The following is a 64,710-nucleotide window of genomic DNA, read 5'->3' on the forward strand; positions in this document are numbered from 1 at the left end:
AATCCAAAGGTATGGGGGGAGCAATTAGATATAACTGGCTAGAATCAGAAAGTAAGGGAGGGGGTAGGAAGTTAGGTACCTCCTGACATTTGGACACATATTTGTTATTAGGGATAAACATTGATAATATTCTTATTATTATCATCCTCATTCTAAAACTAAGGAACATGGGAAGAGTCTTAAGCTTTCATCTTTGACAAGTAGTTAAGAAAGAATAGTAGGCCTTGGCATAATGAGAAGCTAATACCATGGAAAAATTTCACTGGAAGTCAAAAGATAAGGAAAGACTTTCCAAGAGAGGGCAAGTTTTCACAAATGAAAACTCAGTAATAGTCACTGTGGAATTAGATCCAATGGTTCAGACATGGCAGGACCAAATATATATGGGAGACAAACTGTAAGCTCCTTGAGAAGATCACATTTCCATTTTAATCATTTCTCTTCCCTCAGACCCTAGCACTGTGCCTTGCAAAAACCAGGAGCTTAATGAATGGTTGTGGAATTGAATGAAAGGGAAAAGAGATGCAGACCATGATTGAAGGGCTATAGCTAGAGGTGAGATTTGGTTCTTTGTACACTACACTTCACTGGCTATTGGGTGCATCATCATGTTTTGCTTTCCAATGCCTCTATTTGTTCTCTGAAGCTGGGGTATGGCCTCATTTTGTTTGTGAAACTCAGTTTTAAAACAAGCTAGGTTAAATATGTTACAGTTTCTGAAACATGATCACATTGATGGTGTTTTCCAAACTGCTTAATACAGTTATTTTCAAAATCACTGGTAAATTTCCTGGATTTTGTCAAATAATCCACTAATCCCATCTAGAAAATACTACATTCCCCTGTTCAGAAACAATACTCTTGTGATAAAATGGAATGAAGTGATGGGCTTCATGGGGGGTGGATTTGCTACTTTTACTGAGCCCCCTTTCCTTCTCTAGCCTGTAGCCACACCCTGTATCGAGTTGTGTCATGATTTTACCCAAAAAGAATATAGTGATTCTGAAACACTTCAATTTTTCGAAACCTCACTTGGGGTCAGTTTCATTTTTTTGACTGTTCACCCATTTTAACTGCACATACATGTACATGCACCATGCCACATACCCTACCCTTGGCCTCCAAGAAATCTGTTTCTGAGCATGAGGGCAACAGACATCACCCAGAATTCAAAGTTTTCTTGTAAAAATGTCAATTGCAATAAAAGGAAGCTGGAGCCAGGCTGGCAGCCCCAGCGGCTGTTAAAGGATGAAATCAGCAACTTAGCCTGTGTGTCTACATGACACCAAACAGCCTGTTAAAAGAGTGAAAAATTCAGTCAGCCATCCAGATGTTTTGTCCATACAGGGCCAAATATATTGATATTTTTGAAAATCCAGATGTTAGCCATCATATGGAAAAGTCAGGCATTGTAGTGGAACTAATGTTAGGCTTAGACTCAAAAGACTTGGATTCAAATCTAGGTTCTGATATGAACTGTGTGATTGTCAGGAGGTCACACAATCTTCCTGAGGTTCAATTTCCACTTTGGTAAAAAGAAGAAAATAATAGCTTCCTTAACTTTTCCTTACAAATTTGACAAGATTGGGGGGGGGGGGGGAGGGTAAGGGGAGTGGGAAGCAGGATCATTTGTAAACTACAATATTAAGGAAATGTGAGTTCAGTTATTATCATGCAGAACAAAATTCATCCATTTAGAAATACCTAGATGGTTTTTTGTCCTCTAAACACATCATTAACATCTCTGTTAATGAACAGGGAAGTCTAGAGTCTGGGCAAAATATTTTCTTCTCTGCAAAGAAACTACTGCAGAGAGACATTCTTAAAAGAGACTTCATCTGTTCTGGTAGAGAAGGGAGAACTTGAAATCACAAGCATAGGTGGCAAGGTGGAGCTGGATAGAGGCCTAGAACTGGCGTCCAGAATGTGACCTCAGATTCTTAAATGGCTGCATGATCTGAGGTACATAGACAGAGTCTGTCCATCTCAGTTTCCCCAACTATACAAAGGGTTTAATAATAGCATTTACTTCTCAGGGTCGTTGTAAGGATCAACCATGAACATATTTGTGAAATTATCAGCATAGTGACTGGTTCCTAGTAGGTCCTCAATAAATGGTGGTTTCCTTCCTTCCTTTTTTCCCCTCAAAGCTGGAATGTAATCTGCTACTAATATGAGATTTAAGCTGTCTACCTCAATTCCAAAGAATTCTGAAATTTTCTATCCATCCCCATTCTTTCCTAGACCAAGTTAGTTCTGTGTAGACTCAGAATTAAGGGTTTGGGGAGTTAACCTAAATCTCAAAACTGAAATTAAAACCTCCTCAAACCTTCCCAAAACAACTAGACCCAATTGGCCTGGACCTTATGAAACCAATGTGCAGCCAAAGGAATTCTTCTGAAAGGATGGCTCTTCAGCAGGAACAGGGGCCACACTGGCCTGACCTGGCCTCTTGGTCTCAGGGAGGGTAGAAGGACTTTTTAGTCAGAAATTAAGCCTTCACTATTTTCTCTGGAACTATCTACAATCTGGAGCAGTATGCTTTGTGCCACTGTATTCTTCCCAATGTATGCTCATGATCTATTGCTTTTGTTCATCTCTCCTGCGCTCCCAACAAGTCTGCAGCAATAAAAAAGAGCTCCTGAGGACAGCATGTGCAAGGGAATGAAAAAAAAACCCACAACATAATAAAAGGAACAATAAGAGCAGCCTAATAAACCCAGGATGAAACACAGTCATGTGAAAGAGAAGATCTGAACATCTGTACTTTTTCTTATTTATAACCATGTCATGAAAACAGGAAAAACAGCGTGCAAGACCACAAGTGGAATTTCTTTATGCCCCAATTCTGCTTGTGGATTTCCAGTCGGAAGAAATTGGCCAATTTGATTGTGTTCCATAGGTATGTAATATACCATTCATTATTGTGTCATGCATCCTATGATTGTGAGTTACTCTTTCTTAGTCATTGTTATGCTCAGGAATGCTGCTATCCTGCATACATCTGGATTTATAAAGTTAGCAGCAAAGGAAAAAGCAGGACCATCTGACCTTTTATCACTTCTATGGTTCTATGGAACCTTTTAAAGTTGTACTCAGTCCCTTTTTTCATTGTGAATGTGTGTGTGTGTATGTGTGCCCATATTTTCTGGTGTACTGTATTCCTTGAGTCAAGCTTTTATTGTTATTACTATTTTAATGTGACAGTGTTAATGATAACAAATGCCCTCGCACCAAATTAGCTCATCAATACACTCATTGTAAAGTCAATCATAATGTTAGTAATCACTGATATGTACATAATTTGGTCCCCTTACAGGAGATACATCTGTTTTTCTTGGCAGTGGACCGTTTCCAAGCCCTCACTTGATACCATGTGCGTGTCTAACTCCTGTTCACAACAATAGCTTTTATCCTTAGGGTTTGGTAGTATAGTTAATTGATGCCTTTATCTTTTCATGAGAGATGCCAGCTCAGATCAAAAAAAAAAAAAAAGCCCAAAACATACTACAAAGGCTTGGCTTTGTATCTGGTGGAAATCAAGCACCTCAAAGCCTGACTCAGGAGTAGGAGAAAATAAAGATTGCTTTCATCCACATTGTTGAACATTTTGCCTACATTTTTTTCTTGTTACAATTGAAAATTTGGTAAGAATCAGATGAGTGGGGTCTAAAAGCTGAAAATATGGGTGCTTTCCCTTGAGGAAAAGAGTTTCTCAATATGGAGAGAGAGAGAGAGAGAGAGAGAGAGAGAGAGAGAGAGAGAGAGAGAGAGAGAGACAGAGACAGAGACAGAGACAGAGACAGAGACAGAGACAGACAGAAAGAGAGAGAGAGAAAGAGAGAGACAGAGACAGACAGAGACAGAGAGACAGAGAGAAGGAGAAAAGAAGGAGGGAGGGAAAGAAAAAGGGAAGGAGAGATAATCATGTAGTGGGAGAGGAGAGTCACAGTCTAAGTATTTAGCAATAGGACTGTCATTTCCCACTGGAGCAAACAATAGAGTGTCCTGAGAATTCATGTACTTCATTCATTCAGTCTTAGCAAGATACCATATGATTTAAGGGAAAGGCTCTAGAAATGAGAAAACTTGAGCTCTGATTGCAGTCCTGCTAGAAACTAGCTAGGGATTATTTAATGCCTTTATGACTCAGCTGTCTCTACTATAAAATGGTTGGAATTGAAGTAGATGATATCTAAGGTCTCTTTTAGCTCTGAATCTAGTCAATATTTATTGAGCACCTTTTATGTGCCCAACACTACATACTTTGTTCTTCTGATAAATAGACAACTACATATATGTGGGTGTATTTGGGAGTGTATACATATATGCATGCATACATACATATATATATATATATATATATATATATATATATATATATATATATATATATATATATATATATATATATATATATATATATATATATATATATAAAAACACATATGTATGCACATACACAGGCCAAGAACTTACACTGTGTCTAGGGTCATCTCCACTGGTTCGGATCTAGGTTTTGCCACTGGACCCAGATGGCTCTGGAGGAAAAGGTGAAGCTGGTGACTTTACATAGCCCTCCCTGACTAAAATCCAACTCATTTCTATGTCGTAGCATCATCTCCGTAATGTCATGGTCCTCTTCTAAAATGAAGGACAAACAACAACAATAACACACACACACACACACACACACACACACACACACATATATATATAATATATTTATATACATATACATATATCTATATACTTCTCTCTGTATCTAGCTATCTAGCTAGCTATTCCTACCCACTTTGTACAAACAGAGATAGCATCGCACAGTGGAAAGAGCAATCAGTTTGTAGTCCGGGGATGGGAATTAAAAACCTATTCTTCTAGCAGTTCCCTTCACTTCTCTGGACCTCTGTTTGTTCATCTGAAAAGTGATATCATTAGATGAGTTAACTTTTAAGGTATTTTTAAGTTTTATATCCATGATTCTATAATCTACTAATAGACAGATTTTGGCAGATTCCAATCCACAAATTCTTTCCAAATATATGTGGTTGACCCAAAATGGATATGATATCTGTAAAAGGTTTTTATTTCCCAGAATGAAAGTACCAGCAGAAATTGCTACCTTCTTCATTATTATCTTTCAAAGTCAATTTATATACTTCTTGAGGATAGAAGCCATTTTCTTTTTGCCTTTGTACACAATAGGTACTTAATAAATATTTTTGATTGATTGATTATATTCATTGACTTGAAAGCTGAATCTCGATATTTTCTATATGACTAAGAAAATAAAATTTAATTTACTTTCAATTCTTGCCCATTTAGTCCATTTACCAACACTAATTTCTCATAGTTGATTTCATTTAATGTATAAAACAGAGAAATAAGCATACTGAGCATGTATTTTCTAATATCATAAAAATGATGTAATATCTTCTTACTCCTTCTGGCCAAGACATTTGTTCTTTCTAAGCATTTTCACAGCAATCCATCCATCTCAGCTCCATCATTATGCAGATAAATTATCTAACTTATAGGTATTTAATTTATATATATATATGTGTGTGTGTGTGTGATATGTCATATATAATAATGTATATGAAATTTTGTTTTTAAATACATGAAATGAATTCATAAATTTATAAAAGAATATAAGGTTAATGAAAACTAAAATGTTTTCCCTTGTCCAGGTTCACAGGGTCCACTGAAAATGACACATAAAAATATCCCTAATTCATTTTGGAACAGAGCCCTGGAGGACTTAATCCTTTGGTTCCCTAGAATGGAATCTTGTGCCAATTCCTGCTGATTGCTTCAATTGCCTATATAGCTAAACTTAGCCTTTCTATCATTCATCCCTTTTGAGTTCAATAACTTAATTCAACTGATAATCCTAAAACATGGAGCTGACCATACTACTCCCCTGTATGAGAAGTGTCAGTGGCTCACTATCACTTCTAGGAAAAAATAAAAATATCTTTACTTTTACAGTCTTTCCAGATTATCTTTCCACATCACTTTTCTCCATGAACTCTATGCTTTAGGCAAACTGATTTACTTGCTAATTCCTGAAACCCAACATTCTTTTCCTCATCTCCATGCCTTTTTATAGTTTGTTCCTCATGCTTGTAATGCTATCCCTTCTCATTTCTGCCTCTTGGGACACTTCACTCCCTTCAAAGCTTAATTTAAGCAGCACCAACTGTAAAAGAATCTAATAGTTGCAACTATTAGTGCCCTTCCCCACAAAAAAAGTCTTCATACTCAGTTTTGTTTGTGTCATGTTAACATTTACCTCTGTATGTTATATTCTTCCAATGGAATGTAAATCCCTTGTCAATAAGCAATATTTTTTCCTTTGTATTTCTAGTACCTAGAACAGCAACTGGTATAGGACAAACATTTAAAAATCTACTGAATTGAAGCTAACAAAGGTTTTGAAGAGAGAGGCATGATCATAGCTGTGTTTTGAGGAATATTGGTCCATCATTAGTGTGGAAGGTGGTTTGGAGAAGCTGAACTTCTAGCAAAAACGAACTCTGAGCCTAAGATACAGATTAGGCATTTGGCAGTAACAGATGATAGCAAGGTGGTGCAATGAGAGTATTGGGCTTGGAATCAGGACTATATCTTCCTGAGTTCAAATCTGACTTCAGACACTTAATAGCCGTATGATCCGAGAAAGTTATTTAACCCTGTTTGCCTCAGTTTCTTCATCTGTAAAGTGACCTAGAGAAGGAAATGGAAAACAACTCCAGTATCTTTGCCAAGAAAACACCAAATGGGATCATGAAAAGTCAGACATGAGAGAGAAATGACTCAACAACAGTAAAGGATAATGCAAGCATAAAAATCATGGGAACAGTGAAGAAGGGATAGATTTTAGAAATGGAGCATTGTGAAGCAAAAACTAATGAAACCTGGTTACTGATTAGATGCACAGCTCAAAGGGAAGGGAAGGGCTAAAAATCACATTAAGTTTTATGCCCTATGTTATCAAGGTAATGATAGATCATTAATAGAGAAGTCAGGGGAGAAAAGATGGTTGGAAAAGACAGTAGAGTGGAGAGATAATGAACTCACATTTGGATACACTGAGTGCTGGGACTTCTTTTGTGGAGCAGTTCTGGAGGAAGTTGGCAACATTAGACTGAATTTCACAAGAAAGGCAAGAACTAGAGAAAAAGATATAGGAGTTGTCTAAATAGATGTGATTGCTGAACCCCAGTCTCTTGACTTAGTCCAATTTTTTTTTTTAGCATACTATGATGATTTGATGCCTTATGGTCATTTTGGACATATTGCAGCTTCTCACAGGGGCTGTTATCAAGCTAGGGCTTTGGGCTAGCAACATAAAAGTATAATACAAGTTATTATCAGATAATTATACTGATATTCAAGCAGTCATTTACTGGTAAACATTTAACAATAGATTTCTGGGGAAGGGTCATGTCAACACAACATACTTTTAATTTGCATTACTCTCATTTCCCCCACCACTTTCTTAAATCTAGAAATCAACAAAATAATAAATCGAGTCCAGATTTCTGCAATTTCTGAGGTATAATTGCTCACATTGAAGAATTAACAATGAACTCTCTCACACACAGTCAGGCAGGCTCCAGCATATCCTGTGTCTAAGTTTTTTTCTTTTTTTTTTAATTTCAAATGATTTCAATAGCAGTACATTTGAATCTTCTGATCAAAAAAAAAAATAAATAAATAATAAGCCTAAGATGGAAAAGCAACAACTTTCAAGCTTTCCTCAATACTTAAGTTTTTGTCTCTATCTATTGGTATATTTATATAAAACTATTATGAAATCATCTGGATGATTTAACCAAGATTCACTCAGAGACCACTTTTCTGGCCTACCTCAGCATCTAGCAACAGAAACATCGCATCTTTGGGTAAAAATATCCAAGAATTATTTAGTACTTCATTATGGACACAAATCAATCCAGGTCTCATTTTGACAGTTTCATTCACAGAGGGTCTTTATATTCTGACTAGCTCAGCTAAGTTAATTTGTTGCCTTCAATCCAAGTGTTCTATATTTGTTAGCAATGACTTCTGGCCAGTACTAAACCAGTAAGTTTGACAAAACACTAATACAATTACTCTGCCTCCTGAAATTTTCTTGAAGCAGTTCATCTTCACCTTTGCCCCCTTCATATTCTGACTTATATCATACTTACTTTTGTAATAAAATTCATAAAGAAACATATCCTATCACCCTTCAGTTGTAAGCTTCTTTCAGAGCAGGAATTATATTGTTTTTCATCTCCATATTCCCGATTCTTAGAGCCAGGCCTGGCCACATTATAAGTGCTTTAAAAAAAAATTGCTGAATATATTTACTTGCATTCATGAATCAAGTTCTCACTGGGAAATTTCATTCCACAATGCATTGCTACTTAAATAGCAAATAAAATAAATCCCATCTTCTTTTAACAATATTGTATCCTATTCCTTGTTATAATTCTACAATTCATGAATTGAAGCATACTCCAAACATAAAAGTGTTAGGCATTCTCCAGGCCATTGTTTAGGATATTTCCTGGTACTTCAACCACCCTATACTTTGAGTTTGTCTGCATTCCAATTTTAGGTTCTAAAGGAGGAATATTTTTTAAAGAAATTCCCATTAAGCATTCAGAAAGAGAAAAGGCATTTTGAACTCGATGCCAATATCAATTAGAAAGTTGGAAAAAATCTGGACTCTTCACCTGAGTTATATTGCCCCTGACCATCAGAATGAGAGGCATTTTAAGAATTAAAATATCACAAATAGTTTGTTTATTTTAACAGAGAGTAATCTCTTTGTTCAGTGAAAATCAAGGCTTGTGCATAAAAGTAATGGAATATTTCCTTAAGAAAGAAAAAATTGTGCATCTTTCATAATGATAACATACTAGTGAGTATCTGTAGGTTAGACATACTGGCAGTGACCAGTCAACATGTAACTGAAAATTTAAAAGTTTAACAGGAAATCTAATAATGAAACTTACAGGATTATAGAGCTGATAAAGCAGAAAAAAAGTAGGTGAAAGCTGTTTAAGAAGCATTACTCAAAGAGACTGCTATTTTGTTGAGAAATTTCTTGAGATATGAAAGATCCTCCTTCACTTGTGTATTTATTTATTGTGCATGCTCTTCTAAGATAATGCCATGCCTTGTTTGATTATCAGCAAGGTCACACCAGCAGACTTTTCTGCTAAGCAATCTCTTCCAAAAGCAGTCTTTCCCAAAGTCATAGAGATTTCAGGTTATCTCACTGTCATGTGGGGTACTAAACTGTATAATAGAGAGTGAGATAGAGTGAATGCCAAATGGGGAGCCTCATGAAGGTGGACTTTGCTCCACTTGAGGTACCTTGGGGGGCTAGGCATTACATATAGAAGTGGGGATAAACCATGTCAAAGGCAGGATCGGTTACTATGGAAGAAAAAAGGAATGGGATCTTTTGGTTTAAAAATGTCTAGCCACATGAAACTTGGGAGAGTTACTGATAGTATTGCAAAGAAGAAGAGGAGGAGGAAAAGGAGAAGGAGGAAGAGGAAGGGAAGGAGAAAAAGAAGGGGAGAGAGAAGGAGAGAAAAAGGAAGGGAAAAGGCAGGGGAAGAAAAAGGAGGAAGAAGAAAAGGAGGAGAAAAAGTCTTTGAAGCATCTTTTAAAATGCATAGAAGTATACACAGGCACTTTTAAAGTAACATGATGAACTTTACTAGGAGCAGCTAAATGGCATTAATAACTAGACCTTGGTAGTTGGGATTAAGAAAATCTGAGTTCAAATATTACTCAGACACTACTTGTGTGAACCCATGGAAGTCATTTAAACTCTTAGCCTTAGTTTGCTCATTTGTAAAGTGGAGATGATAAATAATTTAACCCCTACCTTACAGAGTTATCCTTATGGTAAGGCTCAAATGAGATAGCATCTTTCATTCTGCAAAGTTTAAAGCACTATATAAGTATTTGCCCTTAGTAACTATTTTTAAAATAAATCTATATGAAATAGAAATATTTTGTGTTTTTGTATAACCCGCTTCTCTCTCTCCTTCCTTCAAGTTCAGAATATTTAAAATTTTAAAGGAAAATTAAAGAAAAAAAATTTTAAAAGATACCCAGACACATCTTAAACCATCAGAAATTTAATGATTTCATCTTTGTTTTTCTACTAAATGTCAAGGGAACTTTGAGTAAGTCATGCATCCCCAATGTGTCTCAATTTCCTTTTCTTCACAAAAGGGGCAGTGATGTTCATGAAAGTGGTGTGGTATGGTGACAAAACTGTTGATTCTACTATTTGCTATCTGGGTGGGCAAAAAGTTGCTTTAACCTTCTGGGTCACAGGTTTTTCATCTGTAAAATAAAAGGGCAGGAGTAGATGACCTTTGAGGTCCCTTGTTTCACCCACTAAATCTTATGACTTTGTTTTCAATTCTTTGTGGAACTATGTTCTTGGATGGTGAGGGAGGATTCATTAGTGAAAGCATACATTTTTCAAGATATTCCTATTACTGCAACTTTCCACTTTCCACAAGGACTCTGAAAATGCTCTACTCCAGTCATTGCTACATATCCCAGAAGTAGTTTAAACAAGGACTGGAGAGGGTCAAATTAATGACTGTCATTCTCCATGTGTATTTGCTAAATCCTGAATTAGAATTTGTCTATGGTCACTTTGCATGGATACAGAGAATTTAGGCAGAGATTTCCAGGCAATAATCACTAGAAATAAGGACCCTGGCTTCAAGCAGCAATATGCTGATTGCACAATTTTGTCTCAGCCTCTCTTGAGGGAGGAAAAAAAGAATCCCATAAGGTCTCTAATCAATCACACAATCAGTGGTTCAATAAGCATTTATTAAATACTCACCACATGCCAGTCACTTCACTAAGTACTGAGAATAAAGAAGAACAAAAACAAGAAGAAGAAGAAGAAAAACAAGAAGAAGAAGAACAAAAACAAGAAGAAGAAGAAGAAAAACAAGAACAGAAACAAGAAGAAGAAAAACAAGAACAGAAACAAGAAGAAGAAAAACAAGAAGAAAAGAAGAAGAAAAGAAAAAGAAGAAGAAGAAGAAAAGAAAAAGAAGATGAAAAGAAGAAGAAAAGAAGAAGAAAAGAAAAAGAAGAAAAGAAGAAGAAGAAGAAGAAGAAGAAGAAGAAGAAGAAGAAGAAGAAGAAGAAGAAGAAGAAGAAGAAGAAGAAGAAGGAGGAAGAGGAGGAGGAGGAGGAGGAGGAGGAGGAGGAGCTTTCCTACCCTCAGAGAGCTTACATTCTATTGGGATCAATAACATATCCATGAATAGGAACATCCAAGATACATACAGAGTAGATGGAATCAAGAGCAGAAGATAGCATAGAATTGATCTCATCAAGAGTTCTCTAAATTAAAAGTTTGAGAGTTTCTGGACACACAAAAGGATAATCATTAAAAGAAACTAAGATATTTAAAATACATTTGTGCTTCTTTCCCTCTTCAATACATTCCCTCCCCTGATAAAGTCAAAGAAGATATTAATGGAATTGTTGATAGAACACATATATTTGAGGACCTGTGAAAGGAACTTGATGTGGAATCCAAAGAATCAATTCAAATACTATTACCTTGTTAACTTCTGGCAAGATTATAATACATTAATATTTTGAGATTTACAATATACTATAGATAATATTACTTTACTATCTTCACTATAATGCTGTAAGCATCATTTTATAGATGATGCTAAAGCTAAAGGAAATTAAATGACTTGCCCACAGCCACCTAGCTATTAGAAATATGAAGTGGGATCAAAATCCAGGTCTTCCTAATGGCAAGTCCAGAATTCTCTTTTATTCCATAGTAAAAGTCAACAAAAGTAAAATAATAATAATAATAATAATAATAATAATAATAATAATAATAATGCTTTGCAAACACATAGATATAGTGATGGAATAGAAAGATTACAAAACTCTAGAGGCCTAGATATTAGTCCATTAGATTATGAGCAGCTTGAGGGCAGAAACTGTATTTTGCCTCTTTTTTGTATTCTTAGAATTATCTGGCACATAGTAGGTGCTTAATAAATGCTACTAACAGACTGATTTGATGGTTAGAAGTAGATAATAGCTTAATTCTCTGTTCCTCTTTGTTTTTTTTCCATAAAATGAAGGGGTCATACACTTTATCTCAAAAGTGTATTGGAGCTTTGAATCTTATAAACTCACTTTTTTTGAAAAATCTAGAATCTATTCTGGAGCTTTGAGCTTGCCCTAGAATAAGCAAGGTGATCTTAGAGAGGTCATTCAGTCAGCCCAGATTCCTGTGGCCATTGTGATTGACATCCTGTCAGCCAGTCAGTCACAGTCCTGACAAGGTCCTATGGATATAAATACCTGCTTTCCATGATGTTTGTATGTAGGGCCAGACCATCTGACTGTACTGGAGGTATTCTCCTTTGGGTGCTCAGCATACTTTTGGTTTATATATGTGGTGTTACCTTTATCTAGATAATCTATTCTAAATTCAAGACTCTATTTATGAACTGAAAACTAGATGGAATATATATTTCCAAAATAATGCTATGAAATGGTTGTGCCAATGTATTTGTCAAATACACACATCTTAGATAAATACACTTAGAATTTAGAGGTAGAAGGAATCATCTAGTGAACCCCTAAACTTTGAAAATGGAAAAACCAAGGCTAAAATGCATGAATTTTATCCACACATTCTATGGTCCCATCTTATTGGTCCTTTATCATTCCTTACACATGACATTTCATCTCCTGTCTCTGCTTTTTTTATTTTTATTAATCGGCCCTCATACCTGCAATGCTTTTTATTTTCATCTCTAGACCTTTCAAATCCTGGTTCTTAAAATTCAAATCTAAGTACCACTTTCTATATAAACTGTTTTGTATTCCTCCCAGCTACTACTGCCCCCCCACAAGCCTTCATGCATTAATTTTATATAGATTCTGCTTATTCCTGTATATATACATATAATCTCCTCCACTAGAAAGTTAGCTTTTTGAGGATAGGTGGGAATTATTTGATTTTTTTTTTCTTTTGTGTCCTAGTACATCATAGATACTTTAAAAATGCTCATTGATGTGTTTTCCAAAGCTACAGACACAATAATCAAGCCCAGATTTGAACCTAGACCTTTTAATATGAAATCCCATTCTTTATCCACTCTAGCACTTTTCTTTTCCTGAGAGTTTGGAATATATTATGGAATGGATGGAAACACAGACTCTCATAGTTATTGGAATCATAGAAATGATCTAGTTGAACCTTTGTAACTTGATAAATAGAAAAGTTAGATTAAGGGACATACCAAGTCAAAAAGCCAGTACTGGAACTTAAACCTTTGGACTATCCATCTAGGGATCTTCTTGTGCCATTTTATTGTCTTTTCCATCTTTAACTATATCTTGGCTAAATATTTTTCTTTAGTTTTGATTAACATTGAATTTCTCTTTCACATCATTTATATGGTGGTTTCTTCTCTCCCTCAGAGCATATCATTATTAGCCTCTCCAGTTTCTAGTCCAAGGATTCTAAACTTTTTGTGTGTGTCATATATAGTGTACTTTGGCAGTCTCTTGAAGACTATGTCTCTCTTCTTATAAAACATTTTATTTTAAATTAATAATTGAAGGAACTTCTTACTATTGAAGGTTAGTGAAAATAAAGATATACTTTTTTTTCCCCAATTAAGTCCATAGACCTCTGGAAATCCATACATAAACAGTAGGCCTCAGTTTAAAAATCCTTTCCCTGAATCCTAATGGAGAGCACATTTTGTTAAAGAAGAGGCTATAAAGAGCCTGTCTAAGGTAGGGGAAGGAGAGAAAGGCACTCTCTCAAGAAAGGAAAAGGAAAGAACTGAGACTAAATTAGCTGGGAAATTAATGTCAACATTTCACTCAGGGCAGAGTCCTGACATATATGTTGCTTTAGGCATTGGTGTATGAAATCAAAATGAGGATCTGGCTTTGGGAATGATGGATAAAGAAAGGAGGAAAAAACACCACTCAACCAAGTAATTAAAGTTCTTCTTTGTGAATCTATTTGTCCTGTATAACCCTGTTTCTATCACTTCCATCTAATGAACATGATGTCTGATTGCAGCATCTCCTAACAAGCTCTGGGTATGTTCAAAACATGTTAGTCACTCACCCAGACTGCTCTTCCCCTGTTGATGACAAACAGGAGCCAGAGTTCAAGACTCAGCATCTTTCTTTCTGTAGGATGTTCAACTGATGCAAGAAAAGCTTTAGAACCAACCTTCTGCAGTAGTTGCAATGAGGAGACCCACAAGCTGTGTAAAGTCAGTGCTATAGAAGTTGGAAGTAGGAGAGAAAATCAGGGAATGAAGAGGAGAAGTTTATCTTCTGTAAAATTTGAGAAGCTGCCTGTTGATAGAGGGGCACCCATAACATAACAGGCTTGACTAATAAGAATTCGCTTCAAATCCTGTCAGATACTGGCTAGGTAATCTTCTGAGAGTCACTTAACTTCTCCATGACCTAAACAGCTAATACTAAGTTGTAGAGCAAGTGCTGAGTTTTAATTGATAGAGGCATTTTCTCACACCAGTGAAAAATCAAAGACCCCATTTGGAATAAAAAATGGATAGAACTCTTGAACAAGAGACTTGAGGAATATGAGTAATGAAATGAGTTTCAGGGGCAGAAGTTAATGGTTAATGATGATATACATCTGAGGGGGAGAAGAAATCCATTGTTTAAATGATGTGAAGGAGAAAATGGATAATAACGTTAATCAAAACTAAAGAAAAATGTTTAACCAAGTCATTTCTGTTCCATATCCAGGTCTGCTTGGTTTGCTATAAACCACTCCAAAAGGTTTATTTGAATGGCATGGAGTTTGGCACTTCATTGTGAGGCATGGATTTAGGGTTTAGACTCAAATCTCAACTATGCCATAGATTCTCTGTATGAACTGGGGAATAGCACTTCATTTCTTCAAGCCTCACTTTGGTCATCTATAAAATCAGGAAGATAACCGAGATGGCCTTTGAAATCTCTTGCACTTCATAATCTATTATCCAATGGAAATCTATTACTATCAGATAACAAAGAAACCTGGCTTGTCTCCTAAACCTGATGGAAAGGTTACAAATAAATGCAAACTGGAGAAATATGGAATTGAACAAAGTTTTCTGGGCACTACTTTGCATTCACTAAAAAATAAAAAGAAAAAAAACCCCACCGTTGTAGGAATAGGGCTATCAAAGTTGTTGTTGCTGCTGCTACTGTGGTTATTATTATATCCTGACAACTTACTTTGCCTTTCTGTGTTTTTCAAGACAAAAGAGCCCAGCTGAGATTTAAACAAAGGAGAATGCAGGGAAAAGGAGAGAATACAAGGAGCAAGAATAGTTTGTAGAGAGCCAAAAGTGGAAAAGGAAGTCTAATTCTGTCCTACTCTGGGGGAGAAAAAAAAGTTTTTTGAGAAATGTAAACAAATCAGGAAATCCTGGCACTTACTCTAGTTCCGATCTGGAGAAACACACCAATCCTGTCCCTATGTGAGAGCTGCTGTTTGTGAATGAAATCCAGATTAAATTATTCATTGAGCCTGGCCGCTCCCACAGTTTCCAGGTTTCCTCTTGCCTGTGGCATAGCTTAAACCTTAAAATAATAATAATAAAAAACCATATGCATGTTATTAACTCTCCATATTCAAATGGAAATACAATGCTATCATAAATCTCTCTTTTTCTAATGTAAATTCCTTTCTCCGGCATGAAGCTGCAGGAAAACCTTGTATCTGAGTAATCTAAACTTGAAAGAGAATTTTTGCTAAACCAGTTATGATAGGGGAAACATGTTTTTCTCTGAGTCTAAAGATTAAAGTTGGTCGTAAAAAGGGGTGGGGGATTGAGGGAGAATTATTGGCTGCTCAGCTAATGATTAGACTTCAAGGACAAATTAAGGGCACAGAAAAGAAAGAGTCCTGGAGATAAGTGAAAACAGTCCCAATAATATTAAATAAAAGCTACATTGTTTATCTGAGGTTGTAATCTCCACCCCCACATTCACCTCCATCTATGCAACCCCCCCAATTGGCTACCCCCAAGGGGAGTTCAAACTCCATCAAACAATTCTTGCTCAAGACTAGTGACAGCTTTTCCTTTTCTTTCTCCTGTAGTGCTTCCTTTCCTCTTTCCCTTCCTTCCTCTCTCTCCCTCCAGATCTTCTGATTGACAGACAGTGAGTCTCCTTCAGTCTCTTTCCAAAAGGTTCTGATCCAAAAAGGATTTGTGAGTGTTGACCTACTATGAATCCTGCCATTCTTTCAGAGAATTTACAGGAAGTGTCCCCTGTCTTTCCTCTGCTCTAGATCTGCAAAATTGATTTGTTTTTTGCTTCTTCCACCCATATCCCCTACCTCTAATCAATTCTTTCATCAATTGCTCTTCTGCACATAGCCTTGGCCCCGGGCTTGCAACAACCAATAAATCTGTTTATTACAGAGCTACAGCTATCAACTTTAAGGGTCTTCCTCAGACTCTGACATCAATAGAAATCTAAAGTCCAAGATGAATAACTATACACAGAGGAGCAAAAATAGTGTTTTTATTTAGAAATGATTGTGAAAAATATGAAGATAGATACTAGTGAAATAGTTGCAAAGACTAATGGGTTTGAAGGTAGGGCACCTGGATTCTATGCCTAGCTTGGACACTCACCTGTGCAACTTTGATATGGTCCCTTCAATTCTCTTGGCTTCAATTTTCTGAATGTACAATGAATTGTCCTGGCTGAAATCTGAGGTTCCTTTAGACTTTAAATCTAATTCCTTTTTTACCCATTCACTGTGGTTTCTATTTCCTAAGCCATATTTATGTAAATATATAAAAATCAACTGAGAAATGGAAAAAGGGCAGGAGAGAGGCAACTATATTTAGTGGAAAGAGAGAGAAACTCAAGTCTGAAGACCTGAATTTAAGCACTGGCTCTGGACATTTATTAAATGTAAACTTGGGGAAGTGTTCTCATAGATATAAAGGAGGATGATGTCTGCCTCATAGCACCTCCAAGACTGCAATTCCAAGGCCTAGAGCATTGTGAGGGTTTTAAAAAAGGGCAAAATGATCACAATTCAGACAAGTGATTTAATCAGGGAAAGAAATGGTATAGAATCTGCATCTATTCATGAAGATCTGAAACTCTCAAAGACTTATAGATTTGGAGAGTTGACCAGGGCACTGAAAGGTGACTTGCCAGCCCCCAGCCAATACAGTCAATGTCAGGATTTAAATCCAGGTCTTCCTAACTGTAGTTAAGAAGGTTAATTCTCTAGTCACTCTACCATGGTTCCTCAGATATATGTGTGCACACATACATACAATAGAAAGCAATTTATATGTATGGAATAGCTAACATTTTGATAAGTTTTTGTTTTATTAAGCCCTTTATATATATTATTTCATTTGATTCACAACTCTGGGAGGGGAGGGGATCTATTATCTCCATTATAAAGGTAAGAAAATCGAGGCTGAGTTGCATATTTTGGGGTAAGCAGGTAGGAGCTTTTGACCTATAATTTCACTAATGTATGAAAGTCCTACAGAAAAAATGAAAATTGAAAACTGTTTTACATCTTCTAGTTAGAGAATGCCTAGGTCACAGAAAGGTTAAGTAATATGTCCAGATTCATACCAGTGGGCTTTAAAACTGACTCTTTTTGACTCCAAACCTGAGAATATTCTTGATGTCATCCTGCCTCTCCTAATGTACCCTAATATTTGCACAATGGTATTATGAGTATTAGTACAATCTGCATCTTCTTGCATTTGGTTAAGATATTTGATTCTCTGAACAAGCCCACAAAACTTCCTTTTAATACTTAGAATCTAGACCAGACAATAACGGAATACTTTCTGAGCAAAGCATCCAAACTAACCTAATACCTTAAAGTAATTCTCTTAATTAATTCCTTTAATACTAAGTGCCTTAGCAGCTCTAAGTCTGGAATGCCATGATAATACTTGCCATCTGGGACTCCCATTACTGTCAATTCCTTCTCTTACTCTATATCTCCTTGATTCCTTACTTGATATTTTTTATTGAAATAGGAACACATTTAGTGCCACTCCTGGACTTTCAGAAGAAGATTTATGGCCCCTATAGAAACTTTCATAAAATCTGCAGCTATCCAAGAGGTTTTGTCTTGGGTCTCACTGTTATCAAACTCATAAAAATAATTTCCATAGCCAGCTTCATTTGCTTGTATAACATAGTCCAGAAGAGGCCCAGGCTGAAATTTAGGCCCTGTTTCTTTTCTATTTGCTTGCTTTGGGGGGAGGGAGAAAAGAGAGGGAAGAAGAGCAGCTCCTGCAACCTAGCCAGGCTAGTGGCTTTGATGGAGTGTCATGGTTGTTTTTGCTGGATTTTAAAAAAATTCTTAATTCAGATTTTCTGTCTCCATAAAGCTGAAGCATCATTTTTCATTTCAACCTGGTGTTCTGTAGCCAGCTCTAAGTTGTAACTTCAGCGTGGCAAGAGAGGGGAAACAGGTGCTTCATGTCTGCAGCATCTGGTTTAGATGACCACAATGTAGAGAGAACACCTGCATTGGGCTCTGCAGCCAAGTTTTGCCTCCCATTGTATTCCATTAAATTTTCTGCCTCCAGCAGGAAAAAAAAAAAAAGGCATTGTTTATCAGATTTGCCAAAGGAACTCCCTGGGAGGTGGAGAAAAGCAGGATAAACAATCCTTAGACAAAACTAAAGGGAAAGCAAGTCCGCATGAGGCCTTGATTGTTAGTGACCCAGCAAGCCAATCTTTCAGCCCAGTCTAGAGAGAGGGAGGTTAAATCAGCACTGGAAAAGGTCTACCTGAGCAAAGAAGTTTACTTGGGTTTTGTGGTAACACAGTCTCATTACTCCAAATATCATTCTATAAAAAGAAATAGATGTCCAAGTCCATAAACTGGGGGAAAAATATTCCTATGCATTTGATGTTATGATTTATGCTGCTATGTGCATGGAGCAACTTGGGTCATCTCAAGTAGAAATGGAGGAGAATCTGAAATGTGAAATCATAAAAGGCTAAAGAATTCCCTTTTCTTAGTATCTTAGATTTCAAGATGGAAGATTCCTCAAAGTGCATTAAGTTTAATCTCATTTTACAGATGAGGAAACTGAGACCCAAAGAGGTTAAATGATTTATTAAGAGTCATACAGCTAGTGTTTAAGGAAGTTAGAAGTCAAGTCTCCTCAAACCCTCGTCCTGTGTGCTCCATCCATGACTATACCATATTATGCAACATCACATTGACATCCCTAAAGAAATGAGCAAAGTGAATTCAGTTGAGATATCCATGTGATATGATATTTTGTAAAACACATGTAGTATTTTTGAACCAAAATAAGGTGTGGATGAGATTTATGAACTCATGTCCTATATATTTTTTCATGAAAAATACTTTAGAAGGTATTTTGTTAGTAAACAGGCTTAAGGAATCTGTTTCTTTCCTTTGTATGGAGTGCCAACTAGTGGGAAAGCCGGAAACTACATACATAGGAAAGAAATATATTAGAGATGTTCATTAAATTAGGGCATCCCTGGGTTCTTATATTGGACAATTTGCATTTTATTTGTGAGACTTGCAAGACAAAGGTCAGGGGAAAATTCATTCTTTTGGATAGAAAAAGAAACCCCAGAAGTATTTGATTGCATTTTAAAAGGAATACTGAGGCAAACCACCATGGAAATCATCTACAATTCTCATTTAATTTTTGAAATTGAACAAATGCGCTTGAAAAATTGGATTGATGTCCTTTGATTTTTACACCATAAATATCTTCACAAACCACCCCTTCCTAATTCTCTCTCCTTTGTCACAAAGAAAATTGATAAGAACATAATCCTCCACACCAGTATTCCCCACCTTTTTATTGAAAAGAATAAAGGTGTGTCTCTAGAACCAGGATTAGTCACTGTCATAAATTTTCTTTTGTTGTTGTTCAGTCATTCCAACCCTTGGTAACCCCATTTGGGGTTTTCTTCACGATGTGGAGTAGTTTGCCATTTCCTTCTCCAGTTCATTTTGCAGCTAGGAAACCTGAGGGCAGATCCACTGTGCATTTATCTGCACAGATAATTTACAGACATTTTTAAAAAAGATTTATTGAATTCAGAACACAACTTTTGGAAGATGAAGCTTTTTGAAGTAAAAGCTATAAGCTTTCTGGAAATGAGATGGCTTCTTTACCATAGTAGCGCTGGCACACTTATAATAAACTATTTGGCCCCAAACAAGAAGGTACATAAGTGAAGGAAATAGGTCAATGTTCAAGGGGAAAAAAAGTAAGAGGAAAAAAAAAAAAGAAAGCAACAACCAAGAATTGTTCTCCTTCTGAATAAAATAAATGCCCCTAAGGGGCATGGCATTTGAACTATTAGATGTTTTTAAAATGGTTTCATATTCTTTTGTGGACAAGGATAGAAACTTACACTATCTCTTTGAGTTTACAATTTACTTGCTCTCTGTGCTTGTATGTATATGTGTGTATGTGTGTGTCTGTGTGTCTGTGTGTGTGTATGTGTGTGGGGGATGCTTTTTGTGACTCAATTTGAGGCTTTCTTAGCAAAAGTACTGGAGTAGTTTGCCATTTCTTTCTCTAGTTCATTTTACAGATCAGAAAACTGAGGCAAACAGGGTTAAGTGACTTGCCTAGGATCACACAGCTTGTAGTAGTATTTGAGGTTAGCTTTGAACTCAGGACTTGGCACTCTATCCACTGTACCATCTGGCTGCCCAACACACACACACACACATACTCTCTTTCTGTCTGTCTCTCTTTCTTTTCCCTTCTCTCTTTATATGCATATATATACACATATATACACACACATACATATACACACATATATACATATATATATTTTGGGGGGGGGAAGCCTTCATAGCTAATTTCCCAAACAATACATATGATTTGATGCCTTAGGATATTAACAATGGAATAGATAAATTCATCCTGTGAACTGTGTAGCATTTATTCCTTTTTTTAAAAGCTAAATATTTTGTTTTACAATTGTTTGGACATGTATACATATATTATATTTAATTTATACTCTAACATATGTAACATGTATTGGTCAACCTGCCATCTGGGGGGGGAGGAGGGGAAAAATTAGAACAAAAGGTTTGGCAATTGTCGATTTTGTAAAATTATCCATGAATATATCTGGTAAATAAAAACTATTAAAATAGATAGATAGATATAGATTTTGTTTTATTGCATATAAGTAAAACATTACATATACATAAAATAGAATTAAAAAACAAAATAAAAATATAATAGAACATGTAATCTTTTTTTAAAAAAAACAGAATAAATTAACTTTTTAAGGTTAAAATATTTTAAACTTTTTATTATAACTTTTTATTTTCAAAATATATACGTGGATAATTTTGACATTCACCCCTACAAAACCCTGTGTTCGAATTTTTTCCCCTCCTTTCCTCATCCATTCCCAATCAGCAAGTAATCCAATATATATGTTAAACATAAACAGATCCTCTGTACATATTTCCACAAACATCAGTATAGCATTTATTCCTAAGAATAACAAGAACTGGTAAAAATCCATCCAATTTTTTTACAGAATGTCCCTTACAGTGAACTTAGAAATCCTGAAATTCTCCCTCTAAGGATGCTGATTGTAAAATCAGGCTATCAGGTGGAAGTTGTTAGGTTTCTGGCCTTTCACATTGTATTATTTGAACAGAGAAATTTACTTTAAGAAGATTCCAGCAGCATTCTGTTTGTATTTCCTTGCATTCACAATTAGATTCTCCTCAGACCCACATTCCCTATTAAATTTGTTTTGTGTCTAAGCATATTAGAAACACTGATAAATTGACTTTCCCAGATTTATTTTGTATAGTCTCTATTGGGGACAGATCTCACTTTTTGTTCTAGAAAATGTGAGACCATTTTTATTCCATTTTACTATAGATTTGCTAGGATAAATCTTCTGCAGGAGAAAGATAGCAATAAACTTTAGGACCTAAAGGATTACTCAGCATACTTTGCTGCTGCTATCCTGGCTGTGAAGCCAAGAAAACATAGCATAGTTACTTTAAAGTTTCCTGGTAATTATTAAATAAACTCTGAAGTCTTTCCTTGGCTTGAAAGTGGTTTATTTAATGACCATTTATTTAAAGATCATTAAGTCTTGGGGGTTCAAGGATAATAAGGGAGATAATACCATAGCTATGATACCAACCTTCTTTTACAGCATCAGCTTCCTTGGAGATCAGACTTTCTAAATGACTTAGTTGTGGAGCCAGGCTGTTCTATTAATCTGTCTGTCCCAGCCTTCACCTTATCCCCAGACAGTTAATCTTAAAAAGATGAGAAGCTGGGGAACTGATGGGGATAACTTGAGTAATACAACACCTATAAATAATCCTTTTGTCAAGTCAGGGAGGCCTATGGTGTCACTAAAGATTATTCTTCCTCAGATATGTGGTTGCTAGGTGTTAAAACATACCTGCAGCTCTCCTCAATTCAGAGAGCTGCTGATCAAACCCAACTTTCATTTTGTTTATTTTTTTAATTTAGGGAAAATAGCATGTTCCCCAGATTCTTTTGAAAAGCAAACAAAAAATTATTCATCTTACCTTTCCCCTCTTTAAGTTTCCTAGACTTCAGTACTCACAGTCAAAAAAAGCTAAATTTCACTCCTGCCTCAAACACTTACTCACTGTCTGATACTGGATGATTCACATCTCTCAGTCTTATTCTTCTCATCTATTAAATGGGATAATTATTACACCTATCTCATAGAGTTGTTGTAAAAGTCAAATTTGATAAATGAATGAATAAAGAATTTAGTAAGTGCTTACTATTTGCAAAGCATTATGCTAAGGTTAGAGACACAAATAGAAAAGTAAGTTGGTCTCTGCTTTCAAGGAGTTCATATTCTTTTAAAAATATATTAATTTAATTTTTAATTTATGAGATAAAAAATGCATTTCTATAACATGTTTTAAAAAGCCTGTACATGAAACTGTAAATCTATTGCCTAACTTACTATTTTTGTTATTTTTGGGTTTTTTTATCATTTTTGTTAACTTTATAAATTATTTTGCATTCATATTTTATTTATTTTTATTATTTATTATATATAATAAAATATTATTATTTTATTAAATATGTAATACAATTGACATGTAAATTTATTTTTCCTTTTTGTGGGATTGCATTCTAATGAGGAAAAAAACATATATGTAAAGCACTTTGCAAACTTTAAAGTACTATATAAGTATTAGCCATGATGATAATTTTAGCTAATCATTTAAAGCTCTAACTACTATTGGAGAAAACAAATTGTCACTTGAAAAAAAATTAAATATGGAATTTTAATTCTTTTGTAAATTTCCCAAGATACTTTAATTCTATACAGTTAGGAATCAACTTCTAATCAAACTAACCCAATAACGGTTCTTTTCAACAATGAAGTGATTCAGGCCAATTCCAATAGATGGGATGGAGAGAGCCATCTGAATCCAGAAAGAGGACTATGGCGATTGAATGTGGATCACAACAGTATTATTCCTTTTTACTAATTGTTTGCTTACTTTTTTTCTTTCTTTCTTAATTTTTTTTCCCTTTTTGATCTGATTTTTCTTGTGCGGCATATAAATGTAGAAATATGTTTAGAAGATTGCACATGTTTAACATAGATTACTGACTGTCGGAGGAGGAGTAAGGGGAAAGGAAGAAGAAAGATTTGGAACATAAGATTTTGCAAGGGTGATTGTTGAAAATTATCTTTGCAAAAAGATACTAACTAACCCAATATAATGTATGTTCCTTGAGAGCAAGGACTTGTTCAATTATGAGGCAGCTAGTTTCCTTGTGGAGACAGTGTTGGACCTGGACTCAGCAAGGCCTGACTTCAAATATAGCTCCAAACACAGATTAGCTGTGAGACCCTAAACAAGTATCTTAACTTTGTTTCCTCATCTGTAAAATGGGAATGATAAAAGAATCTACCACTGAGAGTTCAAATGTAATAATATTTGTAAGTATTTAGCACTGTTCCTGGAACATAATAGGTTCTCTATAAATTATATACATTATTATTATTTGGTTTTTGTCTTTGTATACACAGGCGTCCAGTGGAATTGGGAGCAGCCTTGCTGAATATTGCTTCTTATTGATCTTTTACATTTAGTCATTTTCTTTTCACAGATTTGTTTCTGCCATTTTTTAAAAAGGAGGACAGCAGTAAAGCAAAAGAATTATAATAAGCAAAAAAAGGAGAATAGGCAGTTCAACAAGGCAAATTTAAAGGAGGCCACACAGGTTTTGGTGCTAATGATCATGGAATTTCTCAATTGCAAAATTTTAATCATGGCAGGTTAAACTACTACAAAATGTTCATTACTAGAAAGTTATCTTTCAAGGGAAGATTTTCTTTTCTTTTTTGTGAGGCAATTGGGGTAAAATAATTTACACAGAGTCCCACACCTAATGTTAAGTGTCTTAGGTCTGACTCAAACCCAGGTCCTCGGCTCTATCCACTGAGCCATCTAGCTGCCCTAAAAACATTATTTCTCAAAAATGAATCTAAATATTCCCATTTTCCTGCCTTGGGTTCATAGAGTGAATATAGCCCTTCTACAATTCATTACTCTCAAAAAGTAAATTGACCTTCATGAACATGCAGTGAAAACACAGACTTGAACTTGAGCCAAAAGCCTTTTAGCACCTCATCATTATGAACTCTGAGGTTATGTTTGAATATAAATTTTCCAGTTTTCCTTTGCTAGACAGATAGACAACATGAAATCCGTTTGGGCATGTTGGATACCTCCAGTCTCACAAAGGAAGAAAAAAATGGAAAGGCTTTCAGAAATACCCATTGTCAATGTAAAAATTAGTGAAAATGAGACCATTCATCTGTCTGACTGGTGTCAAAAAAGCAATTAAAATGAAACCTCACAAGATTCCTCTGAAAAAAAAAAGACAAAACATAAATGGCTGGTTTCAAGATTGAGTAAGGTTTCCGGTAGACAAACATGCTTACATGCTTTTGGTGTTAGACTATAAGATCATGGATATAGACCTGGAAAGTCAATAATCCTGACTTCAAGGATAGTAGGATCCTGGCTAATTTCCAACAATCTGGTCTTTCGTTACAAATAAAGGTATAGGAAATTTTGATTAGGTCATTTAAAAAATTATAATAAACATACACATAAGAAATATGTATTCTAAATCTAAGATATATGTAAGAATAGTTAGGTAAAAATCTCAAACAAAAACTTCTGGAGGTTAGCCCACATCCCAACACTGAATGAGATCTAATTTCTTCCTTTTACTGGCTGAGTTGATGACAAGGAACACAGTGAATTTTGGTTCTTGGTTATAGCCTTCAGGGACAACTGAATACTGACTAAGGGAAGACAAACAATTTAAAACTTTTTCATTTCTTCCATTAAACATATTGTTTCAGGCAAATAAACAAGATACACATTTGTGTGTGTGCATGTGTGTGTATATGCATGCTAAGTGTAAACCTACTCAATTTGGGCTGTATATGGGATTTTAGATTTAGAACTGGTGGTCAATCAACAAATACTTATTAAGCATTTATTAATGGACTAAGATTACAAAGACAAAAATAAAACACTCCTTTCTCTAAAGTAACATATTCTAACAGGAGATATGTGGGTGTACAGGCATATATATGTGTGTTTATGTGTGCATCTTTATAAATACATGCACACATGTATGTGAATATAAAATACAAATAGGCAGCTAGGTGGTGCAGCGGATAGAGTATCAGGTCTGGAGTCAGGAAGATTCATCTTCATAAGTTCAAATATAGTCTCAAATGCTTATATTAACTTCTGTGGGACCTAAGGCAAGTCACTTAATCCTGTTTACCTCAGTTTCTTCTTCTGTAAAAATGAGCTGGAGAAGGAAATGAGCAAATTATTCCAGCATCTTTATTTAAAAAAAAAAATTCCAGTGTGAGAAAGGAACTAGAAGCTAGGGGGATGCAGAAAGGATTATTGCAGAAGACAGAATTTGAGCTAAGTTTTTAAGGAAACCAAAGATTCCAAAAAGTAAAGGTTAAAAAAAGAGGGGAGGGAGGATAACCTTTCAGGAATGAGAGGTCATGCAGTACAAAGGTACAGACAGGGGAGATGCAGATATCTTATGTGAAGTCAAATAAGAAAATTAATGTAACCACATAATACCATATGGAGGGGAGTCATGTTTAAGAAGTGTGAGATTTTAAAAGTTTGAGAGATATAATTTCTGAATAATTGGGCATTTTATTAATAATTCTAGCATTTTAATAATGGAAAAAAGGTCTGTACCTCTCCCAAATGCCAAAGAGCCTCTTGGCAGTGGATTCAAGGCTTATATGGGTCTTAGAAAAGTAGGTATACCAGAGGGTGACTATCAACTCTGAGTGGTTAATAGATAATGAGAGAGAATGAATATTACAATGACAGGCTGGACCTATTCTGATGAACTTTGATTATATCATTTACTTCTAAATTATCCTCATCAACCTTAGGCAATCTAAACCAAAAAATCTATATCCCGCACCCAAGCCTGAGCAGAAAGCAATGGGCCAGGAGTTTTATCTTAGATTAAAAATCTAATATTGCTGGGTGGAATAGCAATACCCAAAAGAAGAAGAATGTTAATCTTATCTTCCATGAATCCTCTCCTGGAAAGATTGTCCAAGGAATAGCACAAGGGGGAGAGGGATGGAGTTTGGATTTCCCTAATTTTAAAATGAAAGAGAAATAGTCATTTTTCTCAGAAGACTAAAAAATTATGAACAGTTTTAAATATTTAGATTTTTTTTGATGCTAGAGGTAATAAAGCACTGGAAGAAGGCAGTAAAATGATCAGACCTGCTTTTTAGGAAAATCACTTTGGTAGCTTAGGATGGGGAGGAAGACCAAAATGGAGACAGGCAATAATACAGGTGAGAGGAGATAAGAACTTGAACTAGGGTGCTGACTGGATGAGTAGGAAGCAGGGTATGCATCTGAGAGATGGTGTGGAGGGAGAAATGACAAGATTTGACCACTAATTAGACATGTGAAGAAAGGAAGAATCAAGAACAATATCAACTGTATACCTCAACTAGAAAAATATTGAGGGCCTCTACAGTAATAGGGAAGTTCAAAAGGGGAGTAGTTCTGAGGAGAAAGCTAATGTGTTTTGTTTTGGACATGCTGAATTTTAGATAATTAGAAGCCTTCAGTTCAAAATGTCCAAAAGACAATTGGTAATATGGGACTGGAACTTAGGAAGAAGACTAAGGCTAAAGAACTAGAAATTGTATAGAGATGATAAATAATAACATATAAGCTAATGACGTCACCAAATGAGAGAATATAAAGCAAAGAAGAAGAGGATCCAGTACAAAGGCTCATGATATCTTTACACTTTGTGGGTATGTTATGGATAAAGACCAAGTAAAGGAGGCAGAAATAGTGATTACAGGGAGTGAGGAGAACTAAAGGCGCAATGTCATGCAAGCCCAGTGAGGAGAGAGTATTCAGGAGGAGAAAGTGGTTAATTGTTAAATGTTGCAGAGAGATCAGAATGGATGAGGAATAAGAGCAGAACATTAGATTTGACCATTAACAAATCATTGGTAATTTTGAAGAGAGAAGTTTCAATTGAATGATGGGTCAGAAGTCAGATTGTCAAGGTGTAGAAGAGATTGTGATTAAAAAATGTGGAAGTATCAACGTGAAGATGGATTTTTTTCCAAGAAGTTTATCTGAGAAAGAGAAGAGAAATATAAGATGATAGTTATGAGGGTGCTATAATTCAGAGTGTTTTTTAAGGACATCTTCATGAGTTCAAATCTGGCCTCAGATTCTTGAGTTGAACATGTCTATAGGTAGCAGGGAAGAAAGCAATAGGTAGGGAGAAATTGAAGATCTGAAAAAAAGTATAAGACAATAAGTTCAACAATGTAGGAGGCTATGGGATGAAGGATATTTTTTCTTAATTTTAAAAAATTTTAAATTTATACACACACATATGTTTTTTTTATTTTTAAATTAATTTTTATAATTACAACATTTTCTTTGACAGTACATATTCATAGGTAATTTTTTTTACATTATCCATTGTACTCCCTCCTGTTCCAAATTTTTCCTCTCCTTCCCTCCACCCCCTCCCCTAGATGGCAGGCATTCCCTTACATATTAAATATTTTATAGTATATCCTAGGTACAATATATATGTGCAGAACCGAATTTTGTTGTTGTTGTTGTTGCAAAGGAAGAATTGTATTCGGAAGCTAAAAATAATCTGGGAAGAAAAACAAAACAAAACAAAACAAAACAGTGCTCACAGTTTATATTCATTTCCCAGTGTTCCTTTTCTGGATGTAGCTGATTCTGTTCATCATTGATCAATTGGAATTGGATTAGCTCTTCTCTATGTTGAAGATGTCCACTTCCATCAGAATACATCCTCGTACAGTATCATTGTTGAAGTGTATAATGATCTTCTGGTTTTGCTCATTTCACTTAATATCAGTTGATGTAAGTCTCTCCAAGCCTCTCTATATTCCTCTTGTTGGTCATTTCTTAGAGAACAATAATATTCCATAACATTCATATACCATAATTTACCCAACCATTCTCCAATTGATGGACATCCATTCATTTTCCAGTTTCTAGCCACTATGAAAAGGGCTGCCACAAACATTTTGGCACATACAGGTCCCTTTCCTTCTTTAGTATTTTTTGGGATATAAGCCCAGGAGTAGCACTGCTGGGTCAAAGGGTATGAACAGTTTGATAACTTTTTGGGCATAATTCCATATTTCTCTCCAGAATGGCTGGATTCTTTCACAACACCAACAGTGTATCAGTGTCCCAGTTTTCCCACATCCCCTCCAACATTCATCATTATTTGTTCCTGTCATCTTAGCCAATCTGACAGGTGTGTAATGATATCTCAGAGTTGTCTTAATTTGCATTTCTCTGATCAATAGTGATTTGTAACACTCTTTCATATGAGTGGAAATAGTTTTAGTTTCATCATCTGAAAATTGTTCATATCCTTTGACCATTTATCAATTGGAGAATGGCTTGATTTCTTATAAATTAAAGTCAATTCTCTGTATATTTTGGAGATGAGGCCTTTATCAGAACTTTTAACTGTAAAAATGTTTTCCCAATTTGTTACGTCCCTTCTAATCTTGTTTGCATTAGTTTTGTTTGTGCAAAAACTTTTTAATTTGGTGTAATCAAAATGTTCTATTTTGTAATCAATAATGGTCTCTAGTTCTCCCTTGGACACAAACTCCTTCCTCCTCCACAAGTCTGAGAGTTAAACCATCTCATGTCCCTCCAATTTATTTATGATTTCGTTCTTTATGCCTAAATCTTGGACCCATTTTGAGCTTATCTTAGTATGTGGTGTTAAATGTGGGTCCATGCCTAGTTTCTGCCATACTAATTTCCAGTTTTCCCAGCAGTTTTTGTCAAATAATGAATTCTTATCCCAAAAATTGGGATCTTTGGGTTTGTCAAACACTAGATTGCTATTTTTATTCACTATCTTGCCCTATGAACCTAACCTATTCCACTGATCAACTAGTCTATATCTTAGCCAATAACAAATGGTTTTGGTGACTATTGCTTTATAATATAGTTCTAGATCAGGTACAGCTAGACCACCTTCATTTAATTTTTTTTCATTACTTCCCTTGAAATTCTCGACCTTTTGTTCTTCCATATGAATTCTATTATTATTTTTCTAGGTCACACACATATATATGTATTTAACAATAAATCTTTTTTTTTCCAAAACATATATACGGATAATTTGACAATATTGACCCTTGCCTTGTGTTTCAGATTTTCTCTTCCTCCCTCCCACGCCCTCCCCTAGATGGCAAACAATTCAATATATATTAAACATGTTAAAATATATGTTAAATCCAAAGTGTATAAATGTATTTATACAATTCTCTTACTGCACAGAGAAATCAGATTAAAAAAAAAGAAAGTAAATGAATAATAAAACAGAATGCAAAGAACAACAACAAAAAGAGTGAGAATGTTATGTTGTGATCCACATTCAGTTCCTACAGTCCTCTCTCTGGGTGTAGATGGCTCTCTGATGGAGGATAATTATAATTATAAAAGGGCTGACAAGTAGGTTGACATGACAAGTTGTTACAAGAGTCATGTCTTCATTAGAGATTGGAGTAGAGGATGAAATATGGGGATCATACCAAAGAATTGTGAGATGAGGAGGAGTGTTATGATTCTTACAAGGTACAAAGTCACTGGAATGGAGACAATAATTATCTAATTTAGCATGGTTCAGTATGATTGATCTGATCCTACAAGGAGATGTTACGGGCCAGAACTTGAAACAAGGTACTAAGTGGAATTGAGGAGACAATGGTTAAATCTAATTTAGCATTGATTTAATCCTACAACAAATAATGGTTTCCTAGTGATCTAATGACTGGTGTGGACTCAAGTGTACATCATATAATCAAGAAGCTCTCAGGGCCAGACATACAAGCCTATTCTCAGAGGCAGAGTCAGATTCATTCCAACTTCCACCATCACACTTTAGAGAAGAACATTACATTTTGACACCCCATGTTGGACGCCAAAATGTAATATTCTTCTCTAAAAAATTTAATCTTCTCTGGGAGCAGATTTCTTGTGTGGCTTCTGGAAGCAACTTTCATTTTAATTTAGTGTAATAATCACCTCAAAATGCAGCCAGGAGTTAAAGTCCAGATCCTTTATTATCTCCTTCAAAATAGCTGGTTAGTTTTCTTAGAGGCCTATCTCTCTCCTTGAGTTCTTGCCACTAATTCTTTTTCTCTTCCAGCTTCTGCATCTAGCTCCCTCTGAATCCAAAGCCTCCAGGCAACACAAAGGTGGAAAATGGAATAAATCTGTCTCCGCCTCCAAGAGTGGGCTTGTGCTCTAGTGGACTTGTGGAAGCTCCTCCTTATATATGCTCTCTTAAAGGTGTGAATCTTGTGGAACTCTAATAAGTACTAAGTACATTTAGAGAACTATTAAGCACCTTGCTAAACAACCATTGTCTCTATCAATTCCACTGACTTAGCACCTTGTAAGAATTCTAACAGAGGAGTTCTCAATAAATGCTATCAATATTCTCAGTAAAAGAAGAGGTGAGGTTCTCAGGTGAAAGAATAGGAGAGGGGGTGTAGGGGGTGTCTCATGTCAAAGCAAAGAATAAAAGAGTTTTGGAACATTTATTGTGATAAGTTGCTTATAGATTCACTGATCATAAGATCAAGAATGTAAGCATCCCCTTGTTTGCATGAGGTTACAGAAGCAATTGATGAGGAGTAAAATAATTTCCTTGATGCAGTGAGGGTCCAGTTAAGATTAGATGACAAAATTTTAGTGGATCCAACTAACACCATTGTGTGATTTTCTCCAGCTCCAATCAACAACATGAGAGCAGATAGAAGTAAAAGAAGTAGATTGTAGGAACAGTTAGGGGCATTATTTTGACAAATTATGAGGAGAGATAGAACAAAGAAGTAGGATAAAGAGTTGAGGGGAGAATATAACAGAGTCAAACTGGTTCATCAAATGTTTAAAATTGAAAGGGGAGGAAAGTAGAGGCAGAACAAGGATGATGGCCTAAGAATAACTGTAAGTATCAATGAGAAGGAAGAATAATTTTAAGAGGAATAAAGATTGAGAAGATAAAATGATAAATAATTATAAGTGAATAAAGGGATTTTAAAATAATAATTGATCATGGAAGTAGATCACTTATAAATAATTATAAGATTAAGAATATAACCACCACCTTGTGAAGCTGAGGTGAAATGGTCATAACAGTTAATTAATAAGGAACTAAGAGGTTAGGATATGTTGGAATCCCCTAGTTATTAGAAAAGGAGTTGGAGAAGAGAGGGAAACAACCACCAATAGGGATCTGGGAAGAAACTCTTGCTATTGAATTACATCTGACTCTTCATGACCCCATTTGGTGTTTTCTTGGCAAAAATATTGGAGTGATGTGCTATTTCTTTCTCCAGTTCTATAACAGATGAGGAAACTGAGACAAAGAGGGTTAATTACTGACTTATCCAGGAACACACTGCTAGTAAGTACCTGAGGCTAGATTTGAACTCATGAAGATGAGTATTCCTGATTTTGAGTCCAGTGCTCTTTCCACCACTTAGCTAACTAGTTCCAAGGTTATTCATTCTCAAGAATTTCGGGATCTATTATACACAGCAACAACATTATGCAATGATCAATCCTGATGGATGAGACTCTTTCCAACAATGAGATGATTGAGATCAGTTCCAATGATCTTGTGATGAAGAGAGCCATCTATACACAGAGAGGACTGTGGGAACTGAGTGTGGATTACAACTAACATTCTCACTCTTTTTGTTGTTGTTCACTTGCATTTTGTTTTCTTATTCATTTTCTTTACTTTTTAATCTGATTTTTCTTGTGCAGCAAGATAATTGTATAAATATGTTTACATATATTGGATTTAACATATATCTTAGCATGTTATAACATATATTGGATTGCTTGCCATCTAGGGGAGAGGGAGGGGTGAAAGAGAGGAAAATTTGTAACACAAAGCTATGCAAGGGTCAATATTGAAAAATTATCCGTGCATATGTTTTAAAATATGCTTTGGGGGGGGGAAAGCTATTATTTTAAAATTTTATTAAAAAAAAAAACAACTTCAGGATCTGACTTAGTTTCTCTCTTCAGTGCACATATTGATCTCTATTCAAATGTCCTAGCCTCCCAGTTTACTCACTTCTTCAATTCTCATTTAGTTGAATTTATTTGTTTTATTAAAAATCTAACTACGAACTCCTTGTTGTTCAGTCATTTTTCAATAACATCTAACCCTTCACAATTCCATTTGGGGTTTTCTTGGCAAAGCTATTAGAGTGGTTTCCTTCTCCAGTTCATTTTACAGATGAGGAATCTGAGACCAACAGATTAAGTGACTTTCCTGAAATCACACAGCTAATAAGTGTCTGAGATTGGATTTGAACTCAGGTCCTCCTGATTCCCGAACTGGCATTCTAGACACTCTGCCACTTCACTGTCCATTGTAAAGTATTCTGGCTAAAAACATTTTTTAAATTCCCACATCTCAAACAACTTACATTCTCATGACTTTACTCCATCCCTGTCATCCATCTATTAGTAATTTGTCAGTGAATCCACAAGCAGTTATTAAGTGTCTACTGGGTGATAGAAACTGTGCTAAGTAATGGGAATACAAAACTAAGTAAAAGATATTCCATGTTCTCAAGGAGCTAACAGTCTAAAAGGATAGACAACATGAAAACAACTATGTATAATTAGGACAAATAAAAAATAAATTACAGGTAATCAATAGACAGAAGATGCTGGTGTAAAGGAGAATCAAAAAAGGTTTTGTACAGAAGGCAGGATGTTAGCTAAGACCATTAAGCCAGAGAAGCCAGAGAAATTAGGAGGCAGAGAGGAGGAGGGAGAGCATTCCAGGAATGCAGGACAGCAAGTAAAACAATTCCCCACATTGGGAAAAAAAAAACACCTAGTTCAAGAAACATTAAGAAGTCCTGTTTCACTGTATCAAAAGAGCACACAGGAAATAGGGGTGTAAAGAGGAAGAATGGAAAAGTGGGAAGGTTCTGGAGGGCTTTAAAAACCAAACAAAAGATTTTATATTTTATCTTAGAGGCAAAAAGGAGCAACTGAACTTAATTTAATAGGGAGTGACATGATCAGTGACAAAGCATTTGTGTTTTTGGGAGATCTATTTGATGGTTAAATGGAAAATGGACAAGAGTGGAGAGAGACTTGAAGCAGGAAGACCAAAAGGAGGCTACCCAAACTTATTAAATACAGGTTAGACTGTGCTTTAGAAGAATCACTTCATATGTACCTATTCTAATAATCCAAGAATGAGGTATTGAGAGTCTGTAGTAGAGTGGCGGCTATGTCAGAGAACAGAAGAGGATATGTTCAAGAGACACTGTAATGGTAAAATTGACAAATATTGACAATAGATTGGAAATGGGTGATAAGAATAGTGTAGAATCCAGGATTCTAAGTCATAAGCCTGGGGAACTGAGAGAACGATGTTGTCCTCTCTAGAAATAGAGTTTTTAGAAAGGTGGGGGTGGGGAGGATATATTTGGTAAAATCAACTGAATTTAAATAAATAATGGACACAGTGGGAAAATCTTTAGGAAGATAATATCCAAGGATATGAAAACATTCACATTTCTGATGGAGCCATTGCTAACTGGACAAAAGCTATCCATAGCTGTATTTTTTTCAATTCAACTAGGAAAAAGAGATTAGCTTCATGCACTAAGATTAAAAATGATGTTAGTATTCTTATCACACTAATCAAGTCAAATTTTATGCAAGTAATTTAGAAATGCTCAAATTGAGGACTATGGGGATTGAATGTGGATCACAACAGAGTATTTTCACCTTTTTGTTATTGTTGTTTGTTTGCTTGGGTTTTTTTCTCTCATTTTTCCCCTTTTTGATCTGATTTTTCTTGTGCGTCATGATAAGTGTGGAAATATATTTAGAAGAATTGCACATGCTTAATCTATATTGAATTAATTGCTGTCTAGGTGAGGGGAGAGAGAGGGAGAAAAATGTGGAACACAAGGTTTTGCAAGGGTAAATATTGAAAACTACCTTTGCATGTATCTTAAAAAATAAAAATCTATTATAAAAAAGGGAGAAAAAAAACAATTCTGGAAAAAAATTTAAGAAAAGAAAAGCCCAAACAATTTTGAAAAATAAAATACATTTGTTTTCTTGAATCTAGTTGACTTACCTTGAACCACTTCTTTTGTGATTGTCATTTATAATTGTTCATATACAAGAGTGCTAGACTCAAAGCAGCCTAGAAAACCTAAGTTCAGACACTGATCTTGAAACTCAACTCCTATAAAAATGTGGACAAATCACTTAACCATTTTGGGTCACAGCTTCCTCATCTATAACAGGAAGATAATAATATCTATATTATCTTCCTCCAGAGATTGTGAAAATACTTCAAATATATTAAGTAGCAAATACTAACCACAACATTGCTGACGCTATTTGTTGTTATTTATTGTTGCTTTTTTGGTGATTGGTGATGATGATGGTAATGGTAGTATTGTACCCCATTCCTCTTATCTTAGTTCAATGGAGTTGAGCTAAAAACTTACTTGCTATTCTGATGTTTAGGATAATCATTTAATGGCTGAATGGAAGGTGAATTGGAGTGGAGAGAATCTTGAGGTAAGTAGATGTACCAACAGGCCATGGTAAAAGACAAGATATGAGGTAACTTGTTTATGTTTAATGTTCTGCAGCCTATTGTACAGGTGAATAAATTGAAAATGAAATATTTAGTTTATAACTAAATTGTTTTTGTTATTCTAACAGATCTAAAAACCAAAAAACCAAAACAAATGACTTTGTCTCCAATTCCTCACAAATTAAATATTAACACTAAAAACTGTTATGCCCAAGTTACTTTGGCTCACTGGCATCATAGCCAATGTTATAGAAGATTCTTGGCTAGATAACCCCGACTGATTCTACACAGCAAAATCAAATAGTCTATAAGATAAATCTTAGTTGGAAGTTAGTGGTTACTGAAAATAAAGATTCAATTATATTCCCATACAAATTCTCAGACCACTCTGATTATTTATCCATGGACCCCTGATAAAGGACTATAGCAAACTATAATCTCTGTTTTCTGTGTGGATTTAGATAATATGTTTATTTCCACAATTTATCTCATTATCTTATGTAAGTGAAGTGAGAAACATAAGGTAAGTTATCAACTTCTGAAGACCTAGAGTATGGTCTTTAGGAAAAGGACATTTGATTTTTCAAAATTTTATTTTAAATTTATGGAATAAACAAGCATTTTCATAACACAATAGAGTAAAGTTTATTGCATATAAAACTATAAATCTACAAAATCTACAATGTACAACTTGCTTTTCCTTTCAAATATATCATGTAAATTTTATCATGTAAATTTCTTTTTTATCCTCTCAATCACATATATATATATATATATATATATATGTATGAAATATAGAAAATGTGGACAAGCCACTCTGGGTCACAGCTTCCTCGTCTATAACAAGAATAATAATACCTTTATTATCGATCTCAAGACATTGTAAAACTCAAATGGGGTAAGGTATGTGAAGTTCTCAGCAAACCTAAAAGTACTACAAATATCAGCTAGTAGTAAATATTAACCACAACATTGCTGATGCTGTTTATTATTATTTGGTATATGTATATGTATATATGTGTGTGTGTATGTAAAATTATTCTATACATACTTCTAGTAATCAATTTTTTTTCCTCTGGATGCAGATAGTGGCTTTCTTCTTATGTCCCTTTAAAGTAGATTTGTAAGAACAATTAGGATGATTTTGAATATTATAGGATAGCTATCTATGACATTTTCCCTCGCCCCTACACATACCATCAATAAGCAGAAAAATGCATGCAAGCTCTAAAAAGTATAGGGTCACACTCAAAAAGTGTTCTAGAAACCCCATTCTTGAGTGAACCTCTGTGTAGATATAGAAGTTATGCTACAATTAGGAAAAATATAACCTTCTTTAAAGGTGAGAGTAAGACAAAAGTTTACTCTGTATATGATTAATAAGGTATCAAGAAAGCAACCAAACCTCAATTAAATAAAAATCTCTATTCTGATATCTCATTTGCTAGAGCTGTGAGATTTACAGGAATAAGTTCGAAAACAATAACCATGCTAGAACATACACACTTAGACTTCCCAACTAATATCTAGGGTAACCAGGGGAAAGTACAAATATTCTCAACAGACTAAGAGTAGACATTACCTAGGAGCTAGCTGAGAATAACAGGAAAGAATAGCAGCAGGGGTGAGCAAGAAAAAGCACTGCTTGATTAGTAGGAGTCATTTTTAGAGAAACTCACTATAAAATGAGAAAAAAAAAATCCCCACTAGTGCTGTGCTTATGAGGATTTTTGTAGATCTATGAGTTATTTCAATGTTCCCTCTGGCAGCTAGGTGGTGTAATGGATCGAGTCCTGGATCCAGAGTCAAGAAGCTTTGAGATACATTCAGCCCCAGATATTTATTATGTGATTCTGGTCAGATATTAAATTATCTGTCTTTTCCTCAACTATAAAATTGGGATAATAATGGTACCTGTCTCTTAGGATTATTGTGAGGATAGTGAGAAATAATTCTGCTAAAAGTGCATAGTGGACACATAGTGGATCTGAATGCATTTTTCCTTCCTTCCTTCCTTCCTTCCTTCCTTCCTTCCTTCCTTCCTTCCTTCCTTCCTTCCTTCCTTCCTTCCTTCCTTCCTTCCTTCCTTCCTTCCTTCCTTCCTTCCTTCCTTCCTTCCTTCCTTCCTTCCTTCCTTCCTTCCTTCCTTCTTTCCTTCCTTCCTTCTTTCCTTCCTTCCTTCTTTCCTTCCTTCCTTCCTTCCTTCCTTCCTTCCTTTCTTCCTTCCTTCCTTCCTTCCTTCCTTCCTTCCTTCCTTCCTTCCTTCCTTCCTTCCTTCCTTCCTTCCTTCCTTCCTTCCTTCCTTCCTTCCTTCCTTCCTTTTTTCCTTCCTGCCTTCCTCCTTTCCTTCTTTTCATCCTTTCTGCCTTCTTTCCATCCTTCATCCCACCATTCATTTTTCTCCTTCCTTCTCCTTACAAATATTCATTAATGCTTTTTAATAAAACCTAGTTGTCACAGATTGACACATATGTTTGCAAAGGGAGATTAGCTATAAGCTTTCCAGGCTATGCTAGAAAGGTATTTGCCCAGGTTTCTAATTAGGAGGTTGAACTAAAAGGGATATAAACTCTCCCCAAATCTTAATAACCCAGGCATCCCAAAACAAAGATTCATAATGTTAAGAACCAGAAAGGACCTTATAGATTATTTAGTATAATGTTCTAATGTTTTATACATAAGGAAACTGAGGGTAATGGTAGTGAAGTGATTTGGTACAGATCAAGAAGGTAGTAAATAGCAGATTTGCATCTCTGCACTCTAAAATCAAGGCTGATATTATTTCTACTTCAGCTTACTTTTCCATAACATCATATACATTTTCTCTTTACTCTGTGCATTCTCAGAAGCTAATTAAACTCCATCTTGAAGATTCCTTATTGTTATATAGCTCTTTATAGATTTTTCACTTATATCATAAGATGCATACTTTTCTGACAATTTCAATAATAACAAAATGCTGGTGAATAATATGTGAACCCCATAGTCCTTCATAAGAACAACTTTTGCATGCTGGTTCTTTAAAAAGAAAAGAAAACGACTCCAGTTACAAAATAAAGATCACTCAATAGTTTTCCCTTCTAAACCTGCTTGTCATTTCAGGTTTCAAAGACTTCTTTCCAAAACTAATAGAATCGAACTGCCCTTCATCAGGATGTATAATTAACACAAAGAAGGTAGATTTTATCCATGTTTCAACTTTCTCCCCCCTTAAACCTTCTTTTAGAACTAATAATCAGCCTCTGTGTTGGGTTTCACTGTTTTACTTTGCATTCATAAGCATCATTTGATGTTGAAAAAGCCCTGAATTTGGAGCCAGAAGACTTGGGTTCAAATTATGACATTTGGGCAAGTCATTAATTTCTTCCTATATAAACACAAAGTTGAGAGTAAATGGAGTAAAATTACATCTAATCCTAAATCCTATGAACTTCGAGTGAGAGTAGAAAGCTGTCAAATGATCAGAAGAGAGGGAAAGAACAGGTACTGTATCATAAACTGGATGATCAGGTTCTTAGAACCTAAGCTATGTAAAAAGCACACTGACAACTGGGGGGGGAAAAGGTCAGTTGATGACTTTTAACAGATCAATGAAGAATTAACATTAAAGGAATTGTCTAAACAGGATTTCTATTACAGGGGCAACAGGGCAGGTTACTTCTCTATGAATAAATCTCATCTTTGGCACTGGTTTAAGATACCTCTGTGACAGTGACATGCTAATCCAAGATAGAAATAACAGTTGTGTTTTGTTGAAACTTTTGTTTTTAGCCTCAAGCTACCTGGTTGTAGTGGTAAGGGGATAAAGTACATCTTTTTTAACTTTAGGTTTTTATGGAAGGATTTTTGAGTACTTTAAAAGGAAATGCCAAAATGTTAATATTGACAACATTAAAAGATGAAGTGAATGTTTTAAAGGAAAGAATGAAAGAATAAAGAAGAGAAACTTTTCTTTGTCTTATAGCTATGTTATTACCATCATTACATTCAGAGTTTTAGTAAAGAACAGAAAAAAATGAAAGAATAGTAAACATTGTATTCAATCATAGTAACAAAAATTGAGCAAATACCCATTTTAAGGTACAGATTCTGATCATTTTTAAGCATGAGTTCTTAATCTTTTTTCTGTTATGGATCCTTAAAAAAGCCAGGTGAAGCCTATGCACATTTTCTCAAAATAATGGGATTTTAAAAGTTTTATAATTGAAGGTTTTATCATTTCAGTCAGGATTTAGTTCAAAGACATGAAAGCAAGAAATAATGTGACTTGTTAGTGGGAGGGGGAAGGAAACAAATAGTAGATACATTTGTCTGGAGTATAGTATTTATGGAAGATAATAATATGAACTAAGGAACATTGGAGAAGTCAGGCTAAGAAATTTAAAAAGAGGGCTACAACCAGATTTACAGATCAAAAGTATTGCTCTGGTAATGAGATAAAGAATGGATTAGCAAGGATAGAGAGAATGAAAGCAGAAAAATCTGATAGGTGACAGGGAACCACTGAAAATTTCAGAACAAATTGTAGTAATTGCCACTCAGGCATATTTTCAGGATCAAAGTAAATTATATTCATATTCATATATACATATATATATGTGTATATATATGTATATGTACATATATATGTATGTGTATATATGTATATTATGTATATCTGTGCAAATAGATAAATATATAGAAACATAGATATATGGATGGATATCTCATAATTCAGTGTGAGAGGGCCTAAAATTCCTTTCTTTGCTGATTCTTTACAATGTTACCTAAGGTGAATTGTCTCCTATCACTCAGAATGCTCAACTCTGCTTTCAGAGTCTAGTCCTCTCAGAAGCACACCTTTGGAGTGCTAGCACTAGCTAGAGGAAGAAGAGGAGGAGGAGGAGGAATAAGAGAAAGAAGAAGGAGGAGGAGGAAGAAGAAAAAGAAGAAGAAAAGAAGAAAGAAGAAGAAAAAGAAGAAGAAAAGAAGAAAGAAGAAGAAGAAAAAGAAGAAGAAAAGAAGAAGAAGAAGAAGAAGAAAGAAGAAAGAAGAAGAAGAAGAAGAAGAAGAAGAAGAAGAAGAAAGAAGAAAGAAGAAGAAGAAGAAGAAGAAGAAAGAAGAAAGAAGAAGAAGAAGAAGAAGAAGAAGAAGAAGAAGAAGAAGAAGAAGAAGAAGAAGAAGAAGAAGAAGAAGAAGAAGAAGAAGAAGAAGAAGAAGAAGAAGAAGAAAAAGAAAAAGGAGAAAGGGAGAGGGAGAGGGAAGGAGAGGAGGAGAAGAATTTAGCATTTTAAAGTTTATAGAACACTTACATATTACTTCTCTAAACCATCACTTCTTAAACTGTGAGTCATGATAATTGAATGAGAGGAATACTAAAAATTTGGCAACAATAAAAGGTTTCTGAATGCAATGATCAATTTCAAAATCAAACTTCAATGAATCTGAGGTATTTCTGGCAGCCCTGCCTGTGTTGCATCTGCGACTTCCTTTAAGCCTTGGTTCTAAATACACAACATACACCCTTTATCAGAAACACCTCAGCTCAGATTCAAGACAGAATCACGTAAAAAATTCTTGGGCAAAAAGGGATTGCAAGTGGAAAAAGTTTAAGAAGCCTTGCTCTAAACATTGGGGCAGCTAGGTAGCATAGTGGCTAAAGCACCAGACCTGGAATCAGGTACATCTAAGTTCAAATCCAGCCTCAGGCATTTACTATTTGTGTCACCCTAGTGAAGTGACTTAACCTTGATTCCCTCATTTTCCTTATCTTTTAAAATGACTTGGAGAAGGAAATGGCAAATCACTCCAGTATCTCTGTCATGAAAACCCCAAATAGGGTCACATAGATTTGAATATGACTAAAATCTCTAAATAATAGAAAGGTAGGAAAAAATCCCACACTACGTAAATTTGGCTGATTTCTCTTCATATCAAGGGAATTTATTGTATGAGGAAGGAAATTTTCCTCTTTACTCCTACATTACATCCTCTAGCTATGGTACTTTTCTTCTACAGGAGTGTACATAAATAATATACAGCATATTCATTTATTCAGGGCTAATAATGATATATACTAGGCTTAGAGCAGTGGAAACAGAGAAGATAAAATGTTTACAAGAAGTATTGTAAGGGTAGAATTGACAGGATTTGGAAATTGAGTAATAATGTAAATTTGGAGAATTGGAGTCACCAAACATGCCAGTTTTGAATATAGGAGGCTGGATGAATGAAAAAACATTTCATTAAATCTTTGTGTGTGTGTGTGTGTGTGTGTGTGTGTGTGTGTGTGTGTGTGTGTATGAGAGAGAGAGAGGAGGGTGGGAAGGAGGGAGGGAGATAGAGAAAGAGACAGAAAGAGAGAGAGAAACAAGTCTTGAGAATGAATGTGAAAAGAAATTTAGGCAAAGTAAAAACAAATGATAAAGATAATATTTCTTTTAAAAATATGTAGTCTTAAAAATTAGCCTACAATTTTTAAATTATTCAATAAAATGACTCAGTTGTATCTTGCAATGATGTTGGGAAATCACAATACCTTAGTCTCAGAAAGACTATGGAAATCATCCATATGAGGAAGCTGAGGAAAAGCTAAATGAATTTCTATGGTCATGATGGCAATAGGTAATGAAATTAAAATTTGAATTGTGGTTCTTCAGACAAATACTGTGCTCTTTCTATTACAGTGAGATAGTAATAAAATAAGTAGTATAGATGCTTGGAAAGAACTTAAAGATTATATAGTATAATCTAGGTCAAATAATTAAAAAACTAGAAGCTAAGGTCATTAACAAGTTTTTAAAAGTTTTGACAAGAGTTAACAAGATAGATATAACTGAGTCAATACTCTCAATCTATGTTGTCCAAGCAAATTTAGACCTTAACCACAAGGCAAAGGGATTGAGACAGAATAAAATCTCTCAAGTTCTTTCAAGAATTCTCTCAGACTCAAAGTTGCTATTGTTGCAAATGCAATGCAAAGAAACAATTAATACATTCAATTGATTAAAATTTCATTTTCATTTTTAATTGGCAAGGCATTTACCACTTGCTTATTTTAAATAAGTGTTTGTATCCATAAATAAATGAAAATATATTTGAATTTTCAATGCTTTTGAAATCATTGCAGATATACCATCAATACTTTTATATCTGATATCTATAATCAAGATGTAGGCTCATTAATATTATGTCTGTCTTTCAAAATAGAAATATAAAGAGCATTTGAAGTCATGACTTAATAATTCTAATAACAGTAATAATTTTTCCTCCTTCAGATGGTACTAATTCCTTTTTTTGTTTATTTATAATTTTTGACAGTATATATGCATGAGTAATTTTTTTTATAATATTATCCCTTGTATTCATTTTTCCAAATTATCCCCTCCCTCCCTCTACTCCCTCCCCTTTATGAAAGGCAATCCCATACATTTTACATATGTTACAATATAACCTAGATACAATATATGTGTGTAAATACCATTTTCTTGTTGCACATTAAGTAGGTACTAAATCCTTACATATATTTAGGGCAATTGAATTAAAGTTAGTAGATAAAATTTTGGAGAAGACAACCATTTATGTGATAGTTAAAAGTAGGGGGTAAATAGGTTCCTACTATGAAAAGTAGGTTTCATACGAGTACTTGTCTACATAATAAAAACACCTAATTCAGAGGCCTGCTTGGAAGTTCTAGATATCAAAGGAGTAGATTGAAGATACTTGAAAAATAAACATTTGTGGGATTTGGAATCGGAATTGGAATTATTGGACGTGAATTTGAATATTGACTTTGCTTCTTACTTTCTGTATAATCATGGGGAAATTATTTAGCCTTTCTGGGCTTCATTTTTACTCACCCTTAAAAAGAAAAGAGTTGATCAAAGATATTAAAAAAAAAAAAGAATAATAGAAAATTCCCATAATTCCAAAATAATCAAAATATCACTTTTCTTAGTATCCAAAAAGTGGAAATAAGTAGATGTCCATCAACTTGGGGTGGAGGATGGGGACATGACTGAACAATTGTGGTATATTAATGTTATATATTATTATTGCATTGTAAGAAACAAGTATAATATGAAGTCAAAGAAATATGAGAAATTTGAATGACTGGATGTAAATCAATCTATGCAGAACCAGAAAGAGAATTTACAAATAAACTAAAAATAAACTGAAAGTCAGCTGAACTCAGATTAAATGATGATTAAATGATTAAATACAATACACTCTTTCTTTTTTTGTTATTGGGGGAACCACAGTGTTGAATTTCAAATATATTGTTATTAGTTTTGACCTTTTGTTTTCTTTATTACAAAAGAGGTTCTTTTGGTAGAGTGAGTACGATGGAAAATGATTGTGTTGTTTAAAAAAAAAAAAAGAGCATCAATAAAAAATTTTTTTTCAAAAAATAAGAATATCAGACTAGATGACCTCCAAGGTACTAAAAGTGCCATAGAGACAAAGAAAAATGAGTGAGATATGCTTAATACTTGTACTTGCTTTGACATGTCTATCTGTCATTAGCCACTTATCAATCAAATAAAGAAGCTGGGCCAAAGTAGGAAAGTGGTCAAACCAGTTTGACTATCTTGACATAGCTGAAGTCCCTATATCTTGTGTGGGAAGGGAGGAGGAGATGAGGTTGATCAATTATTATAGCTAAAATCCAAATATTTGAGGTCTTTCAATGACTATCAAATCTCTTACCCCTAATTTTATTTCACCGTCAAATGATTTCTGTGTTGTACAGATATACACTCAGGCCAAGATTATGCTAAAGAGTACCCATACCAACTTGCAAAAGTCAACAGTTAAAATTTTCAGTGAGTGTTTTAGACTTTGGAAATCAGCAAATGGTACAAATCAGAGTTTGATTTATAGTTTTGTTGATTATCTATATTTAAGAACTTTATAGAGAATTGTTAATAATTCAGGTTAAGCTTTTTTTTGAGAACTGGTTGTTAAACTTTACCAGAATGCCACTGGATCAGAGTAAATATGTACCTTCTCATCAGTTTTCAAGAGAATTCAGATTACATGGGAAGAAATTATCATAGGATCAATTTAGAGCCAAAAAGTATCTTAGAACAAGTTAGTCGATTGGTGGGGGTCAGGGGAGGGGTTCATTTTATGGGTTCTCAGGCCCTCAATTGAGTTAGATTAAATAATTTGCCCAAGGTTACACAGTTAGCAAGTAGTAATGTGATGATTTATAATCATCTGACTCTAAACCAGGCATTCTTTCTACTGTAATTTTCTGATTTTTAAGGTTTTAGTAAGGGGTGGGGAGGGAAGGAGGGGAATTAAGTCATTGTTATAAGGCTTTGTGGTTTAAGTTTAGCACCCTAAATTGTACAGATTAAGGATAAGGAAACCAAGTGAGCTAGTAGGCTAACAGGTGGAGCTTGTCTGGAGAAGTCCATATTTGCAAGGATCAAGCTACTCTATTCTATTCAAGCTAAGTTCCCAGGGTGGTCCAACACATTGAGTTTCCTGCCATAAAGCTATCACCCAATGCAGGTCAAAAACATCATTAATACCAGATACAAAACTATTCTTTGCAAACTTGTCTCTACGTAATTAAAGCAGGATGAGCTTTGGGAAATCCTCCAGGAGCGAGCTCATTTTTAAAGTAGCCTGCTGTCCCATATGATTCAGAAGCAAGGGGTAAGTGTAGGACAAACTAAAGGGAAGAAAATGTAGATGAACACTGAGAATTAAAAAAGCAATAGCCAAATTCTAGGAATGCAAATACCATAAGCATAAGTATATTGGATCAAAACAAAGCAGACATGTTTCTTCAACCATATAATGGGTTGTGATCTATGCCTACTATCAACATCTCCAATCATTGTAGAACATACCAGCAGTTACCTCACCACTATAGTAGCTACCTCTGATTGTTTCTCAATTGAAGCATGTGACAACTAAAATTTATTTAATTGAATAAAAGAATGTTAAAAATGAGAACAGATAGAATTTCCTAACTGCTTCCGACACATAAAATATGGGGGCTTCATCTCTGGACACCATTAAGAAGAGAACAAACATTTGTTTTGGATTTAGCAATTAGCAGACATTTACAAAATGCCTACTGTATTCCAGGCACTGTGGTAGACAATCTAGGTAGAAATACAAGAGTAAAATAATTCATGCTTTCTAAGAGCTTCTATCAGGGGAAACAACACAGAGGTAGAAATAGAGATAGAGATAAATAATTAATATGGGGAGGGAGGAGATATGATGTCCCAAAATTGACAGATAATTTCAAGGGATCAGAAAAGACCTAACATTGAAGATAGAGTTTGAGTTGAGCTTTGAAGGAAATGTTAAGAAGTGTATCTCTTTAGAGTGTATTGGATTCTTCATATTCTTTAGACATTTTTAAAGACATTTTTAAGACAGGGAGTTTGAACAAACAACTAGTTCTTTATAATTTTTTGATTCTATAATTTTTATCAAATATTTCCCCTACTATTTTTTTAAATAGAAAATTGGGTTTGTCTGGCACACTAACACATTATTGGTGGAGTTGTGAACTAATCCAATCATTCTGGAGAACAATCTGAAGCTATACCCACAGAACTATAAAACTGTGGATACCATTTGATACAGCAACATCACTGCTAGGTCTACATTCCAAAAACATCCCAAAAAAGGAAGAATGACCTAATTATATTAAAATATTTATAGTAGTTCTTTAAGTAGTGTCCAAAAAAATGGAAATTGAAAGGATGCCCATCAATTAGGGAATGGCTATATTCCCTATATAGGAATACTATTGTGCTACAAAAAATGACCAGCATGACGATTTTAGAAAAACCTGGAAAAACTTACATGAACTGATACATAGTGAAGTGAACAAAACCAGAAGAACATTTTATAGAGAGTCAAGATATTAGGAGGCACCTTGTTTTCCAAAGCTAAGGCCCAGTAATATGGCTGTGCCCTAATCTTGGCATAACAACAAAATTTTGCATTCACTTTCTGGATGATCTCACACTCACATTGGGATTGCAAAACCCCAATAATTATTGTATTGCTTTGACCAGCACCGATTGTTCTCTGAGCTCAGACAAGTACAAGCTCAGAAAAGTCCCAATTATAAAACCCTGCTATGAATCAAGTTTATCACACTGTTGTTATTCCTCATTGTCAGGGCTACAATTCACTGTATAGCCACTAGTATAAGTATTGAGATCTGCCTGCTCTAAAATGGGTTTCCTAAGTGTCTTTGCACATTTGTTCTTGCTTATAAGCCATTTCCCTCACTTTGAAATTAAACTTCTGTTTGATTTCTGACTCTCTTGTCAATACCAAACCCTGTTTGACTCTGTCCATCCACAGATTAGAGGCTGATGCAATCCAGTTGACATTAATTGGTGTCAGAATTAGGATTGGACTCTCTGGTACCAGTAAGAATGGACTAGAAAACCACCAGAAATTTATTTCTTCAGAGTTCAACCCTTCTCATCTGGTGAGTTCCATTATCTTCTCCCTACTCCAATGCCCCAAACTCTCACCTTGTTTGAACTCAACATTGTTTGTAGGAAAATTCTGGGTTTCTCCACTGACCCAATTCATCTTGGATCATTCTGGCGAGGATATCTTTTCTTAAACTGCATGCCTCCATAATATTGTAATGACATTCCTCTGTTGTTTATTAAATTGCATGATGAATAGTAAAGGCATACTTTGTTCTGTTTGTAACTGTCTTGTTAAATATTGTGTTTGTATCTTTGTAATAGGCAAAATGTCTGTATCATATTTGTTCTGTGTGTTAGAATCTATTAAACTTGCAAGATTTAAGTATAGCCATTCAGGAAATTTTCTAAGGGATGTAGTCTTAATTTAGAACACTGGAAAAAATAAATGAACTTTCATATGTGAAGCAATTGCCCCAGTAATCAGGACTAATTACCACTTTAGGTGATAAGGGGGAAAACATCTATAAAACACTTCCCCCCACTTCTCATTTCAGCTTTGGTTATGTTGGAATCACAGAAATTAAGTCAGATAATCAAAGTTTGTAGAACTGCTAAAAAAAAATCTTGATAGACTTTGGAGGTGTGTTGATTAATTATTAAGGAGTTTGAAAACTTAGCATTTTAAAGATTTTTAGGAGAAAAACTCCTGAGACTTTAGGTAATTCCAGGAACTCATTCCTTTATGAAATATCCTAGTAAGTTTTGGGGTAACACACTGCAGAATTCATTTTAAAGAAAAATAAGAAGTTTTATAAAATTTATTAAAAGTAAATGGCAAAATTAATAGCCTCATTGTTCTAGGGCAGTGGGAAAAGACAGCTAGTTGGAAGTAATCACAAAATGAAGAAAGAAAAAAATAAGTAAAAGGTTTGATACTTCTGCTTAATCCTTCCATGGTCAGAGATCATCTGCTTCTTACCTGTTAAGCCCTCTCATGTTATCTTATTTCCAAAGACAGGTGTTGAAAAGAATGCTGATAAAATGTGAGGAAATTTGAATTACATTCCAGTTGTGAAAATTTATTAATCTTAATTGTAATCTTAAGTGTAATCTGTTTGTCCCAGTTTCCTGATTTGAAAAGAGGAAAACAAGAATAAACAAATAATAAACAAAAAATAATAAATAAATAGCAACCAGAGCTGTTGTGAAAATCAAAATATAGGGGCAGCTAAGTAGCGCAGTGGATAGAGCACCAGTCCTGAAGTCAGGAGGACCTGAGTTCAAATGTGACCTCAGACACTTAACACTTCCTGGCTATGTGACCCTGGCCAAGTCATTTAATTGCTTCAGAAAAAAAAAATCAAAATATAATGATTGTAAGGTATTTAACACAGTGACTAGCATATGTTAACTACTATATTATTTTTATTTATTTATTTGAATGAAATTGTTCCATACCTGATAAGTCCAAAATGGTTTTAAAATGCCAAAGCTAATAAGTTCAATAATGTTTATACGGGATAATTTGAAAATGCAACTGATAGCATCTCAAGTTTCATTTTATATTTTAATATCATACTGCTCATCATTTCTTATAGCACCATAGTACTCTATCATAAGATACAGCACAATTTACACAGCTATTTCCCAATTTATGGAGATCCCTTCATTGTTTCATGTTTTAAATACATGATTTTGTTTATGTTATTAGTGTATTTCTAAATTCTCCTATATTATGAAATCTGAAAGACAATTGCATCATATTAGACAAAAGAACTTTTTAATCTTGTTGCTGTTACATATGAATTGGGTTCTTAAAGGGATGTGATAAAAATAAATATTTGAAACTATCAAATATTTAATGAGGTATATTTTGTTATAAAGCAGATAGTAAGTTTACTATAATAGCAAATTTTCATTTGAAATTCTTCACTATTATGAAAGTGTATAGGGTGGTTTAAAGATGTAGCTTTAACATACTAATGATGAGTCATCTATCAGGTATTTGATGCATATCTGAAGCCCCCCAAATATAGACAATTTTTTAATTTATAAGAAAAGAATAATTGAAACATTAAAAGATAGGAAAAAATTAGGAAAGATATTTAACCCCTAATTTATGGCTGGTGAAATTTTGCTATCTAATTAAAAATTCCTGTGGTTGTAATTTACTATTGTTTTGAGGTTTGATTATAGGGATAATTATCTGAATTGTCCTGAAGCCAAAAGTAGAAAATTGTATTGTTGCAGGTTTTTCCCATTCCCATTCTTAGAATTTTCCTCCATTATGATATATGACATTGTTATAGCTATGTCTCTCCTTTTCCTTTCATAGCAAATTTCTATAATCAATATTGATACTGGATCATCTCTGAGTTATTATAATAGGATGCAAGTATGAACATCTTACAATTTTAAATGTATTATTTTTGCTGAGGTAATTGGGGTTAAATGACTGAGCAGTTTGATTTGTACCTGACTTAATATCATTATGCAATTATAGGAACTATGAGAAGATAATTTTGTATGGTTTGAACGTAGCTCTCCATGCTAGGAAACTGAACTATCTCTATGTGCTGTTTAGAGATGCTGACCAAAAATTCAGATCCACATTTTGTGCAAGGAGTTTTCTCACAATTGTCACTCAATTTCTAAGGGCCCCTACTGAGTCCTTCTGAATATTTCCACAGCTGACAAAATTGTGGGTATGGACTTCTGGATAATTTAAATAAAACCCTTGCAACTGACTAAATGGCAGCATCCTCTGGGGACCTTAAGATTCATCTAATACCAACCCAGAATCAACTGAAATTCAGATGAGGCAGCTGTCCCAAGATTCCAGATGAGGGCTGAGTATACCATGCTAGTTTTTTTTTTTGTTTGTTTGTTTTGTTTTGTTTTTTGTTTTTTACTCTTCCTTTTTGTTATGTGCCCAATCTCCAAGTCCTAGATTTAGGGTGTGTTGGCCATTTTCTCTTACTATATTCTTTGCTCCCTCTCTTTTCTGCTTACAAAAAATAACAATGACTAGATGAGAGACTTGTTTAACTCGAAATCTTGTCCTGGCCCACCTGGCCTCTCCTCGCATCTTGGCTTATACCTTTTCTCTTTTATTGGCTAGAAGGAGTAGTTCTTTCAGATCTCCTCCCTTTGACCAAAAGGGAGAGCTATCAAGTTATTAGGAGACACTCTGTTTTCTAGAGTCAAGGCCCAGCAATCAGGCTGTTCCCTGAGCATCACAACAATTCTTTGCATTCACTCTCTGGATGATGTCACTTTCTAGCTAAAATCACATGTAATTATTGTATTGCTTTGACCAGCACCAGTTCTGAGTTTGGGCAAGCATTGGACAAGCTCAGACAAGTCCCAGTCATGAAGTCTTGCTACAAGTCAAACTTATTTTATTGTTGCTACAATTCACAGCATAGCCTTTGGTATAGTGAGATCTGCCTACACTAAAGCAGGTTCCCCCACTGGGAGGGGGCGTAGGGTGGCACATGTGTCTAATTTGTCTCCTTGCTTATAAACCATTTCCCTCACTTTGAAATTAAACTCCCTTTTGGTTCTTGACTTTCTTCTCTTTAACTGATTGGAGGCTGGTTCAGTTTAGTTGACAACAGTGACAGCAATATTGTTTGATGAAGAGTTGTGAATGGCTTAGCTATCCTCAGCAATACAATGATCCAAGATAATCCCAAAGGTATGATGAAACATACTATCTGCCGGTAGAGAAAGAACTGATATGGTTTGAATACAAAATGATACATGCTTTCCTTCATTCATTCTTTTATTTTAAGTTTCTTGTACGAAATGACTAATGTGGAAATGCTTTATATGATTGCACATGTATGACCAATATCTGATTACTTAACCTCTCGGGAAGGGAGAGAGAGAATTTAGACCTCAAAACTTTAAATAAAAAATTTTTTAAATTAAATGACTCAGACTACAGCAATTTATCACCAGAATAATACAACGTGGATTTATGTCAGGAATGCAGGGGTGGTTCAAAATTAGGAAAACTATTAGCATGATTGACTATTTCAATAACCAAACAAAAGCAAATCCTATGATTGTCTCCATAGATGCAGAAAAAACATTTGACAAAATCCAACATCCATTCCTATTAAAAACACTGGAGAGCATAGGAATGAATGGACTTTTCCTTAAAATGATCGGTAGCATCTATTTAAAACCATCATCAAGTATCATATGTAATGGAGACAAACTAGAAGGATTCCCAGTAAGATCAGAAGTGAAACAAGGTTGCCCACTATCACCATTACTATTCAATATTGTGTTAGAAATGTTAGCATTGGCAATAAGAGAAGAAAAAGAGGTTAAAGGAATGAGTAGGTAATGAGAAAACCAAATTATCTCTCTTTGCAGATGATATGATGGTATATTTAGAGAATCCTAAAGAATCAATTAAAAGCTTCTACAAACAATTCACAACTTTAGCAAAACTTTATCCCAAAGAGATTATTTAAAAAAGTGAAAATGACACACATGTGCAAAAATGTTTGTAGCAGCCATTTTTGTAGTGGCAAGGAATTGGAAAATGAGTGGATGCCCATCATTTGGAGAACAGCTTAAGAAGTTTTGGCATATGAAATGTCATGAAATATTATTATTCTATAAGAAATGATCAGCAGGATGATTTCAGAAAGACCTGGAGAGACTTAATTGAATTGATGCTAAGTGAAATGAGTAGAATTAATAGAATATTGTGCACAGCAACCAAATTATTATACAATTATTATATATAAATATATATGCATATATATATATATTATGATCATTTCTGATAAATGTGTTTCTTTTCAATAGAGAGGTGATTCAGGCCATTTTCAATAGTCTTGTGATGGAGAGAGCCATCTGTACCCAGAGAAAAAGAACTGTGGGGACTGAATGTGGATCACAGCATAGTATTTTCAGTTTTTCTTGTTTGTTTGCTTTTTTTCTTTCTCGTTTTTCCCCTTTTTGAGCTGATTTTTTCTTGTCCATCATGATAACTGTGGAAATATATATATAGAAGAATTGCACATATTTAACATATATTGGATTACTTGATGCATAAGGAAGGGGGTGGGGAGGAAGGGAGGGAAAATTTTGGAACAAAAGGTTTTGTAAGGGTGAAAGTTGAAAACTATGAATATATTTTGAAAATAAAAAAGCTTCAAAAATAAATGACTCACAAAATGGGTTCATGACCCAGGCATAAAGAATGAGATTATATACCTTTGATCCAGCAGTTCTATTACTGGGCTTATATCCCAAAGAAATACTAAAGAGGGGAAAGGGACCTGTGTGTGCCAAAATGTTTGTGGCAGCTCTTTTCGTAGTGGCTAGAAACTTGAAGATGAATGGATGCCCATCAATTGGGGAATGAATAGTTGGGTAAATTATGGTATATGAAGGTTATGGAATATTATTGCTCTGTAAGAAATGACCAACAGGATGAATTCAGAAAGGTTTGGAGAGACTTACATGAACTGATGCTGAGTGAAAAGAGCAGAACCAGAAGATCACTATACACTTCAACAACAATACTGTATAAAGATATATTCTGATGGAAGTGGATATCTTCAGTATAAAGAAGATCCAACTCACTTCCAGTTGATCAATGATGGACAGAAAGAACTACACCCAGAGAAGGAACACTGGGAATTGAATGTAAATTGTTAGCACTACTGTCTATCTACCCAGGTTACTTATACCTTCGGAATCCAATACTTAACATGCAACCAGAAAATTGGATTTACATACATATATTGTATTTAGGTTATACTGTAACACATGTAAAATGTATGGGATTGCCTGTCATCTAGGGGAGGAAGTAGAGGGAGGGAAGGGAAAATTTGGAAAAATGAATACAAGGGATAATGCTATTAAAAAATTACTCATGCATATATACTGTCAAAAAATTTTATAATTATAAAATTAATTAAAAAAAGAATGAGATGATAAATAATTAGAGGAACATAGGATAGTTTACCTCTCAGACCTGTGGAAGAGGAATGAATTTATGCCCAAAGAAGAATTAGAGATCATTATTGATCACAAAGTAGAAAACTTTGAATATATCAAATTGAAAAGTTTTTATACAAACAAAATTAATGCAGATAAGATTAGAAGGTAAATAATAAACTGGGAAAACATTTTTATAGTCAAAGGTTCTGATAAAGGCCTCATTTCCAAAATATATAGACAATTGACTCTAATTTATAAGAAATCAAGCCGTTCTCCAATTGATAAATGGTCAAAGGATATGAACAGACAATTCTCAGATGAAGAAATTGAAACTATTTCTAGCCATATGAAAAGATGCTCCAAGTCATTATTAATCAGAGAAATGCAAATTAAGACAACTCTGAGATACCACTACACACCTGTCAGATTGGCTAGAATGATAGGGAAAGATAATGCAGAATGTTGGAGGGGAAACAGGGACACTGATACATTGTTGGTGGAATTGTGAATACATCCAGCCATTCTGGAGAGCAATTTGGAACTATATTCAAAAAGTTATCAAACTGTGCATACCCTTTGACCCACCAGTGCTACTACTGGGCTTATATCACAAAAAGATCTTAAAGAAGGGAAAGGCACCAGTATGTACAAGAATGTTTGTGGCAGCCCTCTTTGTAGTGGCCAGAAACTGCAAACAGAGTAGATGCCCACCAATTGGAGAATGGCTGAACAAATTGTGGTTTATGAATATTATGGAATATTATTGTTCTGTAAGAAATGACCAACAAGATGATTTCAGAAAGGCCTGGAGAGACTTACATGAACTGATGCTGAGTGAAATGAGCAGATCCAAGAGATCATTCCATACTTCAACAACAATACTATATGATGATCAATTCTGATGGATGTGGCCATTTTCAACAATGAGATGAAGCAAATCAGTTGCAATAGAACAGTAGTGAACTGAACCAGCTACACCCAGCAAAAGAACCCTGAGATATGACTTTGAACCACTACATAGAATTCCCAATCCCTCTATTTTTGTCCACCTGCATTTTGGATTTCCTTCACAGGCTAATTGTACACTATTTCAAAGTCCGATTCTTTTTGGATAGTAAAACAACTGTTTGGACATGTATACATATATTGTATTTAATTTATACTTTAACATATTTAACATGTATTGGTCAACCTCCCATGGGGGGGGTGGGAAGGAGGGAAAAATTAGAACAAAAGGTTTGGCAATTGTTAATGTTGTAAAATTACCCTTGTATATATATGGTAAATAAAAAAAATGACTTTAGAAAACACACCAAAACAAACAAACAAATAAATAAATAGATAGATAAATAGATAGATAGATGATAGATAGATAAGTAAATGAATGAATAAATGGATAAATAAATAGACTCAGAATTGCAAAAGCATTTTTAAATTAAGAAAAAATGGAATTTATGTTTTATGAAAAACAATACTATATACAAAATGATCTCAATTAATTATAAATTAAATCCAGTTATTCTATGGAAGAAAGAAAGAAAGAAAGAAAGAAAGAAAGAAAGAAAGAAAGAAAGAAAGAAAGAAAGAAAGAAAGAAAGAAAGAAAGAAAGAAAGAAAGAAAGAAAGAAAGAAAGAAAGAAAGAAAGAAAGAAAGAAAGAAAGAGAGAGGAGGAGAAGGAGGGAGGGAGGGAGGGAAGGAGGGAAGGAGGGAAGGAGGGAGGGAGGGAGGGAAGGAGGGAGACAGGGAGGGAGGGAGAGAGAGAGAGAGAGAAAGAAGAAGAAGGAGGACGAGGAGGGAAGGAAAGAAAGAAGAGAAGAGAAGAGGGCAGACGTTTGGGGCTCACTCACAATTAAGAAGCAGTATTTGGAAGCTGATTCAATAAAGGAAACAGAAAGAGCAATCACATATCTGAGAGGAGAAAATGCTTTCACAAAAACCCAGAAAAAAGGATAGACTACAGAAGGTGGTCCAATTACTATGGAGAGGTCAGGAAGGATGAGAAATGAGAAAAAGCCATCAACATCGGTAACTATGCTAATCTGAATCAACCAGTCAAATAGGAGTTTATATTAAGTGTCTACTACATATCTTAACAGTATCCTAGAGACATATAATCTACTTTAACAGACAAAAAATTCATTTGAAACACTTAGAAAATAATGAAATTTAATTTCATATAAGTTTCTCTACTTCTTTGAGTCTCACACAAAATCAGTACCCATTGATGGAGAAATCATTGGGAAAAAATGTTGTATGTTACTGTAATGAAATATAATTATAGCATAAAAAATTTTGAAGATGAGGAATTCAGAGAAACATTGAAAAGATTTGTACAAAATTAACATAAATGAAGAAAGTAGAATCAGAAGAATAATACTGATGACTATAATAATATAAAAAGATTTTAAAACAGATTTATATGAATTGCAGTAATCAATCTTAGACCTGAAGAACAGATAATTGGATATACTTTCCTCCCTTTGGTAGAGAAATAAGGGACTACAAAAGCAGAATGTTGTATATGACATCATCTAGAGTCGCCTATTGCTTTTGCTGCTTTTCTTTCTTCTAAAGAAAGATTCAGTGATGTTGGGCATTTCTATGTCTAGAAATGATATTGTATATAAAATAGAAGGTATTGACAGAACTTTTAAAATATAAATAAGAAAATGCTGGTTTTTATAATTCACATTCTGTTTTCAGCAAGATGATAGGACGAGAAGTGGTACTGTAGCCTGTAGTCGCTGCTACTGGGGAGACTGAATGAAAGATCTCTTAAGTGAACTCTAAACTGAGCCAAGTCTATCAAGTGTACACACTGCCTGGGACTAAAATGGTGAGCTCTTGGAGTTGCCTTAGAAGTGGTGAACCAACTGTCAAAATTCCCATATTGATGAGGACTGGGCCCTGAAGGGCTACTGCATATCCAATCTGGGCAAGGTAAAGATAATTTTTAAGAAAGGAAAGTTACATAGTAATAGTTCTTAAAGATATAAAGTCTTCTAGTACATTCAGCCTCTGGAAAGCTTTTGTCAGTTATAGAGAGCAGAGACTGACCTCTCCCTCATTATAGAAATTGATCTTGAATGAATGGCAGGCACCCAGTTTTGTTTTGCAGAGTTCCTGATAGATTCTTGGTGTGAGACTGTTTTATTTAATTTAGGTCTCTTGAACGTAGTTATGTGCAGAGAACTCAAAAGGTCAGTTGATCCCTGGAGAGGAAAATTAGATCCTGTCTGAAAATAAGCAATTTCTAGAGCTAATGTTGGCGGTATTATAAACCTATATTCCACAATATACAATGGAAGTGAAATCAGGAATCCTGCTTTTCTGTCCAATGGGACTTCAAGAAGATCCCTTTTGACTCCATTGGGTTAACATTAAGTTATTATCCAGAGAGTCTGGTGCACTGTTAAAAGCTTTTGGTTCATAGTATCGTAAATTTAAGGACCAAGGAACAAACCTTTGAGATTATGTCATCCAAACCACCCATTTTATAGAAGAAGAAACTGAGGCCAGATAAAGCCCTAGCTCACAGTAAGGTTAAGATTTGAACCCAAAAATTCCAGCTCCAGAATCAGCACTCTTTTCACTATACCTTGAATCCTTAGTAGCTCACTATTATACTGTCTCTTACGTTGGCGGCAAAAATAAAGATCAGTGAATGAGGTATGTGTGTGTGGGTTTTTTTTTTTTTTGGGGGGGGGAGAAGTAGAAATCATTTCTTAAAAACACCCTGAGTGCAAGAAGCATTTGTTTTTGCTCCATGTGTTTGGTAATTCTCCCCAACTAGCCTCCTGAGTTTGAAAGACCACTGTTTTCATTGAGTCAGATTATCATACTTCATAGGAAAAATAAACAGTTTTCCATAGACCTGTCACTACTCAGAAAAGATCTAATGGCTTTCTTTTAGAGTTGAGTTGAATGAGACACAATTGGGGCTTTTGAGTAGGGTTTGAGGGTTAAGACGTTAATGGTGTTTTTAGATGTGGTCTGGTGTGACTGGTGGAATTTTTGAGTCAGTTTGCGGATTTCATTCTTTTGTATAGCCACAGAAGTCATCATAATAGCTGTCATTTATATTGTACTTTTAGGTTTACAAAGCACTTTAAGCATATTATCTCACTTGATCCTCCCAACAACCCTATGACTTTGGTGCTGTTATGATCCCTATTTTACAAAAGAGGAAACAGAGACTGAGAGAAATTAAGAGAGCAACTTGCCCCTGGTCTAGTCACTTGGAGTAGTAAATTTCTCAGGTGGGATTTGGTTTAGGTCTTTCTGACTCCACATTGAATACTCTAGCTACGATATTAAGACTTCACGTAACAAGTACCTGAAATTTAAGCTAAAATGTTGGAGTGAGGAGGAATAAAGGGAGGAAAGGAAGAAATTTGGGGAGAGTAAAAATATCCTTCCACTTACCTCCCGCTCTGGGAATGTTATTTGTCATTAGGTGAGATGCGAACACAAAGGAGTTACAGTTTCTGGTGTAACTAGGAAGGGCACAAATAGCCATTCAGGTTCAGTGTTATTATAATGCCTGTTACAAACCTGAGAATTGACACCCCTCAAGCACAAAGCAATTTTCTGTCCTGCTACAGTTGGTTCTGTTTACATCCCTGGCCTCAGTGTACCATAAATTCCTTCATTTTCCCCAATAGGTTTGTTCCTTCCCTGGCTCTTTATGTGAGAAAAGTTGTACCATTTGAACCAATGACATGGAACTGTAAGAAGAACAGATTTAATCACAGAGCAGGTTAATTCATGAAAGTGTTGGACTAATTATTGGATTTGGCTTTTGGGGATACAATATTTAAGCAGCTTTCTTCATTCTGTTCATAAAGATGTGTTAAGCATTATTACAGCCAACATGTTCATTTCATAATATTTCTTCTCACATCATGAGCTGACAAAGGACAGAGTTCAATGCCTTGGAATCAATACCATCACTAAATAGTAACAGTTGGTGGGTGTTAACTGATGGGTCATACTGATTAACTCAAGTGATCACTTTCCAACCGATTCATGGAATTCATTATTGCTATTAATTTTGATGGCTTTCTGTTGTAAACCGTTTTCCTCACTTTTCTTCCAGCAACTTAGCAAAATGTATTTTTAGAGACAATAGTATCTGTCACTTTGTTAGCATTGAAATATTTTGAAAACATAAAAAGCAGTATTTTTATAGCATTACTATATTACACTATGAGATGGGCTTTACAATTATCTCATTTAAGTCTCACAACAATCTCAGGAGGGAGGTGCTATTATTACCCCCATTTTAAAGTTGAAGAAACTGAGGCAGACAGAGAGATTAAGTGGCCTACCCAAGATCATTTGCAAGTGTCTAAGATAGAATTTTAACTCAGATCTTCCTGATTTCAAATCCAGAATTCTACCCCTTGCACCACTTACGCTCTGGATTACAGGATGATAGAACATGAGAGGCCTTAGGGATCAGAGGATCCTAGGTTTAGAGTTAAAAGGATCCTTAAGTCATTAAGCCTAACTCCCTTATTTTATAGATAAAGAAACTGAGGCTCAGAGAAGTTAAAGGCTTTGAGCAAGATCACGTAGAGAGTGGCACATTAAGGATATGAAACTAAGTCCTCTTACTTTATGTATAGCAGTGTTTCTATAGTGCTTCTTTGTAATATAACCTCTTTATTTTATTACCAGCTTTTTTACTTCTAGGTTCTAAAAAAATCCTAGCTCTAGAACTAGAGGCTCTTCCTCTGATACTAACTACCCTTGAGAGTTTGTACCTTGGGTATTTCATTTGGTTTTTCTATGCCTCAGTTTCCTTATTGAAAAAATGAGGAAGTATGCCCAAAGTTCACTAAGATTCCTTTCAACTTTAAATTGAGGATATTATAGTCTAAGGCCTCTTCTGACTCTCATATTCTGTAATTTTTTTAATAATAGTGTCTTTGAAATTCTCCAATTCTTCAATTCCAAGTTAATTCCTTGGACTTCAGTTGCTATTGACTACACTTCTCCCTACCTAGAATAATACCCTATGGATCAGAGCTCCACAAATTATGCTCCCAGTATGAGGGGAATTTAGTTTGCTCAACTTTGGAAATTTTATCCTGTCTTGATTGGTAGGTGAGTGAGTAAAAACTTACCTTATCTATTATTTGTAGTTGACCACTTATTAGATAATTTTTCATATTTCATTCAGCCATCCATGTCTGATCATCTTGTTACCAGCTCTACAAGGCATACAACCACCACCATCCACATATACACATATTTTCTTCTTATTGCTTTGGATACAATAATAAAATCAATTGTTATTATTGCTTCCATAAAGAGGATGCCAAATGACTATCTTCCATAGTCCATTGCCATCCCCTTCTCCCCAAATGTTTTCTATTACTCTCCCTCTTTACATTCCATGTATCAGATAAATTAAGCTATTCTCTACCTTCAAAAAGGTCTAATGCTTTCCTATTTTCATGCCATTACTAATTCTATTTCTGATAGCATTCTGATATTACTAATGCTACTTCCCCTTCTTTCCCTGATAAATCTCTATTCATCCTTTAAAGTCTAACTCAACTGTGACTTCTTTATAAAGTCTTCCCAGATTCCTTATCACTATCTTGCTCTTCAGTCTTTACAGAAACATAGAACTTGAGAGTTGGAAAAGGCCTCTGGAACCACTTAATACAACCCATACGTGAAAGGAATCTTCTCTTATAATACCCGACAAGTGGACTTCCAGCCACTACTTGAAGACCTTTAAGTAAAGGTTAGCATAATCTACACAATTATTCAAGTCATTGATAAAAGCCTTAAATAATAGAGGACAAAACACAGATCCTTGAGCTTCTCCACTATATCCTGCTATGGATATATGGACATGGAATCATTAATAATTATTCATTTTGTCTGTCAATTCAACCAGTTTTGAATCCATAAAACTGTATTATTGTTTAATTCATATTTCTTTATTTTCTCCATAAGAACAATATTAAATACTTCATTAAAAGCTTTGTTAGCATATATACTCTATTTACAGTATTCTCTTCATCTACTAGTTTAGTAGTTCTATCAGAGAAAAAATGGCATTAGTTTGACATGACGTGTTCTTAGTGAAGCTATGATAATTATCTTCCCTTTCTAGTTGCTTGCCAACTATTTCTTTAATGATCTATTCTATAACTTAGCAGGAATGGAAACCTGTAATTTTCAGGGTCCATTTTCTTCCCTTTTTTGAACAACTTATACACATCTTCCCATCTTGGGATAACTTTTATTTTCATGATTTTTCCAGTACCAATGGCTATGGTTCAGTCATCACATCTACTAGTGAAATCGAGTTTCTGGGACAGAAGATTGGGATTCATCAAAGAAATACAGATGCTTTCATATTCTCTTTATCTAATGTGTTAAGTCCATCTTATTTTTCCCTCTGTGTAAAAGGTCACTTTACAAGACCATGTCAAAGTCTTAGATTCATTTTTTCTTGTCTGGCCTGACTTCCATCTCTTTTATTTTCTCTTTAAAATCTAAGTTGGTTGGTAAGATGTCTTTGCATTCACATTAGTCTCCAAGCAAATGCCATTTCTTCACCCTAGAAAAAATTGCCATTGCAGCTTTGGAACTTCATTCTTGAATATTTCCCATCAACTCTAGGTTGACTTACCTTGAAGCATGTTACTCAAGTGGGATTTCTGTTTGTCTTTCATCTAAGTCCTTTGAAATCTGTTTTCCCAAATTATAAAGTTTTTGCCAAGATTCCCTTGCTTTCTCTCTCCCAATTTCTAGGTTAAAGACTCCAATCCCCCTCAAATGTTCCTATCAGTCCCATTGCAAAGATCAGTCCTTCCCCATTAATGAGAATCAGATCCAGAATAAAAATTACCCACCCTTTTCTTGTTTCATATAACATTTTATCCTGCATCTTCTGATATTATTATCTATGTCCTGTTATCTATATTCTGCCTATTGGAATGTAAGCTTCCTGAAGGTGAGGAATTTCATTAAACTTTGTTTATTTCACCAGTACCTAGTATAACATCCTACACACTGTAGGCACTTAAACATTTGGTGAATTAGTTCATGAATAAATTAATGCAATGAGAGTAAATAATTTTAAGCATTAATAACTTGATGCATGTAGAATAACTGGTTAAGCAACAAGCTGAATTATGAGAAATGAACAGAAATACATTCCAAAACAACAAATTATTCTAGTTTTGCTAATTCTACTTTTTAAAAAAGGAAAGTGTGAACATTGCTTTTAAAATTGTCACAAGTTAGTTTAGCTCATTAAGGGCACTGTGAGAAACTTTTACCATCAAACTCTAATCCACACCTATTTAATTACTGAAATTGACAGATCTGCAGACCCTGCTACAAAGAATGCATTTAAATTCATCAGGTGTCCCATTTCTTCATCCAAAGGAATTCCTGGAATATTTAAAGCTACCTTCTGGTAATTTTCTTCTGTCATTTGCTCCAGCACCAGTCAATATATAACCATTGAATCAAAGAAGGAAATTGATCATTCTATTAAGAAAAAAAAATCTTTATCCCCTCCCCCCAAAAAACCCTCCCCCATCCCCGAAGGTGTTAGGTGATATAAATGGGCTTGAAGGGACCATTATATTTTAATAAGCTTCCACTAAAGGGACTAGGTTCTATGAAATTTGAGAGGAAATGTCACTGGGACCATGAGGTAATGCTATTGCCATCTGAACTTATTCATGTCTTCAAATAAAATTTACATTAAATATTTGTTGTTGATGTGGCGATGATCGCCTCATTCCTGAATGAATTTTCCGGTTTTCAATTCTTACAAAAATGTAATTTATGCTTTCTATGTGCTAAATAAAACCAGATATAAGCATAATAATAATAATAATACTTGATAGTGTGCTATACATGTCTACATGATTTAGTAAGTACACTTATAGATTCCTTTAAGATTTGAAAAGCATTTTATTTACACTCTCCAAAGATCAAATTCAGCCTGTGGCACTTTATGATTTTGAACAAATCCCTTGCTCTTTATGTGCCTCCCAAACCTTCCTAGGACTTACCTGCTAAACCAAAGTCAGGTTTTTATCTTCATGCCAGCTGTTTTCCACAATGGGGACACTATTGATCTTTCACATATACTTTTATATTTTAAAAATATAACATAATCATACAATTCAAGAGCTTGAAAGAATCAGTGTCTTCATTTTACACAAGAAAACTGAACTCTGAGAAATGACTAAGCATTCAAGTTCATACAGCTAGCAAGTAGTACCACTGAGATCGAAAACTGGGTCATCTAAGCTAATTTCATTTTTTTCATTCTACGTGCGTGCTCTCTGTGACTAGTGATCTTTCAAAGTCAATGTTCTGTATCCATCAGTGATACTAAATGATGTTTTGTGGAAGTATTGCCCTCTTTATTGGCAACCTCAAAGGTTAGGATAATGTAGCAGCAGCCCTAACTTTCCCTTCCAAAGGATATGAGCAAATACGGGATGATGTGATAACAACTGTACGTCAATGCTGAAACAATGCCATTTGTTATCATGTAAAGAGGTTAATTAAAAGAAAGTGATTGGAAATAGAGAATCAAGTAAAGTTTCAATGAAGGTACAGTAATGCTATTTTTAAAATAACCCCTTTTATTATCTGATAATCTGATGAATCATTTCTACTTTAGAAAGAAAAGCTGAATCAGACATCATCCTCTCTACCCATCTGGACCATGATTCAAGGTGAACAGCATTGTTTACTCCAAATGAGAGTCATGTCTTTCCAAGGCAGATGTAGAATTCAGGGTCATGTCCACCTCACAATGAGGCATCACAGGCAATATAAAATATGATCTCATATTCCTTTAGGAGAAATGGGTCAATTCCACACACTAATATTTCCTGTTTGCTTAGGTGGGAACTTCCCTGCATCCTTCTCAAGTAGCCTTCCTTCTAAGTTTTTGAGCTGATGAGACAGTGACATCAGCTGGCCATAAAGTAAACTACCTCTATAATCTAAGTGTTGGTAAACTCATTCAGATCCTCAAGGAGTTCCCAAAAACCTCTTCGAGGTCCGACATTCTCGCCCAATCCAGATTACTGACAAGGAAAAAAGGTCACAATTGTGAATAACTACGGTCAATTTGGGTCAGAAAGCTGAAATGGAAGGAACAGTAGATGTAGGACCCAAAGTCCCAGTTGTGTATTATTCACTTACTGTATGACTTGAAACAAGTCACATCGGTTCTCAATTTCCTCTACTATAAATGAAGAAAATAATATCTGTGTTACCTCAGAGAATTGCTAAAAAAGCATCAAATAATACACATTAAAAACAGGAACTATACTTGTGATAGAGTGAATTTCCAATAGAGAAAACTCCCTTTGCCAATGTAGGTTAGAAGCTAGCTTTTCTACAATCTATGATCTTAGCTCAAAGGGCATCATTAAAATATATTGATTATTTATTATACCAGAAATAGTTGGTTCACAGTAATTTCAACTAATTAAGTTAAATTAAATTAACACTTTCCTTAAATAATCTGGCAATAGTTTTAGAAATGTCTAGATCAGAAAAAAATTTTTACACAAATCCTGATAAATATTACATGAAATATCTCGTTACATTCATGCTTTATTTTTAATAATTTTTTTATTTTCCTAAATACATGCAGAGTATAATGTTCAAGGCCTAGGACAGTGCCCTGCATGGAGACATGCTTTTATACATGGCAATTGTAGTTAAATTGAATTGAATGATTCCATCAAAGAGGCCACTTAAACATGGATGTACATTTTCAGCCTAGTTACAGTTTCAGTTCCTTGAAAGCTAAAACTATTTCTTTATTTCTGTTTTCATTAACTCTGGCACCTAGAACAGAGCCTGACACCTTGTGGGTGATTAATACATATTTGTTGGAGTAAATTGAAAGAGACTATGCAAATGAAAATTTGCCCTAATGTAAGTCAACAACAATATGCCTTTGTGCATCTGGTTTAATTTCTTTAAAAAATTGTTTTCAGTAGAATTCATTTTTCTTCCTACTGGAGAGACAATGGAGGTGAACTTGAATCAATTTCTGACTATGATAAAATGTCAGGAGCTAGAAGACTCTAAGAGAATTTCCTCATGCAAGAAAAACATGTATATAGTGTATTGGAAAATCTAAAAACTACACTAAGATTTTTAGTATACCCCGAGTTTTGGTTGGTTCTTCCAATTAGGAAGAACAAGGATTGCATAACATTTTCTATTTGCATCCACAGAGCTTAGCACATGTTTGGCAAATTTTATATGCTTAATAAATGTCTTTTCATGAGTGTGTTCATGCATGTATTAGCATATGCTGATTATCATTCATCTGAAAACTGTAGCTGCTACCTGTCAAAGATCAGCCAATGTTGAGGCTCATTTGTAAAAAAGCTAGGGTCAAGAGCCAGGGGAAATAGGCACATATTTTAGAAGACCGGTTTAATTCCCTGGTCATTTCTCCCTGATTTAATCAGATCCCAGATTTTTGGAATTAGTTTAGGCAACTATACAATTAGCTGAAATTTAAGTGCTAAGTTGGGAGTACCAGGATACCTGAGGTTAAAACCTGCTCTGGACTAGTTGTGGGATCCTAGGGAAAAAAAAATTATTTTCAACTGTGTGGGACATTATATAAGACTTGAAGTTGAAGAATTGTTGTTAATCTGAATTTGTAAAGGAAGTTTCCTTTACAAATAAACATTGATATATTGGAAACTCTATACACATAGATGAAATCACAGGTCCAAGGAATGCACACACATACACCTCACACACACATACACATACACACACACAGACACACACCCTATATACATACAAATATATTTTTGTAAGTATATATGTGTATGTGTGCATATGTGTGTATTTATATATATGTATATGCACACATATATAAACAGAATAGATATTAGTTTTGTAAATGTGTACATATAGATATTCATAT

The 64,710-nt window shown here is 34.8% G+C and overlaps 1 long non-coding RNA gene across 1 annotated transcript; it reads left to right on the forward strand.

Annotated features, from left to right (window-relative positions):
• Window positions 1-2,775: 2,775 nt before the first annotated feature.
• Window positions 2,776-51,844, forward strand: LOC141541219 (uncharacterized). Its single transcript, XR_012481695.1, has 4 exons — window positions 2,776-2,902; window positions 35,291-35,344; window positions 46,692-46,821; window positions 51,602-51,844. It is a non-coding gene; the product is annotated as an uncharacterized LOC141541219 (long non-coding RNA).
• The last annotated feature ends 12,866 nt before the right edge of the window (window positions 51,845-64,710 follow it).

This window comes from Sminthopsis crassicaudata, chromosome 4 (genome assembly GCF_048593235.1).
Source record: "Sminthopsis crassicaudata isolate SCR6 chromosome 4, ASM4859323v1, whole genome shotgun sequence".
In the NCBI taxonomy this organism is placed as follows: domain Eukaryota; kingdom Metazoa; phylum Chordata; class Mammalia; order Dasyuromorphia; family Dasyuridae; genus Sminthopsis; species Sminthopsis crassicaudata.